At 36.8% G+C, this 72,089-nt stretch overlaps 1 protein-coding gene and 1 pseudogene across 1 annotated transcript in view; one reads left to right on the top strand and one right to left on the bottom strand.

The window, feature by feature from the left end:
- The window catches only part of CD274 (CD274 molecule), a 15,266-nt gene extending 4,210 nt beyond the window's left edge, over positions 1 to 11,056 (top strand). The window contains exons 3-4 of the mRNA XM_049772750.1: positions 8,126 to 8,410; positions 10,911 to 11,056. Of these exons, the coding sequence (XP_049628707.1) occupies positions 8,126 to 8,410; positions 10,911 to 11,056 (431 nt within the window). The remainder of the gene's footprint in view (positions 1 to 8,125; positions 8,411 to 10,910) is intronic.
- Positions 11,057 to 31,850: 20,794 nt separating this feature from the next.
- LOC126007276 (vesicle transport through interaction with t-SNAREs homolog 1B-like) lies at positions 31,851 to 60,085 on the bottom strand (annotated as a pseudogene).
- Between the last annotated feature and the right edge of the window lie 12,004 nt (positions 60,086 to 72,089).

The raw sequence follows: 72,089 nt of genomic DNA, 5'->3' as shown, positions 1-72,089 counted from the left end.
TTTGTCTTTTTTGGGGGGAGGTCACACCTGGCAGCGCCCAGGGGTTACTCCTGGCTCTGCACTTAGAACTTGCTCCTGGCAAGTTTGAGACTACTTGGGATATTAGGGATTGAACTCAGGTCTGTCCTTGGTCATCTGCTGCAAGGTAAATGCCCTATTGTTGTGCTATCACTCCAGCCCCCAGTTTATCTATCTTATTTATTTAAAAATAATATTCTTTCTTTCATTGATCTTTTGGATTGGTTTTGGGGTTTCCAGTGTATTAATTTATGCTCTAAGTTTTTCTCCTCTAAGTTATTATCCTCTCATCTACCTATTTTTGGTTTATTATTGGTCTTTTTCCAATTTTAAGCTGTGCTAGTTATTTATGTTGTCCCTTTCTTCCTGATTAATGCTTGCAAAGCTATAAATTTTTCTCTTATTACTGCTTTTGCTGTGTCTCAAAAATTCTGATAATATGTTTATTCTCATTTGATTTCAGTAATATTTTGGTTTCCATTTTTATTTTATCTCTGACTAATGGCTGTTCAGTAGTGAGCTGCTTAATTTTGAGATTTTAAAGTTATTTCCACGTCTGTTTGTAGTTCACTTCTATTTTCATTGCATCATAATATGAAAAGATAGTCGAATTATTTTTATCCTCTTGATTATGAAAGTATGTTTTATGATCTAGCATGTTGTCTATCTTGGAGAATGTCCTAAGTGCATTGAAGAAAATTGTATATCTACATTCTTTTATTCACATATGTTCTGGGGATGAAAAGTCCTATATATGTTTACTAAACCATTCCCATTTTTTCCTTCAAATCTAGTGTTTTAGCCTAGTTGATCTTTCAAGAGGTGACAGAGCAATATTAAAGTGTCCCACTAGTATTATGTGGCTATTGATTTTTTTTCTTCAAGTCTATTAGCAGTTATTTTAAGCATCTTTCTTAATGTTTATTTGGGCACAGATATGTTTAGGGGTTCGATTTATTCATGATGTACATATCCCTTGATTATTATGTAATTCCCAAATATGTCTCTTATAACCTTTTGAGCACGAAGTCTATGTTGTCTGATATTAGTATGGCCACCTCAGCCTTTTTAATGGCGTTATTTGCTTAAATTATTGTCCTCCTACCTTTGACTTTGAATCTGTGTTTGCTTTGACTATTCAGATATGTTTATTGCAGGCTTGGAACGTTGAGTTTAATTTTTATTTATTTTTCTACTGTATGTCTCTTAACTGAGTGTTTAGTTCATTTAGTTCATTGACATTGAATTTTAGTTGACATTAATTTAGTACATTGAATGCATTTAAAGAGAGAGATGATTGTCATGGGATTTTGTATCATCTTTTTGTAAGAATTTGGTATTTGTTAGTCTGTCTTGCATTTCAGTAGACACTTTATTTCTTTGATGGTTGATTTTCGATCTTTGAGGCTGTGTATCCTTTCTTCAATCTTGAATGAAAGTCAGATGGGTGATCTTAGTGAGGCATTTATAATATTGAGCATTGTGCATGATAGAGGTCAGAGTTTGCTTTTTTGCATGTGGTTGACCCGTTGTCCCAACACCACTTGTTAAAGAGGCTTTCCTTTCCTCATTTTTAATTATTTTGCTTCTTTATCAAAGATTAATTGATTGTATGCCTGGGGTTCATTTTATGAATACTCAAATTATTCTATAAATTTTAGGGTCTGTTTTTATTCCAATACCATGTTGATTTGATGACTATTGCTTTGTTTAAAACAATTTAATATTGAGAAGCTGGAGAGATAGCACAGTGATAGGGCATTTGCCTTGCAAGCAGCCGACCCAGAACCAAAGGTGGTTCAAATTCCACATCCCATATTGTACCTGTGCCTGCCAGGAGCAATTTCTGAGCAGATAGTCAGGAGTAACCCCTGGGCGCTGCCGGGTGTGGCCCAAAAACAAACAAATAAAAAATAATTTAATATTGGAAAGAGTAATGATTTCCATCTTCTTTTTCCTAAAAATTGCTTTAGCAATTCATGGGCATTTTTTCTTCCAAATGAATTTCAGGAGTGTTTAATCCACTTCTTTGAAGAATCTTATGGGTATCTTTAGAGAGATTGCATTAAACTTGAACAATGCTTTGTGGAATTTTGCCATTTTAATAATGTTGATACTCCCAATCAAGGAGCAGAGTATATGCCTTCATTTCCTCATGTCTTTTTTTATTTCTTGAAGCAGTGTTTTATAGTTTTCTTTGTATAGGTCCTTCACCTATTTAGTTAAGTTGACAGGAAGGTATATGGGTTTCTGTGGTTACTTTATGAAAATAATTTTTAGTGTCTATTTCTTCTCTATCATTATTTGTATATAAGAAGACCATTGATTTTGTGTGTTAATTTTTTCAGCTTGCCACTTTGCTATACAAACCTATTGATTCTAGAAGCTTTTTGGTAGAGTCTTTAGGGTTTTCTAAATATCATATCACCTATGAACATTGTGAGCTTGAATATTTTTTTCTTTTCTGTCTGGATGTCCTTGATATATTTTTCTTGCCTAATTGTTATGGCAAGTATTTTCAGTACAATATTGAATAGAAGTGATGAGAGAGGGCAGTCTTGTCTTGTGCCAGATTTTAGAGGAAAAGCTTTCAGTTTTTCCCCGTTGAATATAACTTTTGTCATGTGCAGAGGTAAGTGGGCTTGACTATATTGAGAAGAGTTCCTTCCATTTCTATCTTGAGAGGTGTTTTTTTTTTTAATCATGAATGAGTGTTGGACCTTACCAATGTTTTCTCTGCATCTATTGATATGGTCATATGGTTTTTAATTTTTCTTTTTTAACTTTCTTTTTCTTTATTCTTCTTAGGTCCACTGGCATTTTTCCTTTTTGAAATTTTCTATGTCAATACCAATTAAATTTATTAAAAACAAATCCACTGTCAGGTTTACATTACAAGACTTAAATTTATAGTTAATCAGTAAAGGCAAAGATTAATTATACCAAGCATACTGAAAAACAAAACTCTCAGAAATGGTATAGACCAATTTTTCTCAAACTCTTTCAAACTTTTTTTTTCTTATTTTTTCCTCGGTCCTACCAGTTGACCCCCTAATTTAGTGCCATGACGCCCACTATGCAGTTTGCATTTGTGGCCCCCTTGAAATATCCAGGAGCAAAAAGAAGCCATATTTTGCCTCTGGTTGAGAACCAGTTGTATAACTATTTTCACTATGCATATATTCATTTTTAAAATCTATACCATTGTTTTCTTGGAATATATAAGAGGAACTGTGAATGGCAATTCCTGGGTACTGACCCACAAATGTGTCAACAGGTCACCTGGGTTCAAAGTTTTGGGTTGTTAAGTAGATAAATAAAGGAAAATACCTTATCTAACCACCTCTACTTTCACTGTTAAGATTCATAGAACTGAAAGTTGAGAAGATCCCAGAGAAAACTCGCTAATGTGAACTTAAAAATAGAAATCCCCTCCAAGAGAATCATCTACACATAGATTTCCCACAGTGACACCTCTGTCATTAAGACCCCCTTCCTGGTCTGTTGAGTTATTTAGTGTCATTGAGGTGAATTTTCTGTCATTAGTCAAATTTTAGAAACTCACTGCCTCTTTTTTAATTAAGACATTTTATTAAATGACTGAAATTAAATTGCCATCCAGTGACTTTATCATTGGCTAACACATTCATAATTAAAGTTAATAAAATAAATGTTAAAAGTTCACATTTATCATAAGTTCACATTTATATTAGATCATTGTAAATTACAAATTATATAGAAATGAAGAAAACTGCAACATTTATGTAGTATTTTTTGGTTTGATTCAGTTAATGCAACTCTGGTTAAGATAATAACTATTATTTGTCTCATGAAATAAGTTTAATTAATTATATTTCCATCAGCTTCTCTAGAACAATGATAGCCATGAAAGCATGTGATAGGTCCCCATGTTGGGATTTTTAACTTTCTTCAGTCCATCAACAAATAGCAGGCTATTCTGTTTATGTTCATAAGGAGAGTATTTGCCTTGCACAAGACCAACCTAGTACTGACCCAGGTTTGGTTTGACCTAGGTTTGATCCCTGGCATCCCCTATGGTCCCCAAGCCTGCCAAAAGTAACCCCTGAGCACCACCAGATGTGGCCCTAAAATAAAACAAAAAAGAATTATCAACAGCAGGTTAATACTAATAGCAGGTATTGTTGGGTCTGGCATGAAGAAGACTACCATAAACCAGACAGATATAAAGATATATAAATTATATGTTTATACTTCCAGAAAGGTCTCTTCTAGACTTGAAGGCAGTAAATAGAGGCAAAGCTGTCTGGATTGTGAAGAGAAATATTTTGTCATGTCACCTGAGCTCTGTAGTGTGCCATTTAATTTCCTTTGCTCTTGTCCTACAGAAGAAATCTAGAGCACAAATATTTTTGTCAAGAAGGAGTCTCTAACAAAACAAGCAGATGACCAATGACCAATATTTGTGGGTTGACTTTATTTGCCCATTTCTTTTTGTATTCTAAATTACTACATTGGGATCCTATCACAATTCAGCTTATTGTCATTTGAATGAAATGGTCTTGGAGATTGAGTGGAAACTACACCAAAAGTAACTCCCAACACTTTAGTTGCACTGAGATCAACAAAATGCACAAAGGAAGTAGCCACCAGTGCAAAGAACTCATGGGTTACCACTATATGCAAATAATTTCACTCTTAAATTCTCTTCCCATCACTGTAGACATATGGTAACAGCTTCCCTAATGGATTTTACTCATCATAGAATTTCAAAGATGAAGCATTTCAAAACTGAACTTTGAAAGAATTTAGTTGTGGATTAACTCATTAACATCACATTGGTGTTATTGTACCTTTCATGTTTAATTTAATATGAAACTTAATTTGGATTAGAAAACTGGGGGGAAATCACATAATTACTCTAAATAAGCTAATTTCTTCATTTGGATTAAGGCTTAATTGCCTTCATTCATCCCCCACCAAAACCATCTTTACTCCAAATTCACCAACCAACTCTGTTCCTCTCAACTGCATTTATCCCTATCTAATTTATCATGTAATATATCATATAAATGTCCCAAGTTTTTATTGTTTATTTTCTCTTTTTAGAATATATGCTTTTCAAAGGCAAGTATTTGGTCTGTTTATTCAGTGCTATATGCTTAAGGCATAGCATGTGGTAAAACAAAAATACAAAAACATTGCAGTAATATTTGTTTTGTTTGAACCTGACTGTTTTTGTATTAAATCTCTGAATATAACATATAACAAAGCCATTATTATGTCTTAGTAAAATACTAGTGACTGTAGGTGAACCATTACTGGGTACATTTATATATTGGAATAAAATAAAAGTATTCTAAATTATCAAATGTCAACATTCTTTTTTTTTTTTTTTTTTTTTTTTTGGTTTTGGGGCACCCGGCAGTGCTCAGGGGTTACTTCTGGCTGTCTGCTCAGAAATAGCTCCTGGCAGGCACAGGAGACCATATGGGACACCGGGATTCAAACCAACCACCTTTGGTCCTGGATCGGCTGCTTGCAAGGCAAATGCCGCTGTGCTATCTCTCCAGGCCCAAATGTCAACATTCTTATAAGAATAAAACTGGATCAAGATCTTAGGCTAAGGGGCCAGAGAGATAGCACAGTGGTAGGGCATTTGCCTTGCACACAGCCGATCTAGGACAGATGGTGGTTCGAAGCCTGGCATCCCATATGGTCCCCAGAGCCTGCCAGGAGTGATTTCTGAGTGCAGAGCCAGGAGTAACCCCTAAGCGCCACAGGGTGTGCCCCCCAATAAATCTTAGCCCTAAAATGCACCAAATAATCTATTAGAATATTCAATACTCTGGGTATCTTGATCTCAAAAAGATAACAATAATGGGGCCGGAGTGGTGGCACAAGTGGTAAGGTATTTGCCTTGCCCGCAATAGTCTAGGACAGACCAAGGTTAGATCGCCTGGCATCCCATATGGTCCCCCAAGGCAGAAGCGATTTTTTTTTTTTTTTGGTTTTTGGGTCACACCCGATGACGCTCAGGGGTTACTCCTGGCTATGCGCTCAGAAGTCGCTCCTGGCTTGGGGGACCATATGGGACGCCGGGGGATCGAACCGCGGTCCGTCCTAGGCTAGCGCAGGCAAGGCAGGCACCTTACCTTTAGCGCCACCGCCCGGCCCCGCAGAAGCGATTTCTGAGCGCATAACCAGGAGTAACCCCTGAGCTGTCACTGGGTGTGGCCCAAAAAACAAATAAAGAAAAAAAAAAAGAAAAGATACTTTCTATCTTTAGTATAATAAGTAAATTATTTATCAAAATAGCCAATATTTTGAAAGTTTTGAAAATAAATATTATAGAGCTAGGGAGATAGTTCAGAGTTGATGCTTCTTTTTTGCATGCACTAAATCCTGAGTTCAGTCTCCAGCACTGTATGCTTCCTTCCTCAGTGCCATGAATGTGACTCTGATGATTCCCAACACTGTTGGGCTGATGCAGTATCACATGGCCATGCCTAATCATTAAAAACTGTCAGGCCTACATATTCTTGAGGGGCAAGAATAATGGGAGTATCTTTATGAGTACAGCTTGGGATTCCTCCATTCCAAAATGAATAAGTATCAGAATGTAGTATTCTGGAACAGAGAAGATCCTAGAATAGGAAAAAAAAGGACATAAGGGTAAAACTAGCTAAAAATGGACTGTGTAAAATTGAGTTAGTAGAATTATACTAATATTGGCTCTTTGGATTTGACAGCTATGCCATAATAATAATAATAATAATAATAATAATAATAATAATAATAATAATAATAATAAAAGATATTAACAAGAAGGAATTGGTTGATAGGTATTACTGAAATTCTATATATTCCTCCCCACTTTTTAAATATCTAAACTTATTCTAAAAGAAAAAATATACTTAAATTTTAAAAGTTCTCCAGAAACATATTTTATTTGTATAAATATACAAATACTATTTTATTACAAATTTTTGATAATGTCTTAATGTTGAACATTAAATTAAATTAACATTAAATTAAAACATTAAATGTTGTACATAAAAACATGTTTTCTATTAAACATATCTAAGTCTATAGTTGTAGCTAACTGGAATCTATTTTTTTCTTTATTTAAAAATAATGCATCATATAGTTGACAGTTGGACAAATACATTTGTTTCCTGTTAAATCAGAGAAAAGTTATTCAAAATAGAGAGAAAAATAAGAGAAAAAACTTAAAAAGAAAAAGTACAGTAGCAAGCACATTTGTGAAAAGTTGTGTATTTCCAATGAAGCCTTAATACAAATAGCAGAAGGTTTAGTAAGCTTTTGGTGTTAGCTGCTCATTTTGTTAAGTTGGTGTGTTCTTGCTGGGATAAAAGTGTCAAACAAGTGAAGTTGTTCAGCAATTCTAAGCACTATTACTGATATTTTTTAACTGGCAGGCCTCCTGGATAAAGGAAGAGGGGGAGAGGTAGTCTGCACTCACTTCAAAAAGCATTGGTGATATAAGATCAAAAAACCAGCATGCCTGCAGTTTGGTCAGATTAGTGTCCTGAAAGGAATTGTAGAGGGTTCGTGAGCAGGATCATTGGCAAATGGTGATTCTGGGTGATGGATACAGCAGGTATGCCTTTGACAGGGCAGAGGTTTGGCCTGCCCTCTCCTATTACTGTTAACAAGAATCTTTATAAGATCACTTTAAAGTACCAAAAAGAAAATAGTTGAAAATAAATTTTGCATTAGATGGACTAACTGTATGTAAAACCTATGTAACTTTACTGAAAAATATAAAGATTAATACCAGATATATTTTATATTTTGATAGAAAGACTGGTGTAGAGATGACAATTCTCTTGAAATTAAACTATATATTTACTTTTATACTACTAAAATAGCAATATTATTTTTATACAAATGTTTCCTTTAAGCCCAGATTTGGTTCAAGTATAAAGAGATCACTGAGCTGGAACTAACATAGGTTATCATGACTGAGTTATATGAACATTAAACTGACTTTCTGATAATTCATCTGGATTGACGATCTTTCTAATGCTTATAGAATGAACCCATATGTCTAGTTTTATACTAAATGAAGAAAATTCCTAACTTTCTTTTACTCATGACCTAGCTCCATACCGTGAAATCAACCAACAAATTTCCATGGATCCAATTACCTCTGAATATGAACTGATGTGTCAAGCTGAGGGTTTCCCTGAAGCTGAAGTCTTCTGGACAAGTAGTGACCATAGAGTCCTGACTGGCAAAACCACCATCACCAATTCCAAAGGGGAAGAGAAACTTCTCAATGTGACAAGCATTCTGAGAATCAATGCAACAGCTAATGACATTTTCTATTGCACTTTTCGGAGTCCACAGGATAAGAAAAACAGAACAGCTAAATTGGTCATCCCAGGTAATTTCTGAATGTCTCAATTAAATGTCCAGGAGGCTAAAAATATGACTTGGTGGTAGAACACATGCTTACTTTGCAAGACCTTGAATTCAGTCCCCAGCACTATATACTAATACTATTATTTTCCCCAATAAACACACACACACACACACACACACACACACATACTGCAACACCACTCTGAATGGCCTTGGACCCTTGACCATCAATGGATGTAGCTCTTATAAAAAGAAAATCAAACAAAATGATTGACAGTGGCATAGCATTTAAAAGTATATGCTGTTTTCTCATACCCATTCAGCCATGTTTTATATTTATTTTAATTAATAATTTGTATAATATGGACTACATGCCAGTCATTGGGGCTCATATAAGAAAAAAACTGGAAAACAGTCAATATCCCTTTTTATGTAAAAAATATTCTTGTATCTGGGAGATCTGGGGAGCAATTGAAAGAAAGGCTCAACTCAGGCATATTTCAAAAATCCAGATCTGAGAACATTAATTTTCCCTTATTTTCCAGGGTTTCTGTGCAGAAAGCACAGGAATTATATTTTTTCATTCTCATTCTCATTCTGCCTCCCCCAAGGTAGTTGATGACATTTCAACTCAACTCAGAACACTTTTCTTAGTGTATCAAACATAAAGTGATGTGTCCCTGGACAAAATATTCAGCTTCAACATACTTCACTTTCCTGATATAGTTGTATAGTTGTACCCTATTGTAAACAGTTATCATAATAAACTATTGCACATGCAATCATCTGAGATGCTTACCTGCACAGATTCTACATTTCCCCTTTGCCTCACTTCCTTACATTAATGAGTAGTGACATAGTCTAAAGAGAGTCTCAGCCCTTTAGAAAAAGTAAGAAAAGTCAAACAATAGAAGAAAATTAGAATAATTCTGTTAATAAATGAAGCAAAAATGTTTAGAAAAAATGAGGAGCCCTTATTGGCATTTTAATTTCTTCTGTAAGAATCACATTAGTGAGTTTCTGCCATTTAAAAAATTATGATAATTATTTATGAGAAAACCAGCTTCTCAGTCTATTCTATCACCTGTCATCTAGAAATGCCTTTTAAATACTTCGCATGCCTAACTGATAAAACTTATTTGAGACTCAAAGAAGATAGTTAGGGACAGATTTTGTAAGTTAATAGATAAAGGCTGACTGCTTCTAAGTCTTTAAAACCTTAATAGGTAGTCAGATTTAGTGACCAGTGGGAGTTTACAATCACGAAGCATTTTCCCCTTTCTTTCTGTGAAAGGTCTCAGACAAATTGACTAGAAGTATCAATAAAGAGAGTCCCCAAACATTCAAACTTTTAAGAAAAGAAAAGAGCAAAAACTGGTGTCTAATTATGACTACATATGTTGAGAGGTCAGAGCTCACAGACAGTGACATTTTGCTTGGTTTCATTTTTGCACATACATTAAGCTGCTAGTGTCTATACTGAAGAATATAAAAGCATGAAATTAATCAAGGCTGTCATAGAGCATTGAACACTTACAGTGGTAATGTGCTAAGTACTTTACAAACATTAGTCTCACAGTTTATCATTGTTTTCATTTTGTGGACTGGCCACAGAACTTGCAAAAAATCTCTGAGCTTGTAAAGAGCAGCAGACATTAACCCCCAAGTCAATCTGTTGCTTTTTCTTTAACTTTTCTTATTGATTAAGGTTCCATGATTTACAATACTGTTATTGATGCTCTTCCTTACTTGTAATTTAAACACCATACTCCTCACGAGTGTGCCAGTTCTCCCTTCCCCAAGAACTCAACACCTCCTACAACTCAATTGTGGGTATAGTTCTCCTGTTTTGTTAACTTTGGCTCTTTGCTGCTACCTTGTTGTGTATCTTTAAGTCTTACATAATGAGAGAGATCATTCTGTATCTATCTCTTTCTTTCTCATCTAAGTCAGTTCTGAAGACTAGACTTCTACTTTATTATGCTGCTGCCATTTCCAGAGAAAGCTTATTTCTCTATCCCATCAACTTACTCACAGCATTGGTGGTATAGTTAGTGGTGAGCATATTTGCCTTCCACCAACTTATTTCTCAGAACATCTTTTAGAAAATTAACTTCGTAGCTCACAGTACCCATCCTAAGCAACACCACAAAGCTAGGTGCAAGCATTGAAATACTAGGACCTCATACCAACCCCACCCCAATACTCCATGCCCAAAGTCAACCCAAAATTGTTGACGTTAAATTTCAAATTGGGGCCGGGTAGGTGGCGCTGGAGGTAAGGTGACTGCCTTGCAAGCGCTAGCCAAGGAAGGACCGCGGTTCGATCCCCCGGCGTCCCATATGGTCCCCCCAAGCCAGGGGCGATTTCTGAGCGCATAGCCAGGAGTAACCCCTGAGCGTCAAACGGGTGTGGCCCAAAAACCAAAAAAAAAAAAAAAAAATTTCAAATTACATTAATTTCCTGACTCATTGCAGTCAATATTTTATCCTTAGTCAATTTATTTTTCTTTTGTTTTCCAGAACCATTTGGGATTCCGGAATATCAAAGGACTCACTATATAAGTCTGGGAGCTGTCCTGTTGTTCCTTATAGCCCTGGCAATCATCTGTCTTAAGAAAGATGGTATTTTCTTTTATGCACTGTCTCCACTGCTGAGTAGTATTTAAAAAAAAATATATATATATATATATATATATATTGTTTTTTGTACAGAGTATAAGTACAGAGTGCATGTGTTAGGATCGCAGGTAGCAGGCAGAGCTGGGGATGCTGAATCTCAAGTAATATGTAAGACAATCGCACAGAAAAGGAAGAAAGTTCTCCAGTCAGAATGCTTGCAGTGCCTCCACTGCCAGATACCGATTTAGAAAATAGAACCTTCCCATGAGTCTTTCCTTCTGGGCTTAACTTTTACAAAGTAGATTTAAGTTCTACTGCTGTAGCTATGTGTAGCTGTGTATGTGTTGCTCCATCCTCTTACAGTCCAGTTGATTTTATTGTTCTGCAGTGCCATCAACATTGGGTGAGGCATGAGCACTTTTATGGAGACTCAGCATTTCCTAGAGACTCGGAGGATTGGGACTTCAGGGAAATCCAATTTGCCTTTGCACAGTGGCACAAAGGCATTTTACAGTTCAGTAGCAATTATAGTGAAGCTGGGAAGGATTGCTGAGTGAAAATCAAGCATACACTATATGTAATAGGACAATGAATATATGTAGAAGTTGAAGAAGATTTTTCCCAATTATACAAATAAATACAGGAGTGTATTTGACTGACATTGGTTCTCAGATTAATAGCACTTTTTTTTTTTCAGTTTTTAGGTCATACCCAGTAGTGCTCAGAGCCTTTTCCTGGCTCTGTGCTCAGGAACCACTCCTGGCAGTGGCAACTACATATGTGGCATTACATAAGTACTTTATATGTGATGTCAGGATGGAGTATGGGTCAGCATTACCAGCTCCAATTTGCACTATTTAAGCTGGTTTCTAAGGAATGGTAGTCTCTACTGAATGACTGTGATATTTGCACTGTAGATTAATTTTGCAAAATTTCTAGCCACAAGTGTAATTTTGTAAGTTTTTTCATTTTTAATCATTTTTATGAACAGTTAAAATTCAGAAAATATATCTGTTTAAATAAGTTCCTTTCATTTTCTGATTTAGAATGAGTATTTTCTGATTACTATGCAAACAATATCAATCAATTATTGATCATATGTGTTTAAGTTTATCTGACAGCATATCGAGAAATAGAAATAAAATGGAATTCCACTATCAGTTGAGTAATTATCCATAGCCCCTTAAAAGGGTGGAGAAGTTGTGTAACTGAGGGATAAGCTGTTGCTATGTGCTGTTTACTTACCAGAATCAAGAAAGTGAACCAGAAAATAAACATTAAATTTCAGGAAGAAGATAAGAGATATATGCATTTGTGAAAGAAGGTGACTATTGAGACACCACATTGGATAATTCCTGTGAGGGAAATACTATTGTTTTTAAGAATGACTGGAAAATCAATGTCTAATAATGTATCTTAGAATATAGTTACCCCATCTCTGAGAAGATGGAAAATTTAAATTCATATTCCTAAAATAAAACTAGAATAAAACCATGGGTTTTTTATTTTGTATTTGGAAAACATCTGATAGTGTTCAGGGTCCTCTCTATGGTCTCAGAAACCCTTCCTATAAGGCTCCGGGATATATGGGATACCAAAGATTGAACCCAGATCAGCTGCATGCAAGGCAAATGCCTTACCCATTTTGCTATCACTTTAGCCCCTGGAACCATAAATATTTTTAAGGGTAGCAAATTAGTTTTATTTAAAGAAATTTGCTTAGGGAGAAAGAGAGAGAAATAGAAAAAGAGATCTCCAGGGTGGAAAATGAACTGACCTCGGATTTAAACTTGAGTCATTGTGTACTGTTCTGTTATTCAGAAATTTAAAATAATTTTTTTTGTTTTTAAGTGAGAAGGATTGATGTGGGAAAATGTGGCAACCTAGGTGTGAACTCAAAGAAACAAAATGGTAAGTATATTATCAGGCATCAGGAAGGTGTAAAATAAACAAAATAATAAGGAAAAACTTAAATAGCAAGGAAATGTTTCGGCTATACACTTGCTTCCTTTTAACCATTATTGGCTGCTAGAGCTACTGACTTTTCAAACTTCTCAACTCTAAGAACTTCTCCCTTAGTCTGAGATTTAGAGATGCTCCCTGGGAATAGAGCTTTGAGCAGCTTTGGGGGAAGGATTTGGGATGAGAGGAGGGAGGGAGAAACATTCTCTCTGCTAGGTTTCTACCATCTGTAGGCATCATAATATCTCCTTGAACAGGAAACCATATTAACTCATATCAAGGTAATTGGGGATGGTGAGGTGAGAATTTGAGCATCTATCTGGCACTTTGTTAACTACCATTTCTCATTTAATTCTCCTACTTTCCCCACCCTCAAATCAAGGAGTTAAATACTAGGATTTTCTCTATTTTGTGGGAGGCACAGGTCAAAAAGATAATATAGGGTACCAGAGCAATAGCACCCAGGGAATGGCATTTGCCTTGCACGCAGCCTACCAGGGTTGTATCCCTCGATTTCCATATGGCACCCCCAAGCCTGCCAGAAATGATTTCTGAGTGCAGAGCCAGGAAACCCCTGAACACCACCTGGTGTGGCCAAAAAAACATAATAATAATGATAATAATAATAATAATAATAATATCGGGACCAAAGCAATGGCACAGAAGGTAGGGCATTTGCCTTGCCTTCAGACTATCTGAGTTAGATCCCTGGCATCCCATTATGGTCCCCAAGCCTTCCAGGAGTAATCCCTGAGCACCACCAAAATATTTTTTTAGATAGGATTAAAAAGAAGAAGATATAAACTACCCAAGAACCCGCTGTGGTGAAGTAAATTTTCCTCAAACAGGCTCCTAAATATATTATGGAATTTGGGGGCACACTAGCTTGATATAAGCACTCTTAACCTACACATTTAAATATTGCCCAAAGATGAGGGCCGGAAGGACCAACTCATGATATGAAGCTCACCTCAAGGAAGGAAGGGTGAGTGCAATTAGAGAAATAATATACTAACAACTACCATGACAATGTTAATGAGTGAGAGAAGTAGAATGCCTGTATTGAATACAGGCAGGGAGTGTGGAAGTAGGGAGATGGGAGGCATTGGTGGTGGGAATGTTGCACTGGTGACGGGGGTATTTTTTTTTTTTTTTGGTGACTGAAACTCAACTACAGTCCATGTTTGTAATCACATGTTTAAATAAAGATATTATTAAAAATAATAAATAAACCTTTTTTAAAATGTTAGGAAAATATTGCCTAGGTGATTGAACTAAGAATAAAGTAACAATAAAGTTTATCATTGTAAACAATAGAATTAGAAGCCAAATTTTACAAGGATCCAAGTTTAAGTAGTCTCATTGTCATGGACATATTCAAGGAGTTTAGTCTGTAGAGCTAATTAGTGAATGTTGTTTTGCTACTATCTGGTTGACCAATCATTCTTATTTGCCAGAACTAAGATGGGTTTCTCAGCATGTGAGATTCTTACTTTATAAACCAGGGTGTACCCAGGAAAACTAGTGTAAATGGTTATTCACTGTCATATAAAGATAATTGTATATAAGACTAATGCCTTTACAACACTGGTGGTGGGAATACCCCTGATTCATTGTCACTATGTACCTTAAATATTACTGTGAAAGATTTGTAATTCAAGTTGGTCACAATAAAAATATTTTTTAAAAATATGCCTTTTTCTCTTTCCATGAAATTAACATGTAGTTTTTATCACTTTTCAGATACACATTTTGAAGAGACATAATCCAGTATTGGAGCATCTGATCTTAAAATAGGGACTTTCAGCTTGTGGTTTGAGCTCATCAGAGCTAAGCATGATCATCAGAATGCATGGACCAGCAGGTGACAGAGGATGCAGGACCTGAAATAGAAATCAGCTTCTGACAATAATAGCTGAAAATGGTGAAGAAGTAGAAGTAGAAAAGAGGAGTAGAAGGATAGCCTGAAGGAAACGTTGGACGTTCGAAATTATTGGGAGTCTCCTTGGTGCATATAAAATGAAGAAAGAACAATTCTGAATGATGTCCTTCCATGAAAAGTGTCCAACATTTATCTTAGGCAAACAGGTTGAGATTCTCTTATTTAACGGTCAGTTCCTGAAGAAGTGCGCATTGCTTTCCTTCAATATCTTGGCTTGTCGTCTGTGTGATTGAAAGCCCCTGTGTTGCAACAGTATTTGAGTAAGAACTATTTCTTTATATTGAGTCTATAAGATATTTTATGTGAGTGTGATTGTGAATGATTTCTTTGGATGATTCATCATAGTAGAAGTTAGCATTTCTTTATACAACTTTCAGTAAAATTACTTGTGTCTATGCATTCAAATGCAAAATATTTGTAGGGTGCTTAGTATCCTCTATAAAGTAGATAAAGATATAGTATAAAATATAAATGTAAATAAGGTATCCCCTACTTAATATCCCAGAAATCATATAAATATTGTCTATTTATTAGCATTGATGCTCTGTTAATTTAAATAATCTTAATCTCAGACCTTAAGTATCTTATTCACCACAGAATTAAATGTTACTAAAATATTTGTTTCATTTTAACATCAACTTTACAACTATGTAATTGTAACTATCTTAATCTCATTTGATCCCTTTTATGGCTGTGCCATAAACATATAAACATATGCATGTTTATACTCCCTTTCACAGCTGAAGGAACAGAGAGCTAAAATACTTTGCTCAAGTTAGTAAGTACCAGACCTTAGATTTCCACAAAAGTCACTTATTTACTTTTAGAATACAATCTACAGCTGTGCTTTACTTTAAGATTTCTTTTAGGAAGTGCGTTGTTATGTCAATCACTATGCCAGGCTGTGAGCCTACAGATGTTAGCAAGATAAAGCATTCCACCCTCATCCTCTGCAGTGAGCTTATGATGTAGTGGGAGACCAATAAAATGTATTATTGTAATTCTGTACAGTGGCTTAAGGTGTTGAAGGAGATTGATAATAAGAAAATTTTGCAATACTATCAAAAGGAGGGAACAGTTAACATATCCATGGGAACTTAAAAACAAATATTTTAATGACCAAAGCAATGTTAATTTATGAGTAAATGTTGTTAAATTTTTAAATATAGGAAACAGGCCAGAGTCCTGTTTCTGGAATTTCAAATTCAATATTTTTCATAGACTCTTCCCTATCTTTCATTAGTACATGCTAAATATGTACTTCACTTATATTTGGTTGGACCACCAGCATATGTTGAGAATATGTTGAATATTTTTGTGTGTAACAGAGTATAGATTTATTATTTTCTTTATTTATCAATATGAGACTTCTAGGTCAATGTTTCTTGATTTTTTTCAACCAAAACCAAACACCAGGAAGGGTGTTTCCTTGCACATGACCACCTTGGGTTTTATCCTTGGCATCTAATATGGTCCCCCAATCTCCACCAGGAGTGATTTCTAAGCTCTGAGCTAGAAGTAAGTCCTGTGCACTGCCAAGTATGCCCCCCAAAAAAGTTTGTGATAACCAACTTGAATTTCTATCATTATATTTTGTTTTTGTTTTTGGGTCACACCCAGCAGCAATTAGGAGTCACTCCTGGCTCTATGCTCAGAAATCGATCCTGGCAGACTCAAGGGACCATATGGGATGCCGGGATTTGAACCACCGTCCTTCTGCATCTAGTGACCTTACCACTGTGCTATCTCTCCGGCCCCTATATCATTATATTACCTCTTATTATATGCAATCAGATACTTATTTATGTAATGTCTGGTACTATCCAGTAGTTCTGTTTCTTATTTAAGATTTAAGTGCAATAAAATTTTAATTTGTTTTGTTTCCATGATTCAGAATCCAAAAGGACCAATAAGAGACATTAAAAAGTCTTAATTCCATCCTTCTATCCATTCATTCCATTCTCCTAGATTATCTGTTTTCTAGAAAGTTTCCCTTTCCAAAATCAAAGACTATTGTCTTTTTTTATATATTCATCTATGAATATATTTGGAAATGTGTATAAAAGTTTATATTTTTTAATTTTTCTTTTTCCCTTTATGTGTGTAATGTTATAGACATTTCATACTGTATACTTTAATACTTTTGATTATTTATTATCTTTTATAGTGTCTGAAACAAATTTGAAATTCCAAAAGTCAGCATATGTCATTTATTCTAGTGATCTTTTTCATAGACTCTTACCAATCTTTCATTAGATTTATTACATGCTAAATACGTACTTACATATTTGTTTGGACTACCAGTATATATTGAGAATATGTTGAATATTTTTGTGTATGACAGAGTATAAATTTGATTGTCTTCTTTATTTCTCAAAATGAGATCCAAGAGTCCTCTAGGCCAATGTTTCTCAACTTTTTTCAACCATTTTCTATGGTCCCCTTCCAATTTTATTTTCTTCCTGTGGCTTCCTCATTTATGTGATTTCCACATGAGAACTCTAGAAATATCTTGGGATAGGAGGGGGCAGGCCCAGGGACCATATGGCTCCCAGCTGAAAAACACTGCTCTAGGTTACAATAAATTAACTTAGTCTTAATGTGTGACTCATTTATTCACTGTATGAGAATTCTGTCTGAAACATTTTTTCTATTTTCTTCAGAGTATAAACATGATTTTGTTGCATTTTTAAATTATATTTGGAAATTTCATTAAAATACCTCCACAGAAAAGTCTCATATGGAAAACATCCATGATCTAAGCTTGAAATTCTTAAATCTCACCAGATCTCATCACTACATAGGTCTCTTGCGATGTTGTTTCCAAATAAGTTTCTGCTGCTATCTTAGGAAGTTGAGGGGTTCTTTCTTTTTGACCATTTATATAGATTAATGACAAGGAAAACCTTTGTTTTGCCACATGTCAAAGTTAAAGAAACAGAATCTCCAACAGAATTCTTGTTACATTTATTATTACTTGTTCATTTGTACAATATCTCAGCTTGTGTGACAACATTCCTTGTTTGTGTAAAGTATAACTGAGGAGTCTGACTTAGAGTCTTGCAGTATTAGATTTATAAAGCACTTTATTCTTTGTTTTGTGTTTTGTTGTAAATGACATAAAGCAAATTTGATTGTAACTGATTATGCTTGCATTAATTTAATAAAATATACTTATTTATTCAGTATGTTAGCATGTCCATGTTCTTGCTTTTTATATGTTTTGTAGAAATAGGTTAACATCTAAATTGAGACATTTATTAGAAAAATTGTCAACTGTTTAATTCTTCTGTTCATAACTTCTATTACATAATAAACATATCTTTAAGTACTGCATGATAAAAAATATCAAAAAGTTCTTGTTTTTAAAAGATTGTGTTAAAAAAATACAATACAAAAATCCCTTCCTTACACCTATATTCATTGCAGCACTATTTACCATAGCAAGACTCTGGAAACAGCCAAGATACCCTTCAACAAATCAATGGCTAAAGAAACTGTGGTACATATACACAATGGAATATTATGCAGCTGTCAGAAGAGATGAAGTCATGAAATTTTCCTATACATAGATGTACATAGAATCTATTATACTGAGTGAAATAAATCAGAGAGAGAGAGAGAATGATGCAGAATGGTCTCACTCATCTATGGGTTTTAAGAAAAATGAAAGACATTCTTGCAATAATAACTTTCAGACACAAAAGAGAAAAGGGCTGGAAGTTACAGCTCACCTCAGGAAGCTCACCACAAACAGGCATGAGTTTAGTTAGAGAAATAACTACGTTTTGAACTATCCTAATAATGAGAATGTACAAGGGAAATAGAAAGCCTGTCTAGAGTACAGGCGGGGGTTGGGTGGGGAGGAGGGAGATTTGGGACATTGGTGATGGGAATGTTGCACTGATGATGGGTGGTGTTCTTTACATGACTGAAACCCAAACACAATCATGTATATAATAAAGTTGTTTAAATAAAAAATTAAAAAAAAAAGATCTAGGGGTTGAAAAAAAAAAGATTGTGTTAAAAGTTTTGATTCCCTTGCATCCAATTGTTTCTTTTAAGATAATACCAAGAAAATACTCTATCATTTAAATAAAGTTCTAAGTGAGGGAATGTGGTAGAGACAAACATTAGTTGGAGGGTTTCTAAATTAGAAAGGTTAGAAAAATAAAAACATTAAAACTCTAAGATAATAGTGCATGAATATTACAAGGACACTATAAAATGAGATTTTATTATAATTCCTTAACTGCTGAGAAGGGTAGGTAGGACACTTGCCTTGCTCATGGCCAAGCCAGGTTCAATCCCTAGCACCTTATATAGTCCCCCAAGAACTACCAGGAATGATTGCTAAGCACAAAGCCAAGAATAAATCCTAAGCACTGCCAGGTGTGCCCCTCCCCCAGCAAAAAAAAAAAAAAAGTCCACCAAAAACAACAACCAAAACTGTGATCCTATAATGAAAATACAAATAGTACATGTATCTGTGCCTTTCTAGAATTTTTCCCTTGGCTGTAACATTATAGAATCAAACAAACCTTATCTCATACTCATATGTTTGAGTCATGTAACAAAATGGGAAGTAGATTCATGTGATGTTTCTGTTGATTTCAGTTACATACATATAGAACAGTAAATTTAGTAAAACACTGTGGGGTCATGTTTATAATTTCTTCATTTCTACAAATTTCTTATAAGTGTACAGTCACCAGAAATAAAAATCAAGACCTTTTTTTACTCTTTTCCCTCCGTACAGCTTAATCCCTTTTCAAGGTTCTTGTTTCAGTTCCTGTTTTGAACTCACTGTTGCTGACCTTTTTTAGCCTTTATATTAGGATGTTACTTGAAGAATTAGGAAGATCAAGGCCAGAAATACAGTGCAGGGGTTAAGACACTTAACTTTTATATGTGATTGACTTGGGTTGGATCTTCAGCACCACATATGGTCCTGAGCACCACCAATACTACCCATGAGCACAGAATCGAAAGTAAAGTTTAAGGGACTGGAGCAATAGTACGAGTAGGGCATTTGCCTTGCACACAGCTAACCCAGGTTCAATCCCTGTCATGCCAAATGGTCCGCTGAGCCTGCCAGGAATAATTTCTAAATGCAGAGCCAGGAATAAACTCAGAGTATTGTGGATATGGCACAAAAAAAATCTCCAGCTTCCATAGAGCAGTTTTTTTTAACCTTTTTATGCAAAGGCACACTTTTTCCTGAAAAAAAAAAATCACGAGGCACAACACCATTAGAAAATGTTAAAAAAAAAAATGAACTCTGTGCCTATATTGACTATATATAAAGTAATTCTCTTGAATAGGAATCAAATAAACACAAAGAAATTATTTTATAATTATTTTTATATTTTATATTTGTTCTGATTTCTATTTACTTACTCAGTGTGAAACCTGGGCCTGTTTGGCTAAACACAAAGCTGATATTCTGGCAGGAATCAAAGAAAGACACACACGTAGCTCTTCGTCAGCAGCTCTCAGTCTCTGCCTTTAGTTTTTATAGTCTGTAACATGCGCTTAGACTCACAAATAGACCAAACATGCCGAAGCCACATGTTAAGGATGAAATTGGAATGTTTTTCCACGGCACACCAGACAATATCTCATGGGACACTAGCGTGCTGCAGCACAGTGGTTGAAAACGCTGCCATAGACAATCTGTGCCATTTTAGCTCTGTCATTTCACCTGCCCGCATCAGACACTGTTGAAAATCTGAGGCCATATCATATCAGGTGAGATTATTCGCCAGCTCCCATACTGCTATGATTGTTCTCCTACTTGTTCAAGAAAGGTTTACTCCTATCCTAATATAGGGGCTATATCAGTAGTGATCAGATGTCACATCCAATTTTTGCATTTGTGAATAATGCTGCTGTAAATCAACACCCATTTTCAATATTTTTCTGGGTGTTGGAATTGCTAGATCATGTAGCAATTGTATTTATTAATTGTTGAGAAATTTCTACAGCACCAGTAAGTCTTTGTGGGGAAGAACTAAGCTACAATCAGTGATGTTTGAAGTTTAGTCCTATTCTGTGCTCAGAGATCACCCATGGTAGTGTTCAGGGATGCAATATAATGCTGGGAACTGAACCAGGTTGGGCCCATACCAGGCTAGTGTCTTAAACTCTAGAATATCACTAGGCCAACTAATGCCACGGCATGCATGAATTTTCAGGGGAGATCAGCTCACCAGATGTATCCTCAGATTTTCCTGGTGGGGAAAACTGAAATAACCCCACGGGGTTCTTCAAAAGGCTCAATGTGGATGCCTTTTCCTCTTGCGTGGATAGTTGAGGAATTTCTGAGGAGAAAAATCTATGCTTGGTATTACATTTTCTGTCATTATTTGGCTATCTCTCCTTTGTAAAATCTCAGGCAAAATTATGACCTCTATCAAATAATTTGGCTCAGAAATTCCAGCACCAAAGATTACTATGAGAACCTCTTTTCTCGGTAATATTTAGCACCTAAAAGCAAAGACAATATTTTTACTCTTTTTCAAATATGTCCATGCCGCTTCAGTTTCTGGTAATTGAGAATACAGATCCTGAGCTATTGACTCCTCTCAACAAAGGGAACCACACTTGGGGATTTGGCTCCTTCCTTTCCTTGACCTCTAAAACAATAGAGCTCAGCTCAGCAAAGATCATGTTCTTAGATTTTTTTTTCTACTTCCTAATAATCCCTTATTTTGCATTTGAACTGAGTTTGCAAAGAGCTGCCTTGAGTTGTAACCTTTTCCTTTATAACTTAGAATTCTTACAGCTCACTCTCATAGCTTAAGCATTGTCACAGTTGAACTTTGCTTAGTGATTGTAATCATTCTCTATACCTATGACTGGTTTTTCCCCTTATGCAACAAGATTAAACTTGTTGCACTCCTGCCTGAAGATGTGTTGACCCGGCATACTCTGTGTGTGGTTTCATTATTTCATATTTCATATTTGGCCACTTGTGTTACCCATTTTCCTTCATGAAGGATTTGTTCCCCACTAGAGATGCTGAGACACAAGATGCCTGCAGCAAACTAAAACCCTTTTTATAGTCATATAAAAGGTGCACAATAATTCCAAGACCTACGACATTCTCACAATCACTTATTAGTCCTGAGTTTTCAATCAGGTTTTAATTTATTGTTGAGTTTTATAAGACCTCTATAGAGTCAGGATATTTACCCCTAATCAAAAATATAGTTTGTAAATACTTTCTGTTATTCTGAAGTTTTCTTCCTTACTATGTTGACATTGTCCTTGGATACCAAAATTAAAAATTTTAAGTCTCATGAGGTATAATTTCTCTATTTTGGGGTACTTCTCAAGTCATGCTCAGGGGACCTCAGATTCTCCCAAGTACTCTCAGCTGCCAGGGTTGGTAGTTCAGTCTGAGGATGTGATGGTGCCAGGGTGCATCCTCAAGTCACCCTGAAGTGCTCAGAGGCTTCTGGGACCATAATAGTGGCCCTTGGGGATCTCTAGGAGTATACCTGGAAATATTCAAGGGACCTGGTGGAGCTAGGGGATGAACAGATCAGTTCCATGCAAGTGATGTGCCTTATGCCCCATCCCACCTCATCTTAATTTGTCTCCATTATTTTGTTACATATGCCTTTGGTATGTTACCAAAGAAATCATTGTCAAACTCAGCATCATAAAACTTTTGTATTATTTTGAGTTTTATAGTTTTTACTCTTACATTTAGACATTAAAATTATTTTAAGGCTGGAGTGATAGGACAATGGTTAGAATGTTTGCCTTGCACATGGCTGACCCAGGTTCAATTCCCCCTAGAACTCAGATGCCCTGCACCCATCAGAAGTGACCCTTGAGTTTAGAGCAAGGAGTAAGCTCTGAGTACCACTGCATATGACCACAAAATCTAAATGAACAATAAAATACAATCACGTAAGTTGATATTTCTACATAGGGTTAGGTGAGTGTCCAAAGTTATTGTGCTGCATGTCCAAATCTCAGCACCATTTATTGAAAAAAATGTTCTTTTACTCATTAGATGGCTTTGACAAGTTTGTCATAAATCTTTGGCAATATATGTGAGGGTTTATTCTGGACTATTTTCTATACCATTGATTTATGCATCTGTCTTTATGCCAATAGTATAGAATTGTAATTACTGTAACTTTGTAGTAAGTTTTGAAATCAGGAGACTAAGTCCTTCAGCTTTGTTCTTCCTTAACAAAATTGCCTTTGATAAAATTGATGTCCCTTGACTATATATATATGGGGTACCATATATTATTTGAATTCCACATATATTATTCTCTATAAGTTTTAGGATTTTTATTCTAACAAATTAATGTTATAGCTATTTTATGAGAATTACATTAAATTTATAATAGCTTTGATTAATATTGACAACCACCAAATGAATATATTTTCATTTGTTTACATACTAAATTTTTAGCATTATTTTATCATTTCCATTGTACAAATATTTTCCCTTAAGTTAAAAATATACTTTATTCTTTTTGGTGCTTCTGAGAAATGTTAAAAATGTTTCTATTAACATTGGACATTGTTAGTATATATAAATTTAGTTGTAATATTTAAATATTTAAATTTATATGTAATATAATTAATTTTGTACCCTATTGCTTTACTAGGTTTATTTATTCATGGTTTTGAGAAATATGTAGTGTTTTCTAGACACAAGATCACACTATTTGTTTAGACACAAGATCACACTCTTTGTAAATAGAAATAATTTTATTTGTTTGTTTATTTGGGGGGCAGCTCCTGGCTCTGTGCTCAGAAATTACTTGTGGCAGGCTCAGGGGACCATATGGGATACTGGGATCAAACTTGGTTGGCCATATGAAAGGCGAATGTTCTACCTGCTTTGCTATTTCTCTGGACCCTTCTTTCTAATTTAACGGTCTTAAATTCTTCTTTCCTAATTGGTCTAACTAGAATTTCTAGTATAGCATAGAATATAAGTACTATAAGCAGAGGTCCACATTTTGTTCCTGATTTGGTGTATAAAGCTCTCAGGTTTTCATTATTGAGTGTGGTATTTGCTGTAAGTTTTCCACAGATGTACCTTATAATGTCAATCTTGCTCTCTCTTAGTTCCCTGCTGAGTGTTTATTTTTTTTGTTATGAAAAGTAGTTGAATATTGTTAAATGCTTTTGTTACATCCAAGCAGATGTGATTTTTGGATTCCTTATTTTGTTAATGTGATGTAGTCTCTTAATTTATTTTCAAAAGTTGAGTCTTCTTGATTCCAAAGCATTAATTAATACTTAAGATTAAACAAAGTATTGGGGCTGGAGCGGTGGTGCAAGCCTTGCCTGTGCTATCCTAAGACAGACCACAGTTCGATCTCTCAGCATCCCATATGGTCCCCCAACCCAGGAGTGATTTCTGAGCTCAGAGCCAAGAGTAACCCCTGAGCATCACCGTGTGTGGCCCAAAAAACAAACAAAAAAAGATTAATCAAAAGTATATCTTTTTAATGTGATACTAAAGTCAATTTACTAGAATGTTACTTAGTATAATTTCCTTTATATTTATAAGGGACATTATCTTGTAGTTTTCTTATATTATAGTGTCTTTTTCTACTTTGGTATCAAAGTAATTTAGCCTCATTGAATGAATTAGAAAGTCATTCCTCCTTTTTATTTCTTTTTCAAAAAGTTTCAAAAGTATTTTTTTTCCAATGCATAATTTTTTTTTATTTAAACACCTTGATTACATACATGATTGTGTTTGGGTTTCAGTCATAAAAGGAACACCACCCATCACCAGTGCAACATTCCCATCACTCAAGTCCCAAATCTCCCTCCTCCCCACCCAACCCCCGCCTGTACCCTAAACAGGCTCTACATTTCCCTCATACATTCTCAATATTAGAACAGTTCAAAATGTAGTTATTTCTCTAACTAAACTCATCACTCTTTGTGGTGAGCTTCCTGAGGTGAGCTGGAACTTCCAGCTCTTTTCTCTTTTGTGTCTGAAAATTATTATTACAAGGGTGTCTTTCATTTTTCTTAAAACCCATAGATGAGTGAGACCATTCTGCGTTTTTCTCTCTCTCTCTGACTTATTTCACTCAGCATAATAGATTCCATGTACATCCATGTATAGGAAAATTTCATGACTTCATCTCTCCTGACAGCTGCATAATATTCCATTGTGTATATGTACCACAGTTTCTTTAGCCATTCGTCTGTTGAAGGGCATCTTGGTTGTTTCCAGAGTCTTGCTATGGTAAATAGAGCTGCAATGAATATAGGTGTAAGGAAGGGGTTTTTGTATTGTATTTTTGTGTTCCTAGGGTATATTCCTAGGAGTGGTATAGCTGGATCGTATGGGAGCTCGATTTCCAGTTTTTGGAGGAATCTCCATATCGCTTTCCATAAAGGTTGAACTAGACAGCATTCCCACCAGCAGTGGATAAGAGTTCCTTTCTCTCCACATCCCCGCCAACACTGTTTATTCTCATTCTTTGTGATGTGTGCCATTCTCTGGGGTGTGAGGTGGTATCTCATCGTTGTTTTGATTTGCATCTCCCTGATGATTAGTGATGTGGAACATTTTTTCATGTGTCTTTTGGCCATGTGTATTTCTTCTTTGTCAAAGTGTCTGTTCATTTCTTCTCCCCATTTTTTGATGGGGTTAGATGTTTTTTTCTTGTAAAGTTCTGTCAGTGCCTTGTATATTTTGGAGATTAGCCCCTTATCTGATGGGTATTGGGTGAATAGTTTCTCCCACTCAGTGGGTGGCTCTTGTATCCTGGGCACTATTTCCTTTGAGGTGCAGAAGCTTCTCAGCTTAATATATTCCCATCTGTTAATCTCTGCTTTCACTTGCTTGGAGAGTGCAATTTCCTCCTTGAAGATGCCTGTAATGTCCTGGAGTGTTTTGCCTATGTGCTGTTCTATATATCTTATGATTTTGGGGCTGATATCGAGGTCTTTAATCCATTTGGATTTTACCTTCGTACATGATGTTAGCTGGGGGTTCAATTTTTGCAAGTGGCTATCCAATTGTGCCAACACCACTTGTTGAAGAGGCTTTCCCTGCTCCATTTAGGATTTCCTGCTCCTTTATCAAAAATTAGTTGTTGTATGTCTGGGGAACATTTTCTGAGTATTCAAGCCTATTCCACTGATCTGAGGACCTGCCCTTATTCCAATACCATGCTGTTTTGATAACTATTGCTTTGTAGTACAGTTTAAAGTTGGGGAAAGTAATTCCTCCCATATTCTTTTTCCCAATGATTGCTTTAGCTATTCGAGGGTGTTTATTGTTCCAAATGAATTTCAAAAGTGTCTGATCCACTTCTTTGAAGAATGTCATGGGTATCTTTAGAGGGATGGCATTAAATCTGTATAATGCCTTGGGGAGTATTGACATTTTGATTATGTTAATCCTGCCAATCCATGAGCAGCGTATGCGTTTCCATTTCCGTGTGTCCTCTCTTATTTCTTGGAGCAGAGTTTTATAGTTTTCCTTGTATAGGTCCTTCACATATTTAGTCAAGTTGATTCCAAGATATTTGAGTTTGTGTGGCACTATTGTGAATGGGGTTGTTTTCTTAATGTCCATTTCAGCCTTATTACTATTGTTGTATAGAAAGGCCATTGATTTTTGTGTGTTAATTTTGTAGCCTGCCACCTTGCTATATGAGTCTATTGTTTCTAGAAGCTTTTTGATAGAGTCTTTAGGGTTTTCTAAGTAGAGTATCATGTCATCTGCAAACAGTGAGAGCTTGACTTCTTCCTTTCCTATCTGGATTCCCTTGATATCCTTTTCTTGCCTAATCGCTATAGCAAGTACTTCCAGTGCTATGTTGAATAGGAGTGGTGAGAGAGGACAGCCTTGTCTTGTGCCAGAATTTAGAGGGAAGGCTTTTAGTTTTTCTCCATTGAGGATAATATTTGCCACTGGCTTGTGGTAGATGGCCTTCACTATATTGAGAAAGGTTCCCTCCATTCCCATCTTGCTGAGAGTTTTGATCAAGAATGGGTGTTGGACCTTATCAAATGCTTTCTCTGCATCTATTGATATGATCATGTGGTTTTTATTTTTCTTGTTATTGATGTTGTGTATTATGTTGATAGATTTACGGATGTTAAACCAGCCTTGCATTCCTGGGATGAAACCTACTTGATCGTAGTGGATGATCTTCTTAACGAGGCATTGAATCCTATTTGCCAGTATTTTGTTGAGGATCTTTGCATCTGCATTCATCAGTGATATTGGTCTGTAATTTTCTTTTTTGGTAGCGTCTCTGTCTGGTTTAGGTTTCAAGGTGATGTTGGCTTCATAAAAGCTATTTGGAAGTGTTTCTGTTTGTTCAATTTCATGAAAGAGTCTTGCCCAGATTGGCAGTAGTTCCTCTTGGAAAGTTTGATAGAATTCATTAGTGAATCCATCTGGACCTGGGCTTTTGTTTTTCGGCAGACATTTGATTACTGTTTTAATTTCATCAATGGTGATGGGGGTGTTTAGATATGCTACATCCTCTTCCTTCAACCGTGGAAGACTATAAGAGTCCAAGAATTTATCCATTTCTTCCAGGTTCTCATTTTTAGTGGCGTAGAGTTTTTCAAAGTAGTTTCTGATTACCCATTGAATCTCTGTCATATCAGTAGTGATCTCTCCTTTTTTATTCCTGATATGAGTTATCAAGTTTCTCTCTCTCTCTTTCTTTGTTAGGTTTGCCAGTGGTCTATCAATCTTGTTTATTTTTTCAAAGAACCAACTTCTGCTTTCGTTGATCTTTCGGATTGTTTTTTGAGTTTCCACTTCGTTGATTTCTGCTCTCAGCTTTGTTATTTCCTTCTGTCTTCCTATTCTTGGGTCCTTTTGTTGAGCATTTTCTAGTTCTATTAGCTGTGTCATTAAGCTACTCAGGTAAGCTCCTTCTTCCTTCCTGATGTGTGCTTGCAAAGCTATAAATTTTCCTCGCAGTACTGCTTTTGCTGTGTCCCAGAAGTTCTGAGAGTTTGTGTCTTTATTGTCATTTGTTTCCAGGAACCTTTTTATTTCCTCCTTGATTTCATCTCGGACCCACTGGTTATTGAGCATGAGGCTGTTTAACTTCCAGGTGTTAAAGTGTTTCTTCTGAGTCCCTTTGGAGTTCACAAATAATTTCAGAGCCTTGTGGTCAGCGAAGGTAGTCTGCAAACTTTCTATCCTCTTGATCTTATGGAAGTATGTTTTATGTGCCAGCATGTAGTCTATCCTGGAGAATGTCCCATGTACATTGGAGAAGAATGTGTATCCAGGTTTCTGGGGATGGAGTGTCCTATATATATCTACTAGGCCTCTTTCTTCCATTTCTCTCCTCAGGTCTAGTATATTCTTGTTGGGTTTCAGTCTGGTTGACCTATCCAGTGTTGACAAAGCCGTGTTAAGGTCCCCCACAATTATTGTGTTGTTGTTGATATTATTTTTCAGATTTGTCAACAGTTGTATTAAATATTTTGCTGGCCCCTCATTCGGTGCATATATGTTTAGGAGAGTGAATTCTTCCTGCTCTACGTACCCCTTGATTAATATAAAATGTCCGTCTTTGTCCCTTACAACCTTCCTGAGTATAAAGTTTGCATTATCTGATATTAGTATGGCCACTCCAGCTTTTTTATGGGTGTTGTTTGCTTGGATAATTTTTCTCCAGCCTTTTATTTTGAGTCTATGTTTGTTCTGACTATTCAGGTGCGTTTCTTGTAGGCAGCAGAAGGTTGGATTGAGTTTTTTGATCCATTTAGCCACTCTGTGTCTCTTAACTGGTGCATTTAGTCCATTGACGTTGAGAGAAAGAATTGTCGTGGGATTTAACGCCATCTTTATTTCAAAATTTGGTGTGTCTTTTGGGTAGTCTTGTCTTAGATTAGGTCTTTCAGTATTTCTCTTAAGACTGGTTTTGTGTCTGTGAAGTTTCTGAGCTGTTTTTTGTCTGTGAAACCATGTATTCTTCCATCAAACCGGAAAGTGAGTTTTGCTGGGTATAGTATTCTGGGTGAAGCATTCATTTCATTCAGTCTTGTCACAATATCCCACCACTGCTTTCTGGCATTGAGCGTTTCTGGTGACAGGTCTGCTGTAAATCTCAGGGAAGCTTGCTTGAACATGATTTCCCCTTTTGATCTTGCTGTTTTCAGAATTCTGTCTCTATCTGTGGGATTTGTCATTGTGACTAGGATGTGTCTTGGGGTGGTTTTTCTGGGGTCTCTTTTGGTTGGTACTCTTCGGGCATGCAGGATTTGATCACATATATTCTTTAGCTCTGGGAGTTTCTCTTTAATGATGTTCTTGACCATTGATTCTTCCTGGAAATTTTCTTCCTGGGTCTCTGGGACTCCAATGATTCTTAAGTTGTTTCTGTTGATCTTATCATAGACTTCTATTTTCGTCTGTTCCCATTCTTTGACTAATTTTTCCATTGTCTGCTCATTTGCTTTAAGTTTTTTGTCCAATCTCTCCTGCTGTATGGAATTGTTATGTATCTCATCTTCCACAGCACCAAGTCTATTCTCAGCTTCTGATACCCTGTCCCAGAGCTTATCCATTTTGTCATTCACTTCGTTTACTGACTTTTTCAGTCCTGTTAGTTGACATGTTATTTCAGTTTGGAGTTTTGTCATTTCTGCCTTCATATTTTCTTGGTTCTTATTAGTGTTCTGTTCAACTCGATCCATGGTTTCTTGGAGTCTGTTGAGCACCTTCCATATTGCTAGTCTAAAGTCCTTATCTGAGAGGTTGATTAGTTGTTCAGTCATTATCTGGTCCTCAGAATTGTCATCTTCATTCTCTATGTCTGATGCTGGCCTGCGTTGTTTCCCCATTGTCACACTTGTATTGTGGGTTTTTCTACGTGTTGTGGTGGTATTCATTGTCTATATGATGTAGGCAGCACACTCCTCTGGCTCCTCCCTTTCTGGATGGGCTGACTTGCCTCTAAGGGAGGGGAGTCCTCCGTGGATGAAGCCTCACACTGGGTCAAATCTTAGGCCCGAGCATGCAACAGAGAAGACAGTCCAGAGAGAAATGTTTGCTTCTGTGATATAGCGCCGTTCTTAGTGTGATTTTTCCTTCTTGTTGCAATGGAGTTCTTTCCTTAGAAAGAGTGCACGGCCGCGTAGCGAAGCGGAGCGGCCGTGCTCCTCTGAGCCTCTTTTTGCCCCACTTGCAAGAGTTTCACGCAAGAGGACAGTAGACAGACATAGACAGGTCACACTTTCACAGTTGAGCCCCACTAGGCTGGTGTACTTTCGTGGATTTTCCCCGCCTGGTGTCACACACAGGGAGCCGGCTTTTGCAAAGCTTAGCCGGTTTTTATGCTCTGAAGTCCCTCCCTGAAAATGGCGTCTGGGCGAGCGAGGTTTCTGGAGGCTCTTTTTGCCCCACTCGCAAGAGTTTCACGCAAGAGGACAGTAGACAGACATAGACAGGTCACACTCACAGTCTTTCACAGTTGAGCCCCACTGGGCCGGTGTACTTTCGCGGATTTTCCCCGCCTGGTGTCACACACAGGGAGCCCTCAAAAGTATTAGTACTAGTTTTTCTTTAAATGTTTGATAGAATTCAGCAGTGAAACCTTAATTTCCAGGTTAATAGTCTCATTATTAAAATAATTAAGAGAAGCAATGATAAAGAGTTCTATAAATAGACTATGGTGGATTAATCTAGGTTTTTCCCTTTACCTGATGCATGATTGATAGTCTACCTTCTCTGTATCTCAATTTTCTAATTTATAAAATGAGAACAATAATAGGACCTCCTCAAAGGTTGTTGTGAGAGTTGGATGTGCTATTACACAGAAAGCTCTTGAAATTGTACAGATCCAACAATCTTAGATGCTCTCAGTTCTCCTTACACAGAAAGTGTAAACCAGAAGTCATTTTGGTTCCCAAAGACAAGGAGCAGGGGTTAGTATCTTCTAATATTTAGTGGTTATAACTTGTTCCTTCTTTCTGTATAATACTTCATCCCAAAAATCTGTAATGATATCATCAACTGGATTCTTAAAGTAATTTGCTTAAAACAGTGACAATACTGTGTCAAAAATGGGCAGTACAAAGTTTTTGGGGAAAGCCAGATAATGTTGATTAAACCAAGGGCTTGATTTGGATACTCTCAGTTTTAGCCTGGTATACCACGTATTTGAACTAAAATTTATCTCCAATAGGAGAAGGTGTAAAGTACTTGCTGACAGTGCTAGGTGAATTTATATAAGAACTATGCCTTACTATGACAAGTAGCTGGAAACTTGTCTGAGCTTTTGTCATACCATGTTGTTTCTGGATTGCTGTTGGCACTGAGTCTCATTGAAGTTAATCCTCAGTTGGCTGTTTTTGAGGCTGAGGCCAAGGCTACCACTGGCCTAGCAGTAGATGTGATTGTTTCAAGTTTTAGTCAGTCACGTTGGCTAAAACCAACTGCCTACTTCCTGTTCACCAGATGAATCAGAAAATAAATAATGTGTGTGGATTTAGGGAATCCTGTATGCAAATATGTTTGTCACATGGGAGTCATCCCAGAGTTGTGAGAGTATTTCATGGAACAGGCCCAACTGGTCATCTGGGTCAATTTTGCCTTAATGAGAACATCTGTGCATTCTCAAAATCAATGTTTCCTTGACTTCATTCCTTTTTGGTGACTGTAAATGTACAGGGGGTTTTGCAGTTCATGGCTATGCTAATATTAATGTTGGTATTATGTAAATTTAAAGAAGTAATTAACTTCACTCACTACCTTGGTATAGCACAAGGGTCTTGCTGCTGTTCTTCACTTTTAAGTGGTTTTTCGTCTTTCTTCCCTCCTCCCACAGTCTGGCCACACAGTGTATCCTTGAACTGTTAGCTCACAGCAGCAATATGCTTATTCCAAATCTCTTAATGCCATTCATTCACAGAGCCAACGTTCAGGTTCTCAAATTTATTTGAAGGTTCTAATGCTTGCAGAAGAATTTATAATAGACCAAGCCTGCCAGGATGACAGTAAGATGATAATACAAAGTAGTAGCTTTTTGGTTGCCACTTTCTGGACATTGAATGGAAAAATCTTTCGACTTTACTCAAATTTCACTTATGTTTACCAGTCTATTTTTGGTGCAGTCCAACTAGTCGTGTTGCTCGCCTGATTTCTCAGTCAATCTGGTCAGTCTCTGTGGCAATGTTATAAGAACGCTCATTACTCTGTGTGACCCGATTTAGGCTTTCAGTGCCTTACAGAAGCAATGCTCTTTGAGACTTCTACTGTTTCCTGTGCTCTTTCTCTATTATATATGTGTCATATTTCATGTTTCCCAGTAGCTGTCAATGGTGTTCTTCTCACCTGTCGATGGAATTTAGCTACCAGTAGATCTTTCTGGTAGATTTTAAGTTTAGACATCATAGGGTTATGGAAACAGAGGAGCATAACCTAGTTCCTCCTCCATCTCTGCCAACGTTTCATTTGCTTCTTGTTGCTTTTCATCAAAATTTCTCAATATTTTCCAAATTTGAATGAAGCCAAATATCTTTGTGCCTAATACCCTCCAAAAGTTCCTCAAAAGTGAAACTCTGGGGCCGGAGAGATAGCATGGAGGTAAGGTGTTTGCCTTTCATGCAGAAGGTCATTGGTTCGAATCCCAGCGTCCCATATGGTCTCCCGTGCTTGCCAGGAGCAATTTCTGAGCATGGAGTCAGGAATAACCCCTGAGCACTGCCGGGTGTGACCCAAAAACCAAAAAAAAAAAAGTGAAACTATTTTTCAGCCAGTTAAACTCAGTTGAACTCTCTTACTCTGATTTTCTAGAAAAAAAGAAAAACAAACAGATATTCAAAGAAACTTTAGGGTACTGGAGGCTGAATCAAGAGATTAAGAATTTCTTCTGTATGGTCCCTTATCATGCTTGAAAAAGTATCTGCTTAGATAGACCTATGTGAAACCAGAGGGCAGAGATAGCTCCCAAACATTTTCTCTCTCAAACTCCCAGGTTACACAACTGAGTTGTTGCAAAGACATTTTCATGTATGATCTGTTAGACCAGCTACCAAGTCAGTTTTTCCCCCATAATATGAGTTGCTGAAAGGGACTTAGATGTCATCATTAAATGGCCATGACCTGGGGCTGAAAGGGTGGTACAGAAAGTAGGGTGTTTGCCTTGCACATGACTGATATAGGTGTAATCCCTGATGCCTCATGTGGGTTCCCTGATGCCTCATATGGTCCCTGAGCACTTCTAGTATTGACTCTTGAGCACAGAACTAGGAGTAAGCCCTGAGCACTGCTATAAATTGTGGTGTAGACAGATAAACTTAAACTCTTCACAAATAATTAAAGGACATATATTTATAGGCATGGAAAAATGCCATGTCAACATCTTTAATCAGTAACAAAAATAGATTACTGAAGAGCATTGTGACATAACTGCATTCATTAAAAGTGTATTCAGGTCAACATGACCTGAGAGTAATAGAGAATTGTGTTCTCCTAAATTTATTTATTATTTTCATTATTGGGGCCAGAGCCATGGCACAAGCAGTAGGGCTTCTGCCTTATATGCACTAACCTAGGACAGACCGTGGTTTGATCCCCTGGCATCCCATATGGTCCCTCAAGCCAGGAGCGATTTCTGAGCGCATAGCCAGGAGTAACCCCTGAGCGTCACTGGGTGTGGCCAAAAAAGGGAAAAAAATTTCATTATTGAAGCAATTATGTAAACTCATAGCATGTTATGGGTTTCAAGTATATTTATTTTTAAATAGGTATCTATATATAATAGTTGATACTCACCTGCAAATTTCTATATTTTCATCCATTACAGCTGGTCCATTTTACCTGATTTACCCACATGTTCTTTTTACCTTCTAGTGACCATTATTTTGTGGGTAGAAATATGCACCTCTGGAATCTCCAGGGTTTTTTTTTGTTTGTTTGTTTTTTGTTTGGTTTGGTTTTGGTTTTAGTTTTTGGGTCACACCGGGTGGCGCTCGGGGGTTACTCCCTGGCTCTGTGCTCAGAAATTGCCCCTGGCAGGCTCGGGGACCATATGAAATGCCCGGATGCCAGGATTCCAGGATTCAAACTGCCATCCATCCTGTGTTGGTTGCATGCAAGGCAAACGCCTTACCGCTGTTCTGTCTCTCCAGCCCCTGGAATTTCCAGTTCTACTATATAATACTGACCACCAAATAAAGATCATTTGTTGAACAAATATAACTGTAAATTATAGCCAGGTGATGTTATGGGTCCAGAGTATTAACTAGGGAAAGTAATGCTTGTGTAATTTTTCTCATTTTGTTTTCTGTTTTCCAGAAACATTAGGAAACATTAGATAACATTCTGTTATCTGAAAGTTTAGAGTAAATGTGTCCACAAAGTAAAGAAGCCACTAATTTTAAACATGATTGGTAAGTGAAAGGAATCAATAGACTTTATCATAAATTAATTTATTTTAAGAAATTCTATGCATTCTATCAAAGTTGTAAAATATCACTTTCCAAACATCCCTTTTAGTTCTGGATTTTTACCACCAATACTCAGAGTGTTCCAGTCATCTAGCTACTAAAAAGTTGAGTCAACTGCAACTTTTCTACAAGTTTTTCCTTCCTATTATTTTACTTTCACCTTTCTTTACTAGTTTTGTTTACCTCTCTTCAAAATTATTAATATGACCAATCAGAGATTTTCTATTGTTGTGTCACACATTGGAGCAGTTTGTTTAACTCAGAAATACCTGGTACATTTTTTTAAAATGAAGATTTCTGAACATCCCTGGAGATTTTGCTTTGGGGGATAAAGGGGTAGAGCCCAGACATCTTGATATTTTTTTAAGTTCCCCAGGGGATTCTGATATGCAGCCTGGTTTGGGAACTACTGTTCTAACCACAAAAAATAAAAGTGTCTCTCCCTGCCTCTGAAAGCAAGAGTCACCGTGAGAATTTGATTTCCTTTCCCTGAGTTTGTTTCTTATTCTTTGGTGCAAGGACTGAATCTTATTTCCTAAATGTTAAGACTAAGATTTTTTGTTTTGAATTTTGAAAATAGATTACTTACTCTGCTTAGATCTGGAAACATGTAGTCCTAATAAGCCTTATGGAGTCCTTGGCCATGTGCAGAAAGAAGCAGACAATCAGAAGAGAGGCAACTTGATTTTCTGTGGGCAGAAAAAAAAATGGATACTGGAAGAGCTGCTATGACATCTAGTCCTGCCCATTCTTATGTTCCCAATTTAATAGATAAGACTCAGTTCACTGAAATGTCTTTGTGCCTCCCAAGAGGGGTCAGATGAGAGGGAGCTACCCCTGGTAAATCAATCAGCCACACAAAGGTTCAATGCCTGCCAGATAATACAGTGCTGCTCTGGCGGGTGGCTCTGAAGACCACCAAGGTCACAGTTGGCAGTGGTCAAAAGGCCATGTGGGCTTCGGTTCAAGCTTGAGTTTCAGCAGATGCCAGACCTGCAGCTCTAACCACTGGAAAATCTCCCTGGTCCCAATGTTTCTTTTCTTTTCTCTTATTTTATTTTTGTTAAAGACTGTGATTTACAAAGTTATTGATAGTTTAGTTGCATTTTAGGTATAAAGTATTTCAACACCAATCCCACAATCAGTGTCAACTCCTATCACCAATGTTCCCATACTCCATCATCTCCCCAGCCCTGCATTCCTACTTCATGTCTGACACCTTGACAGGCGCATTACAAAGTTTGGTGGTTATAGCTTAGATCTCATGTTTTCAGTGTTGTGGATTCTGTGTTTATAGCTTTAACAATGTCCCACATCATCAATATAATGGAAATCCTGACAACCCTTCCCCCATTACTTCTTTTTCTCATCTTCTTCCTTCCATCCTTGATTTCTTTTTTGTTTTGTTTTGTTTTTTAAAAAACCATCACAAAGATTGTATAGAGGCTAGATTGCTTGCTTTTCATGTGGTTCATCCCTGGTACCACACATGGTCCCTAAAGTCCCACCAAGAATAACCCTCAAAACAATCAAAAACACAAATAAAAGCCAGTTGCCAACAGTATTCTGTCAAACCTTCTAGCCTATCAGGTAGAAAGTGACCATCCTAATTAACCCTTGGTTAATTATCTTAATTTTCTATGGATTTTGAGATATTATTCAAGAACCACACAGCTCACCTATCTTAACAATAGACATTTAATATGTACATATGTATAGGAAATAATATAACAAAATATTTTGTAACTGATTTCTTTCACTTAGCATGATGCTTTCAAGTTTTCTCATAGCATGCATTACTTCAGTATTGCATTCCCTTTTAAGCTAAATTATAGCTTATTATATTATAAACTAAATTTATTCTCCATTATCATGCTGAAACTGATGAGCTTTTTCCTCCTTAGTGGCTATTACAATAAAGCTGCTCAAATATTGTAGTATGTTTGGATGGACACATATATTTTATTTCTCATGGGTAGAGACCAACAAGCTAGACCAACAAGCTAGGACCAATAACACTAGGTCGCACTATAAGTTAATGACTACTATTTTGGGGAACTTCCAAGGTTCAGTTCCCTTAAAAAATTCCAATTCTATATCTTTTCAAATCTCCCCACGTTTTCCAGAATAAGCTAAATCTGTATCTCTGCAACTTAGAGTAAGGAAGGTAAATATCTTCAATTTGTGCTATTCTATCTAGGACAGCATTTGATGTTAAGGGCACAGGATGCCTGTGATATTGACTTCCCACCCTCTACAGAGATAGAAGCCACTGAAATTATTGGCATTTTAGTAGCCACTGGGGACTAAAGGAACCTGAGACTATAAGTATATACATTTTCTTTATCCCTAAAATTCATTCTACTACATTTCCCACCCCATTAGGCATAGGGTAACTCAGTGAACATCTTCCTTACAGAACTTTTTCTTGCTTCATGTAAGATAATAATAGTGTCATGAAGGACACTCTCAAACTTTTAGTATATGTATCCAGCTTCCTCTTGTTATCTCTAAAAGATAAGAAAGGCATTCTCTCCAGACTGCTTTCCTTGTTGAGGACTAGAGGACCAGATCAGTGTTTCCTCCCCCGACTCTCACCTCCACTTTCATTTTTATACCCCCACTTCTGCCCTTGGGAAATTAGGCCTAACTAAACTTTGACCTTTGCGATTTAGGTAATTTATTTCTCAATGAGAAGTCATTTTTCCAATGAGAAGCCTGGAAGTTTGATAACCTGGTGTGAAACAAGAACTAAGAACTGTACTTTGTGGTTAGATCCCCTGTACTCTACACGGTCCACCGAACACATCTAGAGAGTACTTAAGGTCAGTAAAATCATTCTGTTTCAAAGTCTTTCTTTTTTTTTTACTTGCCTTCCTTTCAGTGAATCAAATCTGGACCTCCTTCCTTCTAAGAAAGAACAACAATCTCTATTTCTCTGTTCAAGAATATTCATCTACTCTATATCTTCCTTTCCCTTGACACTTTGAGATCAAGCCCTCTTTACAAGGCAGAGATCAGACAGGATTTTTCAGGTCACTCGTATGATTTACAGTGCAAAGAATAGTGACCAGTTTCTGAGCTAATCATGACATACAAGCCATTTTAGGATGAGCAACAGATGGATGATGTCTTTTCTTTCTGTTCCCAGAAATCTCTGAGTTTCTTTTGACCACTGAAATCTTCATCTCCATTTTTTAAGAGAAGAGGTTAACCATTGTTCCTTTTCATTCATCATATTTCAGGATTTTGAGAAGATTGCTAAATTTATAAGTAAACTGCTGGCTCCTTCCAATTTCCATGCTTTCCTGAGCTCTTATTTTTTTTCTATTTCCCAAAGCTCTGGTAATTCCATTCTCTGTCAAGGCTGTGTTCCTCTCCATTTTGCCTAGCAGAGGGGCAAACCTGCACTTCTTTCTTAATCTAAGGTAGTCCAAACTAATTTGGGACCTCCAACACATATTTCACTCAAACATTTGCATCACATGACATCACACTGTATCACATTGGCTACACATTTGTATTGCATCTTGCTGCATTGCATTATATTATAATGAATTTAAAAAAATATTTGAGAACTAATGGGTAAAAACTATTGTAGCATGTCTCTCCCCAATCAGCCCTCCAGTTACAAGGGGAGATAGAGATGTATTCTATCTTCTCAACTTTCTTTTCTTTAAAAGGAAAGAGCCCTCAGACTTTGCTACATTATACTGGCAAGATAGTTATTAAGTTTATCTAAATCAATATTTATTATCTAAATACAATTTTCCATTACCTGATTATCAATGTAACATTGGAGAATCTCTATCCTACCACATAAATAAACAAAGCAAAATTTACCTATGTATTTAGGAATCTTCTATTATTAAGGGAACAAATTTTATTGGATAAATTTGAAACAATTTGTCCATTTTTTTCATAATATCTTTATTTGAACACCATGATTACAAACATAACTGTAGTTGGGTTTCAGTCACAAAAAGAACAACCCCCTACACCAGTGCAACATTCCCACCATCAATGCAACCCATTTCCATACTTCCACACACCCTGCCTGTATACGAAACAGGCATTCTACTTCTCTCTCTCATTAACATTGTCTTGATAGTTGTATAATTTATCTAACTGTGCTCACCCCTCCTTGAGGTGAGCTTCATATCATGAGCCAGTCCTTCCAGCCCTCATCTCTGGCATTATTACAATGTCTTTTATTTTTCTTAAAACCCATAAATAAGTGAGACTATTCTGTGTTTCTCTCTCCCTCTCACTTATTTCACTCAGCATAAGTTTCCATGTTCATCCATATATAAGAAAATTTTATGACTTCATCTCTCTTAATGGCTGCATAATATTCCAATATGTATATGTACCATAGTTTCTTTAGCCTTTTATCTGTTGAAGGACATCTTGGTTGTTTCCAGTGTCTGGCTATTGTACTTAGCTCTGCGATGAATATAGGTGTGAGGAAAGGATTTTTGTATTGTGTTTTTGTGTTCCTAGGGTATATTCCTAGGAGTGGTATAGCTGGATCTGATGAGAGCTCAATTTTCAGGTTTTTGTTTTTGTTTTTTAGGAATCTCCATATTGTTTTCTATAAGGGCTGGACTAGGCGGCATCCCCATCTGCAGTGAATGAGAGTTCCTTTCTCTCCACAACCCCCCCGGCATTTATTGTTCTTGTTCTTTGTGATGTGTGCCAGTCTCTGTGGCATGAGATTATTGTTTTGATTTACATCTCCCTGATAATTAGTGATGTGGAAATATTTTTCATGTGCCTTTTGGCCATTTGTATTTCTTCTTTGAAAAATTGTCTGTTCATTTCTTCTCCCCATTTTTTGATGGGGTTAGATGTTTTTTTTCTTGTTAAGTTCTGTCAGTAATTTGTATAACTTAGATATTAGCCTCTTGTCTGAGGAATATTGAGTGGATAGTTTCTCCCATTCTGTGGGTTGCTTTTGTATTCTGGGAACTATTTCCTTTGAGGTGCAGAAGCTTCTCAGCTTAATATAGTCCCATCTGTTTATCTCTTCTTCTTGTTTGGAGAGTGCTGTTTCCACCTAATTTGTCAATTTGTCTTTTTGTATTCCAGTTATTTCTAACTTTACTATACATTCTGTTGCTCATTTAAAAAAATTGTGTCTTTGTAAAAAGTAATCTGTGCTCATGGAAATCTACTTAAAAATTTGTTTCCATTTTATTTGCTTCCTGTTGTATAAAACACTTAGTACATTGCTTACTCTGGTATATTTTTCAAAGAGCAGTTATATGGAAAAAGAGCAGGGTTGCTCAGAGTCAGAATGTGGAGAGGGAAGTGAGCAGATCTGGGAAGAATGCTAAGGAAGGCAGAAAGGGAAACCATGGGAGATTATGTGTGATGAGTGTATGTAGATCAGATCAATTCAAAAATCTCAGAACAATACAGGGGACTACTGCCCATTCCTCACTCAATCATTGTGACTGGGGGAGAGATGGCAGAAAAGAGCTGAAAACACTCTAATATTGCTCAGAGAATGAATGAAATAGGTCCCCAATGAAGAATGACTCCTAACCGACACTGCCCATTTTTTGGGTCTGGACACCTGCTTCCATTTGTGGCTATAAATTTCCATTGCTCTTCGAGAGATGAAGTACAAAGAATAAAAAAATGCAAGGTGAATGCTACTTTTTTCAGTAGAATATTACTAAAGCAGTAAAAATCTAGAGTAGAGAAACATAGAGAGAGGACACAAAAATATTAGAGAAATGAGGTTAAGAAAACATACTCAGTGTGAACCTCAAGGGTCCTATTTTTGCTGATAATTTTCTAATAAGATTAAGAAAGGGATTGGCTATCCAGGCCTAGATTCAAGTTGGGTGTTTTTTGTTTTTTTTTTTGTGTTTTTGTTTTTGTTTTTGTTTTTGTTTGCCAGTTGGTTTTAGTTTTACTAAAAAAAAAAAATTCTCACCATGTAGAGAGTAGACATACAGATGCCAGAACTCAAACTAGAGCATGCAAAACAAGAAAGGTTGCTTGATTTAAACTATGTCCTCCTATATCACTCCCTGCAATCAAAAGTCTCATCAAAAGACCTGCTGAGAAGCCTCTCCTCAGTGCAGATATCTGGCCAAGATTTCTTATAAGTGAGAGTGATATTTCTTATGCTTAGTAACAAATATTTATTTAGCCTAAATATGAATCTCCCTTCTTCTGTATTAAGTGTATATGTGTGTGTATAAGCTTTTACCTCCAAACATAAGGATTTATACAGGCAAATATAGCCTTGATTAAATTTTTCTTTACCTAGAAAACTCAGCACAAAGTGATACTTAAAAACAACTTCTATTTCTCATTGTCTTTTAAAATGCCCTTCAGTTTTAAACAGAAAGGAATGTTTTGATTTGGTACATTTCTTAGGGACTTTGAGTACTTGCGAACTAATTCTTGCCTCAAAATTAACATCCAAAGTTTGGCAAGGAAATAGCATTGACCTGTTTAGAAAAACTTTACCAGGTATAGATTTGCATCTCTTGCAGATAAGCTTGTCTATTTTATTGCCTCTTCCAAAAATAGACCTTAGGAAGTTAGTTATTTGTAATAAGTTCAAGATTTAGATTTAAAAAAAAAAAAAAAAAAAAAAAAAAAACCTCACTCTCAGAAAAGAAAATTTGACAGGAAAGCCTAACTCCTTACAGAATCCCTTAATCTACATCAGAATTGACATATAGGGCCTGGCCTAGTGAGACAGAAACTGCTTTGAGATGTCAAAATTTACCTTCTCTTTTTCCTCTAGACTATTACTTAAAATGTATCTATTTATCAGGACTGCATACCACCTAGACCCATGTGAATTGTTTTTTAGATCAAACTATGTATACTGAAAGGTTTCTGTTAACAAGAGAGATGTGTTTTACTTTGCATAGAAACAAACAGAGACTGACACTCATCACAAAGAACAAGAACAATCAGTGCTGGCAGGGATGTGGGAAGAAAGGAACTCTCATTCACTGCTGGTGGGAATGCTGTCTAGTCCAATCCTTATAGAAAAGAACATGGAGATTCCTCCAAAAACTGAAAATTGAGCTCCCATATGATCCAGCTATACAACTTCTAGGAATATACCCGAGGAACACAAAAATGCAATACAAAAATCCTTTCCTCTCACCTATATTCATCACAGCCAGATTCTGGAAACAAGATGTCCTTCAACAAATAATAGATTTAAAAAAAACCGTGGTACATATACACAATAGAATATTATGCAGCTGTCAGGAGAGATGAAGTCATGAAATTTTCCTATACATGGATGAATTTGGAAACTATTATGCTGAGTGAACTAAGTCAGGGGGCGAAAGAGAGACACAGAATGGTCTCACTTATCTATGGGTTTTAAGAAAAATAGAAGACATTATTGTAATACTACCCAAAGATGAGAGCCGGAAGGACCAGCTCACAAAACGAAGCTCACCACAAAGAGGAGTGTGTGCAGTTGGAGAAATAATATACTAACAACTACCAAGATAATGTTAATGAGTGAGAGAAGAAAATGCCTGTCTCAAATACAGGAAGAAGATAGGGAGGAGAGAGTTGGGGGGCATTGGTAGTGGGAATGTTGCACTGGTGAAGAGGGGTGTTCTTTTTATGACAACCCCATCTACAGTCATGTTTGTAGTCAAGGTGTTTAAATAAATATATTATTTAAAATGTGAGCATCTTTTCATACCACTGTGACTGCCAACATTTCTCATATATACCCCAATTATTCTCATTAAAGCATGATATTTTGTTCTCCCACATAACCTTGTTTGGTCCCTCATTTCTTCATATTTTGATGTTCATGTACCCACTTTCCTAGAGGGAATTCAAAGAAGTTCTCTAACATAATCGAACCAAGCTAGATGCACCACTCCTCATATGAAAACATGTTGCTCCAAGAATGACAAGGTGTACTATAATAGGTTGTCCCCCTACCCCATCTCTGTATTATTTGATCTGGAGCCTTAGAATATGCCCTTGTATGGAAGGAAGATTTTGCAGATGTAATTAAGATGGTATAATAATGGATTGAGGGATAGCAATCCAATGACTAGAATATATAAGAAAAGGAAGAAGTTCACATAAAGATATAAGCAGAAATGGAGGTGACACACCTAAGACAAGGAACACCAAAGATTTCCATGAGCTAAGAAGGGGCAAGGAAACATTGTTCCTCAAAGAAGTCAGAGGGAGCATTAGCATGCAACATTTTGATTTCATGCATACAGTCTCCAGGATTAACAAGAGGAATTAAGGCACATATCTTGAGCAGCACCAACCCCAAATTCAACCTTTTCCACTACCCCAAGAATGGCCAGGTATTGGCATCCATCACTAACCTCCAAACAAACAACTGAGAACTTTGAGTACAGTTTCTGTTATGTTAGGACAGTTTCTTGTTAAAACAACCCTTGAAAAGTACCATTATTAACCTTTGGAAGGAACCAAATGACAATGATAGGTGGAATTAATCACCCTGGACAAGAACTGGGTGCTGAAAGGAGGTTAAATGATATTACATGATACCCTTTCAGTAACAGTATTGCAAACCACAGTGCTTAAAAGGAAGAGAGAGAGACATGTGCAGAGAGACAGAGAGAGAAAGAGAAAGAGAGACATGCCTGTCATAGAAGGATGCAGGACAGAAACCAGGGACATTGGTGCCAGAAATTGTACACTGGTAAAAGGATGGGTATCGGGACATTATATGACTGAAATTCAACCATAAACAACTTTGTTACTGCATATCTCACAGCCATTCCATTTTTAAATAGTAAAATAATTAAAAATAAATAGATATAAATTAAAAAAATAATAGCCCTTGGAAATGAATAAATAACTTATGGACAGTTAAAAACATTGCTAATATTTTTCTTTCTCTTCCCTTTTCCTGCTCTGAAATATGAGTAATTTCCCTAGGGAAACAGCTCAAAGTGTTTTCTGAGAAGCAATACTGAAAGCAAAACCAAAGCTTCCCACTAGGCTGACTTGCCCATCCAGGCTTTTTGAGGTCACACCTAGTTGTGTAATTTATAGGTAAGACAAATACTCCATCAGGCCCTGAAATGATTTGAATCGCCTTTGTTTGCCAGAAAGCTTGAGCTTGAGAAAGATGACAACAATGAGATACATTATATCTTATTTCTACATGCTGACTCTTTTCCTCCTCATTCATCCATATGTCACTAGAAAAAATCAGTATTGCTCTCAGTATGTGTATAGAAGGCTTCTATTAGAACATTTAAAACAACTGTTTATTGTTTTATTTAGTTTTGTCTTGAAGGAGAAGTGCCGAATCCTGTTTTGAGTTGCTTGTTTTATGTTGTTGTTTTATTGTTAAAATGATCACACCAAAATATTTATGTTCTTGCACCTGGCACAATACTTTTGTACATAAAAGTCACAGAGTAAATTATTGTCTTTCTTTGAAAGTTCTTAGGTGATTTTGAAATAAATTTTTATTGAAATGTAGTTCTATATTGATAAATACCATTGTATTGGTTTGAGTTGTACTAAATGATTCAGCAGTTGTAAATTGTAAAATTATTAGAACAGTAAGTTTAGTTTCCATGTCACCATACAGAGTTAACTTTTAGAATTTACCCTTTAGTTTTGCTTTCCAGAACCATCCCAGAAATGCTGTGGGCCACCAAGACTTCATACAAAGGTAACTGGGCAAAGGCCGGGCAATGCCAGTGATGAAATACCAGACTCTACATGCACTCCAGTCCTTTGATCTATATCTGAGACCCATAGAATTTACCCTTTACCCACCCACACCTAAGTCCCTTATCTCTAGAAGCTATTTTTTCAGTTCTCTTATCTGGTAGCTATGAGGTTTTGTTTGTTTTGAATATTTTGTTGTTTGGTTTCACAGGTCAATAAAAACTTACAGTATTTCTTCTCTGATTTTTGGGGGCACAATTTACATTCATCCATGTTCTTGTAAGTGGCAAGACTTCAGTTTTTCTATTAATTACTAGTATTCTGTTGTTCCATTTAAAGTATATGTGTATATTTCACTTCTTTATCCAAATATCACATTCTGAGAGGAAGACAATACCTACTATATATATATATATATATCCAAAGTTCCTCTTCTTACTTGACACACTTGATTTCTTTCCTTCCCTGTCCTCGTCCCTTTATTCTAGGGTTCATGTTCATGTTGATCTGGATATTCCTCCCCTTTATTTTCTTTTTGGTCAAACCTAGTGGTGCTCAAGGATTACTCCTGATCTCTGATCAGAAATTACCTCTTGTGGTGCTTTGGGGACCATATGGCACACTGGAGATTGAACCCAGATCAGCTGCACATAATACCAGCTGTCTTACTTGCTCTTGTTTCTGTACCACCCCTTTAATAACTTGCACTCTGTTATTCTCTATATATATTACAGATAAATGAGACCATTCTGTGTTTGACCTACAGACTTACTACAGTTATTCTCTACTTCAAGTTGTATCAAATTGCATAATTTCATCATTTCTTGTTGCTGCATAGTGTTACATTGTGTATCTAATATCACAATTTCACAATCCACTCATATATCATTGAACACCTACTTTGATTTCATAGCCTAGTTATTGTGCTAATAACTGCAATGAATAATGTGTGTATATGTCCTCTTGAATAGTTTTTGTGTCCTGGATCTAGAAACCCAGAAGTTATATTGCTTGATCATATGGCAGCTCAATTATTACTTTTCTGAGAAATTGACATACTGTTTCCATATGGTTTAAAACAAATACCAGCAGTTAATGAATACTTTTTTTTTTTTTTTTTTTTTTTTTGGTTTTTAGGCCACACCCGGTGACGCTCAGGGGTTACTCCTGGCTATGCGCTCAGAAGTCGCTCCTGGCTTGGGGGACCATATGGGACTCCGGGGGATCGAACCGCGGTCCGTCTCCTAGGCTAGCGCAGGTAAGGCAGGCACCTTACCTCGAGCGCCACCGCCCGGCCCCATGAATACTTTTTTTCTGCCATATCTATGCCAACACAGATTGCTCCCAGTTTATTTAATGTCATATTCTCTCTCTGCCCCCCCCTCTCTGTCACACCCAGCGGCACTCAGGAGGTACTCCTGGCTCTGTGCTCGGAAATCTCTCCTGGCAAGCATGGAGGATCATATGGAACGCCAGGATTTGAACTACTGTCCGTCCTGAATTGGCTGTGTACAAGGCAAATGCCCTACCGATATGCTATCTCTCCAGCCCTCAATGATATGTCCTATTCTCACTTAGGTGAGATGATTGTCATCTTAATTTATATTTCCTTGATAGTAAGTGAGATGAGCATTTTTATATGCCTATTATCTACCCAAATGTTTATACCTTCATTAACGTATTTTATGGGTTCTGGTCTGATCTCAAGATTTTAATACATTTTGAATTGACTTTTTATGTAAAGTATGATATATGATCCAGCTTCATTTTCTTATGCATAGTTTTCTAGCTTTTTCATCTTTCCCAGAACCATTTGTTGGAGAGGCTATTTTTACTTTATGTGCCAACTCCTTTGTCAAAAATTAATTGATCATAGATCTGGTATTTATCTTTGGTTACTCAATTCTAACCCATTGATCAGAGATCATTTCTTATTCTAATACCATACTATCTTCCAATACCATATATAACTTTATGGTATAGATTTGAGTCAGGTAATGAGAGACATGCAAATTTCTTATTTTTCAATTTGGGTTTGCTATTCATGTTGTTTTATAATTCCATACAAACTTTGTTATGACTGTTCTAAGTCCTCAAAGAATGTTGTCTGAATTTGAATAGGGATTGTCTTAAATATACATAATAATTTAGGTAAGATGGTCATTTAGTCATTTGACAATATTAATTTTTTTAATTCTTAAGCATGGAATGTTTTTTTATTACCTATGGTCATCCATCGCTTTCTTAAATGACAGTTTTCATAGTAGAGATCTCTTACCTCTTTTGATAAGTTCATTGTTAGAAGCTGATGTTTAACAGTTTTTAATGGGATAGATTCTTGGCTGACTTTATCTTCTAATTCATTCTTTGTATATAGAAATGTGACAGATTTTTGTGTTTTGACTTTGTGGTCATCACTTTTCTATATTGGTATGTTGTTTCTAGTGGACTCTTAGGCAGACCTATTTTTATTTTGAATATCTGTCACTAATGATTTAAATCCAACTCATTTTCTTCCCTTTATAAATTAGCACTTGAGCTTATATTTGCCTTCCATGTCAAAGACCCCCATGATGTCAATATTGTCTTTATAGTTTGGTATACAAACCACTGTCATTTTGTTGTTTCTCTTCCTTCCCTAAAGGGCTGATCATATATTATTATTTTGTCAAAAGTTCTGACAACTGCTTTTTTTAATAATTATTTTATTTAAGCACCATGGTTACAAAATAGTTCATGGTTGAGTTTAAGTCATAGAATTACTCTACTTTTCATCAGTGCACATTTTCTACCAGCAGTGCACCCAGTTTCCCTCCTATCCAGCCACCCCACCTCTGCGACAGGCATTTTACTTCTCTCTCTTTCATTTTTGACACTATGCTTTGCATTATTGTTAACAAAGGGGTACCATACATATCACTTTATCCCCTTTCAGCACCCAGTTCTTGATCAGAGTAATCAGTTTCCAACTATCATTGGTTTCTTCCTCTCTTTCTCTTCTCTTTCTGTCCCTACATCAGGGGTTTTACCAAGCATCTTAAATAACTCTTAACTCTTTTTTTTTAAATATATTTTTATTTAAGTAACATGATCATAGTTGGGTTACAGTCATAAACAGAACACCCCCCTTCACCAGTGTAACATTACCGCCTCCCCCCTTCCCATCCCCTGCCTGTTTTCAAGACAGGCATTCTACTACATTTATTTGTTTTTAAGTTTAGTAAATTGTATTTTTTTTTCCTTAAAGGTTAAGAATAAAAAAATATAGTAAAGGTGTGATAGTGGCAATCGCCGTTGTTTGCATAGGTCCAGAAAAATGGGAAAATGGAAAAAAAATTCTTGACCTGATTACAAAAAGGCCTCACCCCAGAAGTTTATTGGCATAAGACAGACTCTGGGTTCCAGGCATACCAGTCCATCCAACTCCAGTCATTCTCAAGGTCCCAGTGAAACTTTTTCACACTTTAGCTATTGTTGGTATCAGATTCTTATATTTAAAGACTGGATTCTGTGCATTTCTTTCATCGATGCCAGGCTGATGTGGAGCTCCTCTAGTTTCAGCATACCATTAAATGTGGAGTGATCTGCCCTGCATGCAGACTGTTGCTGAGTCGTCTGGGTGTTGGGAGCACTCTTTGGAGTAAGTCAATGCCAAACCAGTGGTAGGTCTTCCCTAGTAGAGACTTGGATCCTGGTAATGTTATAGACAATTGTGGTTGTTTCCATAGTTGGTATCCATTGTTCAGGTGTGTGTGGGCGATGCCCATTCTTCTGAGCCTAAGCCAAATCATTATGCCAATGTTCAGGGTAAAAGGCCTAATTACATTACCAAATTTGTCTTCCCATCTCTATTAGATAAGAACTTGTTTGCATATGTATTATTTTTCCATTTTAATGTGCCTATGCAAATGAGAAGCAATGCCACAAGATATTGTTGGTGCATCTGGGGGCCGACGAATAAAGTCCAACATTCCCCGTAACTTGGTTCAAACATGAAATCTATACAGAGATACTCTTCTACCAGTATTGCTTATAAAACAGATCTCAAAGGGGGAAAATCAAACAATCAAATAACAAAGCCAGTGGGCAAAATTGTCACTATATGAGGATGTTCGAAAAGAGTTATAGATGTTAAGGGAATACATCTGAGATATACAAAGCATATATACATGTCCCTTTTATGTTTTAGAAATAGTCAAGAGGGAGGGTGTTGTTTTCGAGACACCACTTTGGTCTGTGATTTGGACAAGCGAAGAGCATATGGAGCCATGTCCTCCCCTTGTTGCCTGCTGAAGCTTCCCACTCCCTGAGAGGCATTTGCTTCCTAATTGCTGGAAGTTGAAAGTTCACCAGTCCTTTCCCATCCCCTTGCAGGAACAAGGAAGCCTGGGGTCTCTTTTAAATTGCACCTCGCTGGAACCCACTTGCTGGGACCCTGAGCAGATGTCCAGGAATAACCCTGGGGACAGAGAGGAAGGAGAGAGAAGGCTGTGGGGGACAGCCGAGAATGCATCTTCACCTTATCTTGGCCAAGGAGCCTGAAGCGTGGAACCTTGCCGTGACAAGTTGCCTGCTGAAGCTTTAGACTCCACCCAAAAAACATTACTGTGAAAGATATGTAATCCACCTTGGCCAAAACAAAAATCATTAGTACAGAAAAATGGTTAAATGTGGGATAACAAGAGATGGGAGTAAGGGAGTAAAGAAATAAAATGAGCTCCTGAATGGCTTTCAGATTAGGACAAGGAGATGAAACACAATGATATCCTAATATTTGTCATTGTATTCTGAGCGCCCTCACGTGGTTTCACAATGGACAGGTTTAATAAGGAAACTTCCCTGGTAAGTCCTAAAGCCCGAACCTATTGTGCTGCTATTCCCACCTTGCTGGCTTGCCCAGGAATGTGGCCAGGAAAAGCCCTGGAGTTCCGAAGGAAGGAGGTAGAGGGGTGCTGGGGTGACCCATGTCCCGCACCCCTCTCTAGGCCTGGTTAAAGAGGCCTTTGGCATGGCGGGGGGCTGCCAAACCACATGCTAGCGGAACCTCTGGCTCCCAGGAAGGAGATCCTTCCAGAGCTAGAAGGCCGGAAGGTCAGAGCCCCCACCCCAGACCCTCTTTTTGGAGCTGGGAGGGAAATGGGGTAAGCCTAGGGAAACCAATGAGCTCCTCCAAGAGACCCACCTCGCTGGCTTGTCCAGCCATTTGGCCAGGAAAAGCCCTGGAGTTCCTGGAGGAAGGAGGTAGAGGAGTGCTGGGGTGACCCATGTCCCGTACCCCTTCCTAGGTCTGGTTAGAGGCCTTTGGCATGGTGGAGGGCTGCCAAAGCCCGCTGGCATAACCTCCTGGCTTCCAGGAAGGAAGGAGATCCTTCCAGAGCTAGAAGGCTGGAAGGTCAGAGCCCCCACCCCAGACCCTCTCTTTGGAGTCGGGAGGGAAATGGGGAAAGCCTAGGGAAACTAATGAGCTCCTCCAAGGGACCCACCTTGCTGGCTTGCCCAGCCATGTGGCCAGGAAAAGCCCTGGAGTTCCCGGAGCAAGGAGATAGAGGGGTGCTGGTGTGACCCATGTCCTGCACCCCTTCCTAAGCCTGATTATAGAGGCCTTTGGCATGGCGGGGGGCTGCCAAAGCCCATGCTGGCAGAACCTCCAGGCACCCAGGAAGGAAGGAGATCCTTCCAGAGCTAGAAGGCCGGAAGGTAGAGCCCCCACCTCATACCCCCCTTTGGAGCCTGGAGGGAAATGGGGAAAGCTTAGGGAAACTAATGAGCTCCTCCAAGGGACCCACCTCACTGATTTGCCCAGCCATGTGGCCAGGGAAAGCCCTGGAGTTCCGGAGGAAGGAGATAGAGGGGTGCTGGGGTGACCCATGTCCCGCACCCCTTCTTAGGCCTGGTTAAAGAGACCTTTGGCATGGCGGAGGGCTGCCAAACCCCATGCTGGCAGAACCTCCCGGCTCCCATGAAGGAAGGAGATCCTTCCAGAGCTAGAAGGCTGGAAGGTCAGAGCCCCCACCTCAGACCCTTCCTTTGGAGCCGGGAGGGAAAATGGGGAAAGCTAACTCTTAACTCTTAATTCTGTGACTAACTTTCAGTTCCACTCTTCCTCCAATCTCCACTGAGGGAAAAAAAAACCCAGATTTAATTTTTTTCAAACTCTTTTAGTAGTATCACTTGATTTGGTTTTAAACCATTTTCACTGATGTACTTGGATTTACAATTAGTCATAATTTTCATGAACATATAATGTCAACAACCACATATATCCACAGAGAGCTTGCTTCCTTCCACCAGTGTCCCAAGGACTCCTCAAGTAATCCTTGAACCAACTCTACCATCACCAAGAAGATCAGTTATGCAGACAAACTCTTTAGTATGGCTTTTATTACTTGATCATTTTAATGACCATCACTATCTTCTATTAGCTATTTTAACTAGCATTAATCCCTTGAAATTCTCATTATAATTTGTATTTCCAGTGATATCATTCTGTTTATTGTTTCTATCAACATGTCCTGTGTGTTTGCACGTCTGAGAGTTTTTCTTCTAAGCCATCTATAGTATCCACAGAGTATCTTTAGGTCTGGAGAGATAGTACAGAAAGTGAGCAGGACATCTGCCTTGCACATAGTCAATACAAGTTCAAATTCTGGGACCACAGGAGTCTTTCGAGCATAGGCAGGAGAGATCCCTGAGCACAGAGCCAGTAATACAGTTAGGTGTCGCTCAAACAAACTCCCACACCCTAATGAGAGAGAGAGAGAGAGAGAGAGAGAGAGAGAGAGAGAGAGAGAGAATCAAATATCAAATCCTACCAGCACTTCAAAGGTTGAATTTAAATCCCACATGTCCAGGAAGCCATTCTTCCAGGATCAGAATAATTTTATTGCTATGAAACACATGGGTGGGTATTTAGGACCACACTCAGAAGTGCTAAGGGGTGGAGCCAGAGCGATGGCCCAGCGGTAGGGCATTTGCCTTGCACTCTGCTGACCGAGGACAGACCGCAGTTCAATCCCTGGCATCCCATATGGTTCCCCAAGCCAGGAGCTATTTCTGAGCGCATAGCCAGGAGGACCCCCTGAGCATCACCGGGTGTGACCCTGCAAAAAAAGAATGACTAAGGGCTATTTCTGCATCTCTTATCAGCACAGTGTTGGGAGATCATATGAAAAGTCAAGGATCAAGCTACAGGAGGCTGAATGGGAGATGAGTCTCAATCCCCATGCTTTTTCCAGCCCAGAGACCTTCTATTGATTATCCACAGCTTAATACAGATTCTTGAGGGGGAACAAAGGAAGCTTAATGTATATTGGCTATACAAAAAGTTGAAATACAATTTGAGTTTAAAGTTAATTTAAGTTTCATACCTTAAGTTACAGTTAGACTATGCTATTGATGAAGTAGAGATAAAACAACTATATCATAAAAATTCTTTATTCAGGTCTGAAATTTACTAATCTAAAAATCTTCTAAAACCTCAAATGCCTATAAAGGCTAGAGGTAATAAAATTGTGTTAATCTTACTGGCTTGTAGGACTTGTTAGTGCTATGAACAATTTTTGTATTACATCCCTAAGTTACTCAAATTCAAATAAACCATCGTTTTTGTATAAACCTAATTGTTTAAAAATCAATAATTAATTTATGTATTTAAATTCAATTTGGTTTTTATTTATCTAGGTCTTTGTATGTACATAAGCATATAACATATACTTAGGGAGAAAAAATTACCAAAGGAGTTAAGACTACCTAGTTCAGTAAAGAATAAAGTATCACACAAGCATAATTCTTTATACTAGGATTCTTGAACTATTTCTATAAAGTCTTCATGACTTCGCTATTCTACAAAGCACATAATTATGGAAAGCTTTAGTTGTATGTGTCTTATTTATTTCTGTATACCAGAGCTTGGCACAAAATGAAAATGGTGTAAATATTTTCAATAAAAAAACAACTGAAATCTCTGTACCTTATTGCAGCATCATAAAATTTATTTATTGATCTGCTCACAAACATATTTTAAAATTTAGGCAAAATGGCAAGAAACTGGATCTATAAAATACTGAAAGTGAAAATTTTAGTACCAACAGTGAATTTATTGATCCTGTTATAAATTTTACTTTAGAGAATTTTTTATATTCTGTATATAAACTTCTCAATTTATAAAGATTTTCTTGATTTCTCTGAAAATATATAATTTTCTGAAAGAATTAGATGAATTAAATTTATTGCTTCTTATGTAGAAATAAACATATTAATATATGAAAATCTACTAGAGAAGTATTACACTTATGCTATTAAATATAAGGTATACAAAATGTGCTGTAAAAGACAAATACTTTCTTGGAAGCTTCAGGGAGGCCCTCAGGTGTGTAATAGAATTAACTAAAGCAAAAGGAGCCCCCATTGGCCATTAGTAATGTATTGAATGAGTAAGAATGTAAGATTACTTGGGAAGATACTTATAGTGTAATTTATTTTTAAGCTCAAGAAAACTCTGAGATAGAAAAAAAACAAGATGGATCAGGTATGAGAAATCAAAATTAAAGCAACTGTGAAAATCCTCGGAAATCTCAGGCATTTATTAGTGACTAAGACAGTAAAGGTTATATCAGTGAAGGTTTCATATGCCACACTAAGGAGAACTTTATAAAATAATTTGGTGATTAATATTTTAAGTAAAGGGCACTAATAAAGTCTTCTCAGCAGGCATGAGATGATTAATTTGGTTATTCAGTATTCAGATGACTATTTTCTCACTTTGTGAAAAAATATATTTTTCTAGGGGAAAAGGGCATAGTAGAAAGCAAAATAAAGATCCCTTTCTATGCTTATGATCTTAGGAAATATCAAGTAATAATATAAACAAGAAATTTATGTGGCATGATAAAAAGGAAGGAATGCTTTGGAGACGAGAGACAAATGCCTTACAGGAGATGTGGATTATTAGTACAGTTTCAACAAGACTGTCTCAGCAAAAGAACAAAGTGTTCAAGTACATGACTGTGCACTGGCAGCAAGTACCGCTTTTTGACTCTGGAGAAGCTGTGCAGTCCTGGAAGTCACTTGGGCTGGAAATTCTAATTCTAGTATCCCAAGAACCAAGATTATAATATGGCATAGGGAGGAAGGACAGTAGGGGTAAAACCAAAAACTCCAGATAACATTTCTGGGTTGTGAGAAAACTTGGCACTATAGGGAGAGACAAGACTATAATAGCATTTCCTAATATGGAACTCAAGATGGAAGGGCCTATTTCTTGGACTACTTGAAGGATGTATAGTATTCTATACTCTGAGAAAATACTGAGCCATCAGAAGATTCAGAGAGAAAATATTTGACATAAAATTCTGTAAACTCTCTGGCTGCAACATAAAACATTGACTAGGGGAAGGCAAGGTTAGAATTAAAGGATCCATTTATCAGGCTAATGTATAAATGACATGAAAAATAATGCCTGGGTGTATCCAGAGGAGTAGAAAGTATATTGAGAAATGGTCAAATTCAAGCGAAATTTAAGAAAGGGCCTATAGGATTTGTTAATGAATTATAAGATCAGAGATAGATCAATTATAACACCAAAATGTGTATCTTCCATCTTGGCTAGTGGCAGATGAGACAAAATAAGAAGGTAGAAATGGGAGTTAGAGGGATTGGAGTGATAGCAAAGTGGTAGGGCATTTGCCTTGCATGTGGCCAACCCAGGACAGACTAGGGTTTGATGCCCAGAATCCCAAATGGTACTTGAGCCTGCCAGAATAGATTTCTGAGTGCACAGCCAATTGTAACCCCTGAGCGCTCCTGGATGTGCCCCCCCCCAAAAAAAAAGAAAAAAAAAGAAAAAGCATATATCATGCCAGGGATCAAACCCAGATTGGCCCTGTGAAAGGCAATAACTCTCCCTACTGTAGTATAGCTCTGGCCCCAGACTTTGAGCTCTTAACCCTTGCATTAGCATATTACTTTAGAAGAAAGAGGTTTCTGGTTGGAAAGTACCTTTATTATAGTGTCAGTCTCTATGAAGCTCAGGGAGACAGTGTATAAGAAAAGTCCCTTTGGATGGGCAAGGAAGAAGGGGAAGTTAAAGCCAATAGTGAGTGATTAAAGAGTCCTCTATCTTCTCAGAACTTGATGTTAACATACTATCCTTCTGTACTCTAAAGAGAACAGTGGATAAGTAAAAGACCTGCCATTGCAGTTTAAGATGATAATAATTCTGATTTGCATTTTGATTCAAAAGAATATCTTCAAGTCTAAGGTGTGTCTTGAACATAGCATTTGATTCCTTTCCCAGTTGTAACCTACTGTAATATTTCCTTCCCTAAATAACAAAAGTCCAGTTCACATTTTCTTTTGCTTTATTTCTAGTCTTCCTATTATTTAAATGTAGCTAAAGAAATCTGTTGTTTTCATATCCTTACCTCCTATTTTCTCTCAAAATCTCAAATCTATTTCTACTGCATTATCCATATTATCCCAGACTTCCGTATTGATAAGTCCAACTTTCAAAAGCATTTGGATCTGCTGATCACTCTTTCCTTACAGCACTGTGCATTAAAAGTTACCTTATTTTCAGATGAGATGAGCAGATCCAGAGATAATTGCCACTAAAAATTCATTTCTCTTATAAACAAATTTCAAGAGAGGGGGCATGCCATACAACAGGAAAATAGAGGTAAATACTAGAATCAAACAGAATATAAGGGGAGAAGGCAGAAAAATAAATAGAAACCTTGAAATATGAATCTGAGTTAAAATATGGGTAGGAACCTTTATTGTGTTTTCCACAGGAAGAAATAGGTAAAGGGAATATAAACTGACTTCAAATGAGCTAGTTTCAATTATAATAGTAGGCTTAAGATTATTTATTATTTGGTTATGATGGCAGGTAGATAGTGATCCAAAGCATGAAAGGCCCTATTTGAAGACTCTTGATTTAGTCATTTTACATGTGAAAAGTGCAATCCTGGATGTTGGGGCAATAACTCAAAATGTTGGCATAAATGACATCGCCTGGTATTGTCCTGGTGCTCCCTAACCATGAGGCTTGAATTCGTTGGATCAAACATCAAAAGAACTGATCTCCAGATTCCCAATTCAACTAAAGAGATCCCTTTCCACTCCAAAAACTAGAATTTTTTCTACTGACTAAGATAACAAATGTGAAAGGTGCACTCAGAGGTAAAACTCAAGAACTGGTTGAGTCTAGGACAGGCAGTTCTTCCAGAATCAGGAAGGCCCTGGATATCAAAGCATCAGAACTAAAATAATAAACATCATGATTCATTTATCTTCTCATCATTCTTCTTTAAGATTTATGAACGTTGGAATGTCCCACATCTCAGCCCTTAAACCTTTACTCTTTCCCTTTTCTCCAGGCAATGTCATGCAATCCCATGTCTTTAATAATATTTAAACACTGGTGACTACCAGATATATTTATCTCCAAGCCCCAGATCACCTATTATCCAATTGCAAACAAAATCTATCTATCCAGATGTCTAATAGGTTCTCAGATCAAATGTGCAAACATAACTGTCAATTTCTTAAACAAAAGTTATCTCCTAATCTGTTCCTCTTAGTTTTTCACATTTGAATAAATTCACCTTTGTCACCCATTAACTCAAACCGCAAGCCTAGAAATTCCTAGATTCCCTGATTTTTTGTCTATCTACATATCTAAACTGTCAGTAACTTCCATTGTATTTTTAAAATATAAGATATAAAGAAAAGACATATTTTGTTTATGAATTGAAATAGTTCATGTTTTTAAGATAGCTATATTTACTGATGGATCTAGAGATTCAGGGAAATCCCTCTAAAAATTTCACCATCTTCATTCTGTTGGGGGTTGGTACTGCAAGTATAAAACAATAAATTAATACCATTACAAACTACAATACCTTAATGAAAATAACAGATTACAAAAAAAACAGAAGGAAAAGGACATCCTTCCTACTTAGTCTTAAAGTCCTGAAGACGCTGGGAACTAAGAGATAGCATGAATATAAGGCGTTTGCCTTGCATACAAAAGGATGGTGGTTCAAATCCCAGCATCATATATGGTCCCCAAAGCCTGCTAAGAGTGAGTTCTAAACGAAGAGCCACGAAGAGCCAGGAGTAACCCCTGAGCATTTCCAGGTGTGACCCCCCCCCCCCAAAAAAAAAAAAGTCGTGAAGAAGCTAAGGAGAAAATCATTTGTATTTTCCCTTGGAAATATATGAGCTGATTCAAATTTTATAAAAATGCATAGTATAGGAAAATAGTTTAAAAGACTGTTATTGCAGCTCAAAGTTCAAATTCAGGCATAACATACTCCCTTAGTCATTCCAGTTCTGCTGGGTATGACTTTGCTACCTACCAGCATTTCTGGGCCTTAGCATTGAATTGTCAGGCTTGCACCGTCGTGCCTAGTATATCAGGAACCGTCGTGCCTAGTATATACCCCATACCTCTGATTACTGCTGAAGAGGACCTACACACACAGACACACACAGACACACACACACACACACTTGAGGTCCACCTGGTTTTGATCCCCAGCACTCCATGGTCACCTGAGCCCTGCCAGAAATGATTTCTGAGTACAGAGCCAGGATAAATCTTGAGCATGCTAGATGTGGCCTCAAAACAACAACCAACTAAAGAGACAAATATTAAAACTATAGAATTTTTAGGAAAAAGTACAGATGTAAATTTTTGTAACCTTGGTGTAGGTCATAATTCATAGCATCTAAAATCAAACAATAAGTGAAAATAGATAAACTGAACTACATCAAAATTAAATTAGGGGCCAGAGAGATAGCATGAAGGCAGGGCATTTGCCTTGCATGCTGAAAAACGGTGGTTCAAATCCTGGCATCCCATATGGTCCCCTGAGCATGCCAGGGGCGATTTCTGAGCATAGAGCCAGGAGTAACCCCTGAGAGCTGCAGGGTGTGACCCAAAATCCAAAAAAAAAAAAAATTAATTAAATTTGTTTCTAAATTAAATAAGAGCACTTATACTTTAAAATATGCTATGATTTGTTTCTAAATTAAATAAGACCACTTATACTTTAAAATATGCTATGAAAAGTGAAAGAGTCCTCAGACTGGGAGAAAGTATATGCAAATTACATGTTTGGGAAACAGCTCCTCAAAAGTCTAATCATAGAATTATCACTTAAATAAGCAATTCTACTTCTACATATATACAGGGGAGGAAAATCATGTCTACATAAAAACTTTACATAAGTGTATACATCAGCATTTGTAATAATCCAGTAAGCAGAGTGAATTTGAGCATCCAACAACTCATTCACAGCTAAACATAACATAGCATATTCATAGAATGAAGTATTCAGAAATGAAGTACTGGCATATATTGCAACATAAAGAAAATTCAGCTATTCTCAGGACACACATAAGCTAGACACAAAGACCACTGTAGTATAATACTATATATAAAAATACCTTGAATAAGCAAATTGATAGAGACAGAAGTTAAAATATTTGTTGCCAGGGTTGATGTTAGAATGGATAGGAAAAGGAAATTGTAGTTTTAAGATATGGATGTGGCTTTTTGGAGTGAAAAGTGCTTGAGCAGTATAAGCAAAGCATATTGTTCTTCTAAATCAGGGATTTGTTTTCTGAAAACTCTGCATAAAGCAGCCTTCCCAATCCACTTCATGTAAAATATTTGGGGGTTAAAAAAAAAAGAAAGAAAGAAACCTTAAGCATCTGGTGTTAAGTGGAAAAAAGTATAAAAATAAATTAAAGAGAAAGATATCTTTGGATGTTATGCAAATGATTTGTTTTGTATTCGAAGGATGTGGCAGGTGCTAATTTCAGTTAATGCCTAATGCAAATATCATGCAAAGCTCCCTTAGGAACTTTTAAAATGACTCTGGTACTACTCAAGCAAGCTGCCTTAATTTACTAAATAAGGTGCATATATGCATTTTTCATTGATGATGGCCTCACAGAAGGATTATTACTTTACTTTGTAAGTGCCAGGGAACTAATTCAGGGCTTCATATATGCAAGGAATGTACTCTGCCACTGAGTTACACCTACAGGATTAAATTTTGTAATGAAGTAAAATAGTTTCACTTAGAAACTATGAGGGAAAGAAGAGAGTATTATGAAGAAAGAAAAATGTTACACCCCAAGCTGGAATCTGGGCAACTCATAGTAGTGAAGTGAGCACAGAATTTAATCTTATTGGAAAATTTTGGGAGTAGTGGATGATATACCCAGCAGTTCTTATAGCTTACTCCTGGCTCTGTGCTCACTCCTAGCAGTACTTAGAGGGTCAGCTACATGCAAAGCAAGCACGTTAACTTTCTGTACTATTTCTCAAGATCCCCAGATCTTATAACTGCACAAAGAAACACAATGGTAGTTTTCTCGAAAACCTTTGGCCCCAGAGTATAACAAGAAGAAACAGAGCAGAAGAGGAGAAACACAAAAGCTTATATTCTCTTTTATACTTTTATTATTTAATCTTTTTTATTCTCTTTTATATTCTCTTTTATACTTGAAAGAAATCTGAAGAAAGATACAGCTGTTTACACTGAGCAAGTGTTAAATTATTTGCTTTTCATAGAGGTCTACAATAATGTTCTAATACTTTTTTTAATTAATATCTTTATTACATCTTGATTACAAACATGATTGTGGTTGGATTTTAGTCATGTAAAGAACACCCCCTTCACCAGTGCAAGATTCCCATCACCAATGTCCCAAATCTCCCTCCTCCCCACCCCACCTCCGCCAGTACTCTAGACAAGCTTTCTACTTCCCTCACTCATTCACATTGTTATGATAATTCTCAATGTAGTTATTTCTCTAACTGCACTCATCACTCTTTGTGATGAGCTTCATGTGGTGAGCTGGAACTTCCAGACCTCCTCTCTTTTGTCTCTGAAAATTATTGCAAGAATGTGTTTTATTTTTCTTAAAACCCATAGATGAGTGAGACTATTCTGCGACTATCTCTCTCCCTCTGACTTATTTCACTCAGTATAATAGATTACATGTACATCCATGTATAGGAAACTGTCATGACTTCATCTCTCCTGACAGCTGCATAATATTCCATTATGTATATGTACCACAGTTTCTTTAGCCATTCGTCTGTTGAAGGACATCTTGGTTGTTTCCAAAGTCTGGCTATTGTAAATAGTGCTGCAATGAATATAGGTGTAAGGAAGAGATTTTTGTATTATATTTTTATGTTCCTAGGGTATATCCCTAGGAGTGGTATAGCTGGATCATATGGGAGCTCAATTTCCAGTCTTTGAAGGAATCTCCATATCATTTTCCATAAAGGTTGGACAACATCCCACCAGCAGTGAATAAGAGTTCCTTTCTCTTCACATCCCCACCAGCACTGATTGTTCTTGTTCTTTGTGATGTGTGCCAGTCTCTGTAGTGTGAGATGATACCACATTGTTGCTTTGATTTGCATCTCCCTGATGATCAGAGATGTGGAGCATTTTTCATGTGTCTTTGGCCATTTGTATTTCTTCTTTGACAAAGTGTTCATTTCTTCTTCCCATTTTTTGATGGGATTAGATATTTTTTCTTCTAAAGTTCTGTCAGTACCTTGTATAATGTTGCTATTAGCCCCTTATCTGATGGGTTTTGGGTGAATAGTTTCTCCCATTCTGTGGGTGGCATTTGTATCCTAGGCACTATTTCCTTTGAGGTACAAAAGCATCTCATCTTAATATAGTCCCATCTGTTTATCTCTGCTTCTATTTGTTTGGAGAGTGCTGTTTCCTCCTTAAAGATGCCTTTAGTTTCAATGTCATAGTGCAGTACACTTTCTTATCTGATTAATTATACTGAAATCTGGACAATTTCCTAAAGACCATATTTGATAATTTCTTCAAGGTGAACCATGAACCAATGAGCTGCAAGTGTTAACCTGAGGTGAGGCAGAAATAACTGCATGAACTTAGGATCATATCTATAGACCTGGCAAAGTTTTCTGCATCAGTATCAGAACTCGAACTTCTACTGAGGAAGACCCTAATGCTGCCTTGGCACCAACTTGCGCCATATTCGGTTTATATGACACCCTGATGACTTGTTTTCAAGCAACAACTTGTTTTCAGGGCAGGTGTCCCTGCATCTCCATCTAACAGTAAGATGAAACCAGAACATACTTAATGGCTCCCTGGCTTTGACATAGGATCTATGCAAAAACCAGGATCTCAAATAACAGAAACTTTACTTCGTCTGTGAAGAACTTTTACTGGGACCATAAAGAAAAACTTTAGGGTTAGACAACTTAATATGCCCTGAGCCTATAGTTGGTCACGGGTAGGGTCTCCCTATTTTTTAGGCCAAAAGTTTTTCCTTTCTATTCTCCCCAACTTTTGCTGTGCCTATGCAAACAAACAAACAAAACAACAACAACAAAACACCTGCCACACCCTATTTTTGTTTCTTTTAGGTTTTTTAGTTTTTTGTTTTTTGGGGGTTTTTTTTCTGGTTTTTGGGTCACACCCGGCAGCGATCAAGGGCTACTCCTGGCTCTATGCTCAGAAATCGCTCCTGGCAGGCACAGGGGACCATATGGGATTCAAACCACTGACCTTCTGCATGCAAATGTTATTTCTCTGGCCCCAGTTTTGTTGTTTTTTTTTAATCTTTTAATTATAGGCTCCCACCTTTTTCATAGAACCTTGAGACACGGATTACTTTGTTTTACCTCATGTTTCTTCATTTTTTTTCTATAAAATTAAGAAGAAAGGAAAAAAGAAAATTGGGGTCCAGGGACCAAGTGGCCTGGGGTGCATTGGTGGAGAAAAATAAAAGACAGAATTAAATATCCAAGCCAAAGTCAACAACAATAGAATCAAGAGACCTAAACTTTAACAATCTACATTTAAATGGACTTGTTACACTGGCAGGCAAGGGAGAAAGGGTGGAGGTATAGGATGCACTCTGGGATCATTAGTAGAGAAAGATCGACACTGGTGGTGGGAATGGTCCTGATTCACTGTATATCTAAAATTCAACTATGAAGGACTTTGTAGATCACAATGCTTCCAGTAAAATAAATTCTTTTTAGAAAGATCCCCAGAATTTTAATCTTAAAGTATCAGAAGTGGTACATGGGCAGTGTTAGTATTTCTTTTTAAGTCTCTGAATAATTTCTAAGACAGCCAATGTTGAAGCCCTCTGTTCAGTGATTCAAAGGTGAGTCAGGCTAGAGAAACACTATTTTACAAAACTTTGGGGGAAGAATTCTCATGTCCTCTATGTTTACAACAAGTAAATTTTTAGGATCGTCCACTCTTTTTTTTTTTTTTGGTTTTTGGGCCACACCCGGTAACGCTCAGGGGTTACTCCTGGCTATGCGCTCAGAAGTTGCTCCTGGCTTGGGGGACCATATGGGACACCGGGGGATCGAACCGCGGTCCGTCCAAGGCTGGCGCAGGCAAGGCAGGCGCACCTTACCTTTAGCGCCACCGCCCGGCCCCAAGGATCGTCCACTCTTAATGGTATTTTTAAAATAAAATTTTTCATTCAATTCAACGTTTTGTAAACTAAACATATCTCTGCGAGTAAACATAAAAAGCAGTATCATTGATATTGATTAATAGAGAATTTGAGCAAAAATAAATGTAATACAAATTTAAAAAGTTTAAAAATGGGGCCCAGAGAGATAGCACAGCGGCGTTTGCCTTACAAGCAGCTGATCCAGGACCAAAGGTGGTTGGTTCGAATCCCGGTGTCCCATATGGTCCCCTGTGCCTGCCAGGAGCTATTTCTGAGCAGACAGCCAGGAGTAACCCCTGAGCACCACCGGGTGTGGCCCAAAAAACAAAAACAAAAAAAAAAAAGTTTAAAAAAAATAAATGTAATACAAATTAAATGGTGCTTTTAATTTCTACCCAGATGTAAACACAAGGTTAATATTTAACCAATTGCTGTTATCTGGAGTGTGAGGGTCAAAAGTCTAAATTCTGTTTGATTTATTTTCCCATATTCTAGTGAATAAAATGTAAAAAATTTGTGTTTTTAAGATTGTGTCATAGGCAACTAAAAACTTGTGCCAAAAGCACCTGCTCTGGTAATTAGATCTCACTTTGAAGGGTAAATATAACAACATCTTACTAGTCTAAAAATGCAATATTTTTAAAGGGTTTTCTTCTGCACTGCAGGTCCTGTAGATATATTTATATTTATAAAAATATACATTTCTGGACAGCCTAAAGATTAAGGTATTTTAAATCTGATGCCTAAACTTTCTTTAATCTAGCCATTAATCTTTTATTTTGTAAATTTAATTTTTTAGTTGCCTATATTTATTTATTTATTTATTTATTTATTTTTACTACTGACAGGCTCTGGGGATATTATGTGGTACCAGGGATTGAACCTGGGCTAATTACATGCAACCAAGTGCCCTAATTGCCTTTTTTTTATTTTATTTTATTTTATTTTATTTAAACACCTTGATTACATACATGATTGTGTTTGGGTTTCAGTCATGGAAAGAACACCACCCCATCACCAGTGCAACATTCCCATCGCCAATGTCCCAAGTCTCCCTCCTCCCCACCCGACCCCCGCCTGTACTCTAAACAGGCTCTCCATTTCCCTCATACATTCTCATTATTAGGACAGTTCAAAATGTAGTTATTTCTCTAACTAAACTCATTACTCTTTGTGGTGAGCTTCCTGAGGTGAGCTGTAACTTCCAGCTCTTTTCTCTTTTGTGTCTGAAAATTATTACTGCAAGAATGTCTTTCATTTTTCTTAAAACCCATAGATGAGTAGGACCATTCTGCGTTTTTCTCTCTCTCTCTGACTTATTTCACTCAGAAATATTTCACTTATCTCATTTAAAAATGCTTCAAAATGTTCTTGTCAAGAATTCTTAACTACCAATGCCCCGATTCAATATCATTATATTCCTAAAATATTACTATGAAAGATTTGTAATCCACTTTGATCAATAAATAAATAAAAGATCAAGTATATTTACAAGAAATATAAAAAAAGAATTCTTAACTACAAAGACTAATTTTAATATTTACTGATGTAGACTTGATTTGCTTGAGTAAGCATTTTAAAGCTATTTTGAATGTATAAACAGCTGATGTAGAGTTTCTGTTTATCTTTCTGACCCAAGGAGCAAGAGTGTAATAGATGGCTTTTGTTAAAATTTTCAATGTTCTTTATGTTACTGAAACCTACTACAATCGTATGTGTAATCAAGGTATTTAAATAAAGATATTAATAAAAAATTAATATTCATACTAAAAATTTTTTTCAATGTGTAGTCAAATGGTAATATTTTTGAATGGTACTCCTAAATCTTAGAAGTTCCCTGGAACGTGAACATTTAAAACCTCACAGTCTAGAACTAGAAAAAATGAAATGGTTCACAGCCATGTGTTTTGTTTCTTAAAAAAAAAAATTCTATCCAGATACGAATATCTGTCTAGAAATATTTTTTTTATTTTATTGTGGTCGAAGTGAATTACAATTCTCTCACAGTAATATATGAGGCACATAGTGACAATGAGTGAGGGGCATTCCCATCACCAGTGTTGTCCTCCCTCCACCCCTGTTCCTAGCATGCATCCCACATCTCCTTCTTTTACCCCCGTAATGCTAGTGCAACTGTTTCCACCTTGTACAGTTTGTTGTAGATTGGATATCGATTCTGTTGTCGTTGACTTTGGATTTGGTATTCAAGTCTGATCAGTTTTTATTTCCACCAAATGAACATTCGACTGTCTGGCCTTGGTACCATTGGGGTAAGAAGGAAAAAAAAAAAAGACAATCAAAATAGAGAAAAACTAAGAGGAGTCCATCTAGGTGTTATAAATATCCATTCAGAAGGAGGAAGGAAAAAAAAGGTCCAACCTGGGTTTGATCCCAGGCATTCTATATAGTTTGCCAAGTCTCCATGAGTAATTTATGAGTGCAAAGCCAGGAGTAACACTGAGCCTTGATTGGCATGGCCCAAAATTAAAAAATAAAAAAAAAGAACTAAAAAGGAAAAGCATTATTTTTAGAGTAATAGGTGAAATTTAAATAAAATTTTAGGATTAAAATATAAATAAAGAAGAAATAAACTCCTTTCCAAGTAAGGCAACTTCTTTTAGACCTCATTTCAGCCTGTCTAAATTTTAAAATTGTTTGTAGAAAATTCATTGCAGTGAAAGTGATGCATTTTGAAGTCAGACATCTGAAGTGGCTCTGAAGTATAATTTTTCTATGTCTTGGAGCAAACCTCTGTGAGCCCATTTCTCAACAGTAAAAAAATAATGGTTTTACTACTTTATGGTCATATTTTGGAGTTTAAATAATACAAGTATAAAGAATTATCATAAGCCAGACATATATAAGATATACAGTAAATATAAGGTTCATTGTCCCTCTCCTCTTGCTTATGAAAAAGGAGACACCTAGAGTGAACCTGTAGAATGTATATGGTGATTAAGAGGACCTTGCAATATTGGTAGGTAGTGGGGAATAAACAGTGGTGAAGGGGTGGGTATTAGAACCTTGTATGAAACTCAACTATCAACTTTTTATCTATTTATCTCATGGTGGCTCAATTTAAATAAAGAGGACTTTGCAATAGCTAGGTCTGATTACTGATAGCTCAGTAATGTAGGTCAGTTGCTTAAACTCTCTCTGTGTTTCATTTCTAAAATGAAAATGGGTTTGGATATGTGTTAGCAGAGATCTCATGCTAGTAAGAACTCAACAAATGGCAGTGGTTATCTCACTGTCACCAATGAGAGAGGTAGTATTGGGCAGGGAAGGATGATATTTGATTCATACTAAGAAAATTAACCTAGGGGCCGGAGATAGCACAGCAGTAGAACATTTGCCTTGCAAGTTGCTGACCCAGGACCAATGTTAGTTCGAATTCCGGCATCCCATATGGTCCCCTGTGCCTGCCAGGAGCGATTTCTGAGCAGAGAGAGCCAGGAATAACCTCTGGCCACACCTGGAGGCCCAAAAGTGAAAGGAAGGAAAGAAGAGAGGAAAGAAAGAAGAAAGAAAGAAAGAAAGAAAGAAAGAAAGAAAGAAAGAAAGAAAGAAAGAAAGAAAGAAAGAAAGAAAGAAAGAAAGAAAGAAAGAAAGAAAGAAAGAAAGAAAGAAAGAAAGAAAGAAGAAAGAAAGAAAGAAAGAAAGAAAGAAAGAAAGAAAGAAAGAAAGAAAGAAAGAAAAGAAAGAAAGAAAGAAAGAAAGAAAGAAAGAAAGAAAGAAAGAAAGAAAGAAAGAAAGAAAGAAAGAAAGAAAGAAAGAAAGAAAGAAAGAAAGAAAGAAAGAAAGAAAGAAAGAAAGAAAGAAAGAAAGAAAGAAAGAAAGAAAGAAAGAAAAAGAAAGAAAAAGGAAGAGAGAAAATCCATTATTGTATTGGTCGAATTATATAGGGCAAAAAAAGAGAAGGGAAAGGCCCAAATAATGAAAGAATCTATTAGAAAATAAAGGTGGAATGGGATGGTCTCCTTTGGCCCTACTCTGTGCAATGCTGTGCAATGTGATGTCTGACAAAAGGGGAACACTTGTTTTCTGTTCACCTTACAGCACTGTGGTGGTCCTTCGAGACTACAGCAGCAACGTGACCCTGTGTGGTGCAATTTTGACTTAGAGTTTAAGAGGTTTAAAAGTCAATTTGCAAAAGGTGAAAAGAAAATCCTCACACAGTATTAAGTCACTTTTCTAGGAAAAGCACTTCTCCTACCCAGAAGAAGGTCTTATTTCACACTCCAAGTTCAGTAAGGAGCACAAGTACCATGCAAAAACTGTCTGCCTGAACGACTGTGAGGCACTTGTCATTACACGCACTTGACTCTCAAAGCCCAAGGTAAGCAATTGTAACAGATGAAATATTGGAGGTTTCTCTTCAAACAAGACCTATAAGTTGAAGTAACAGAAACCCACTAAAACTTATTCAAGCACAAAAGAGAAATGGTTAAAGATGCAAGAGATAGCATACTGGTTAAGGTACTTCCTCACATTCTGTCGATCAGGTGCAAGATTCCAGCACTCCTGAGTGAACCAGAAAAAGCTCCTTAGCACTGACAGGTGCCTCCCAACCTTCCCTTCCTTCTCCTCTTACCTTCTGCAAAATAAAATGAGAGTCTTTTAAGGTGATTGAGCTTTCTCAGAAAAACAAAAGTACCTTCTGAGAAATAATTTTCAACTGCTTTTTTCTGGGATATAAGGACACACATGTAGGGCTCAATGGATCATGTAGTAATGAGAATCAAACTCAAAGCTGACATCAAGAAAAGTGTGCACATCAGCCACTCCAACTCTGACTGCCCTGGTCTGGAAATGTTTTTTGATATCTAGGTGTAGAGAAATTTAAGTGAGAGTAAGAAGGAGCAAGGAGATAAAGGAATAAAATGAATTTCAAATAACCCATGAAATTAATACCTAAAAATTAATCATGTTTGACAGGAGGGTGTCAAACATGAGCTTTTCCTTATCCATTTTTTGTGAAAAACAACACTGGCTTGATAGAGGCTTCTAATTTTTTTCTTTCTTTTCCTTTCTTTCTTTTCTTTTTTCTTTCCTTTCTTTCTTTCTCTTTCCTTTCTTCTTTCTTTCCTTCTCCCTTTCTTTCTTCCTTCCTTATTTCTTACCTTTCTATTTTTCATTATTTTTCTCCTCTCTCTCTTGCTCACTCACTTGCTCTGCACTCAGGAATTACTCTTGGCTCAAGATATGCAGTAATTGAACCTATGTCCACCACAGACAAGGCCAACATTTCCTCTGGCCCCTATATTGTATTTCTATCTCCAGGCATCTACAGGGAACAATTCCAGATATTTTATTTACTCTGAGTAAAATTAAGGAGAGAAAAAGTCTATATATTTTCTGCACTCCTGAGGTAGCCTTTGGATCCTTGTCACTGTTTCCTTTGAAGTGCAGATGTTTCTTGGTTTAATGTAGTCCCATTTGTTTATCTTTGCTTCCGCTTGCTTGGTCAGTGGTGTTTCCTCCTTAAAGATACCTTTAGCTTTAATGGGGATTCTCCACACTACTAAATCCCATTCTTATGTTTAATGATAGCTGTAGGGCACCTTTGAGAATTGGTATTTGAATTCAATCATCTCATTCTTTCTACCTAAGGACTGTTCCTGGAAAGTGCTAAGTAAAAAGAAAAAAAAAAGCAAATTTTAATTGGAGGTTCTGAAGAAGAGAAGGGAGAGAAGTTGAGAGAGAGCAGCATGCTCGAGAGACTGCCCCACTACACATCCCCTCATGAAAATAGGAAAATACCCAGCTCAAGAGGGGAGATGTGGGTGACTTGTGCATGGGTTGGTTGCACATGTGTGCACAGCATACACCAATGACAGGGAGCACATGTGTACTTGTTTCTCAAATTCTTAATGGTTCGAACTAGAGCATATGGGGTGGGAAGCTCACAAAGACTTTCTAAGAGGTACATGAGCTCAAGAAGTTTTAGGAAATTAGTTTCTATATCTTTATTTCTTCTAAGTACTTGTTTCTCAGATTAATGTGCCTGAGAATATGTCTACCCGGCAAAGTTCTTGGGTTTCCCCTAAAAAACTTCCTCTTTCATTATTTCTCTCTTCCACATCATTAAAAATTAACCTTGCACCCCATATGATTATAGGATATTGCCTCAGGTATTAAAAAACCTGTATAAGTTTAAAATGATTGATATTTTATGTAATTGAGCACGTAATTATAGAATTGAATTTGAGAAATCAAATTCTCTGCTTTCAACAAAATTCAGACTCTAAAGAGTGAATAGCTAATTCTTTTAAAAATAAGTCATTTTTGCTTTATAAAGATTCAAGGACTATAATAACCCTGCTATAATAAAATAACTTCCTTTTCTTCTATTTATTCACAAAACAATATTCCTTAGGCCTTATAGCTGCAAATAATTAAAAACTAAACTAGAATTGATGCTGCATCTTGACTTATTCCAATCATAAACTATATGTATCCTAAGTTTCAGGAATAATGTAAAAAAGAGTTGCATCAATCTCTTTAAGAGATATTATTTTTACCTTATGTTTAATACTAACAAATATTTATAGCATTTTTATTATATGTACTGGTAATAATAATTACATTTCAATGTAGAAGTAATCTTAAAGTCTCATAGTCATGAAAAAAATTGATAGCCATACATATTTTATAGTACAGATGTATAAGGAAAATCAGTAAAAGAATTTTCAAAGATGTGTTAACATAAAATACTGTATTTTCCCAGCAGGAAAAATAGCTTGGCTCCTCCACAAGAAAATAATGCCTGTGATAGTTTTCAGGTAGTTTGATCCTGGTTGATAACCTCTGTGGTATTCTCAGAAAGGAGGTAGAGGCAGGCAGTTTCTCTTTGCTGCATGAAGACAGCAGGCCCAACGTAGTTCTAGTTGGGCCTACACCCTCTGACAGAAATAGCCCACATCTGCAACTTACCCTTATCAAACTTTCAAGCCACCAAATTTATTTTAGATTTACAAATTCTGGACTGCACAGATAAATGTAGCTGCATGACACTACAATATTTTATAGTAGTGTTAGCCCAATAAACTGACAGGAAATGTGATGGGGAAATTACATATAAATCTACCAAGCTCAGTGAACCGAAACAGTAACACAGAATGCTCAATTAGCACCAACCACGGTTCAGTAAATCCTTAGATATTGACTTTAGTAACAACATTTCAAATTGACCCTTACTGATTTAAGTTTTGATCATTCCATTTGCCTTTGTGTTATAACAAACAAGACAAAGTAAATGAAGGCAGATAGGGTGGTGGGTGGAAAATTGGGGACACTGGTGGTGGGTCTGGAGTTTGAACACTTAATGCCTGAAACAACTATATTATATAAATAGCTTGTTAAATCTTGGTGTTATAATAAAAATTGGGGGAACCCCATAAAATACAGAGTGAAATGGTAAATGAGACTTGAAGAATATAATTACACAGTGTAAAACCCTGTCATAAAATAATTTTAAAATGTACTCTTCCATGGATGATGATATATGTGAAAGATATCTTTTTACTTCTAGATAATATGAATACATGTGTAATAATGTAATGGTGAAATAATGTTAGCACATATTTTTAAAAAATATTAATCAAATATGTAAATAAATGGGAGTGTACATTCTGCACCACAATATTTTTATGAGAAAAGCAAGAAAGGGAGTAGGCTGTGGAATTGAAAGCCTTCATCTATCATGATTGGTGGTAGAAGGTGGTCCTTTGGTCTATGAAGTTGAGCAAGGGAGATCTGGTGCCCAGATCTTAAATGACTAGCACTAAAGGAAGAATATGCTTTAATCTGGTCAATGGCATCAATCTAAAACATTGATGTCTGGTAAACAATTTTATTAAGCATAACAAATAAGTTAATTCCAGAAACACTGGGTGTTTAAAACAAAATTAGGTAGAATAGCCTAAGAGTCTAGAAGACAGTAAGAATAGGCAGTCATTTCTGAAAAGTCATTTTACAACTACAGAACTGAGAAGACTGTCTGAGAAAAGGCAGTGAGCTTGGATGAAGAGGTTTATTGACCAACAAGACTGAGAGATTAGCAAAGCTCAGGATTTTGCAAAGAAGTCCAGCAGGGGTACTGAAACAAAGAGTTTAGACAGGGCCAGAGAAGGAATAAGAACAGAAGTCTGCAGCAGTGTGAGGCTGAGTTAGGAAGTGAAAATAAGAAGGTGCTTGCCTAGTTTGTGCCTGTGTTCAAATCCCTAAATCCCCAGCATCACATAAGTTTCCCCAGCATTACTAGGAGGAAGCTTTAAGCATAGGGGGTGTGGCCTCTCCAAAATTAAAATGATGAATGGGAAAGAGCCATATTAGAATAGGGGCAAGGCTTACAATAGAAGTTCAAACATGTGGTAGGCTCAGGGTAGAAAAAAATGTAACTAGAGCTGGAGGGATAGTACATCAGGTAGGGCATTTGCCTTGTACTTGTCCAACCTAGCATCACATATGGTCCCCCAAACCTGCCAGGAGTGATTTCACACAGAGCCAGGAGAAACTCCTGAGTGCCACAAGTGTGTCCTAAAAAACAGGAGAAAAACAATGAAGAGTGTAACTTTGACAGGTGGAAAAAGAAGGCAACCTGGCTTCTGTTTCTCTTGTTTATTTGTTCATTTATTTCTCTTGTTTATTCTTGAAAGAATAGATTTCACTGTAAGGAGAAGTGGCAGGGTACTAAAAAGCAAACAATCCAAATGAGATGGTGCAAGTTGACTGCTTAATCTCAAGACCCAGAGAAAGTATTCACTGAAAGAACTTGTTAGAGGGGTCATAGAGGAATAGTGCAGTGGCTTAGAGCACTTGTCTTGCAAGTATCGGTTCTGAGTTTAAAGCTCCAGAGTGTATCACAGGTGCCAAACACAATCCTGGCCATTTTTGTTTGTTTGTTTGTTTGTTTGTTTGAACCTTCCAAGTGTTGTTTTTATCCTACAATCCCGAGGGCCACAAGTGATTTTCAGTCACAGTCAAAGCACCACAAACAGGGCTTTGATACCATGGCTCAGTTCATCATCCATTTGGTTGAATTGTTCTTTCAATGATTGTCTTATTTTCCTGGCCATTGCATGGAGCATTGCTTTAAGTTTCTCATTGATGATTGATGAGGTTTGAGGCTTTGTCTGAGCTTGATAATTTGATAAGATTAGTGTCTCTGGCTATTAAAGCATGTTTATTCCTTTTTTTCTTCATTGTTCTTAAAGATTTGTGGGCTCTGTGATTTGAGATTCAGATTTCCAGTGTTCTGAGATCTAAACTGTTTATTTATATTTCTGAACATGCTTACTCTGTTACATTATAATTACTTTAACAATAACAGTGCCCTAACATACTATTTTAGTGTTCATACAAAAAATATGACTAGTGCATATGTTTGGCAAGAGGGCAATTTTGGAGATATTTGAGACAAGATATTAAAATCAGAAATACTTGATGTTAGTGAGTGGAAGGGGTTCAAGATAAGGATAGTGGTATGGGGCTTCCTAATTCAAGGCAGTCTAGAAGTGGCATATGGCATCAAGACAGTGGGGCAGGTAGGAATATAAGTTTTTGATACTCCTAGACAAAAAAGGCAGGCAGGGGTCTGCATTATAGGTCTCGTGGGACATGTCCTAAGTTCCACAAATGGAAACAGGGGTTTCTCCATTCAGGGGAGTCAGGGGCATGGGGCATATGCATAGGAAAGTGGGGCAGGTGGGCTGATGTATTGAATTTTGAAGGAAGATAAAGTTTAAGGGAACTATAAATTTTTAACCTATGTTTCTTCTAAAGATTATTTAACAGATTACTTTAGTAATCAAAAACCCTATTTTATCACTCTTTTTTTCATTTCGACATAAACTAAGCATGAAAGATTATTGGCTGACGCAGCAAAAAAAAAAAAAAAAACTGGCCATCTCAGGAGGAGAGAGTAGGCCAAGGTCCCACTCTGCCAAAGCATACCAACTGCCTCTATCACCCAGAATCACCATTTCCCTGATGATCCTGCTTCATTTGTGACTCTCTATGATTACTTAGATGAGGGACAACAATCTAACCACACTTTAGGTATGCCAGGTTTTTTGTCTGATATCATTTTGGGAAAGAGTGTGGGCAACCTTCTCCTCCACCTGTCTTCATATTTCACTTTATTTTCACCATAGTTTACATTGTGTCTAGGAGTTATTTTTGTTGGTTGTTGGGGTTTTTTTCCCTTTCAGTTATTCAGATTTCACATATGATGAAGCCATTTGATTATTTACTTCCTTAATATAGTCATTTTAAAACCCTTCTATTTTGTCCTTCAAGGCATAGTTCATCCTTTTTCATAAGAGTGGTGTTCCTAAACTAATATGCATATGCATGGAAATGTAAAAAATACTATGCCTTCAATGTTTAAGGTGTTACACAAATATCACAATTGCTTTGTGTACCACTAAGAAATGTTATAATGTACATGTTATAATGTATAATGACTTGAGGGACAAAGTAATTGTACATGGGTTCTGTTTTATTTCTTCTTAATGCTCCTTGACTGTATGTTCAAAATTAAGGTGTCAGCA

This window comes from Suncus etruscus, chromosome 1 (assembly GCF_024139225.1).
Source record: "Suncus etruscus isolate mSunEtr1 chromosome 1, mSunEtr1.pri.cur, whole genome shotgun sequence".
NCBI lineage: Eukaryota > Metazoa > Chordata > Mammalia > Eulipotyphla > Soricidae > Suncus > Suncus etruscus.
The sequence above is the reverse complement of the archived record's forward strand: the minus strand, read 5'-3'. Positions and strand labels throughout refer to the sequence as shown.